Source organism: Malus sylvestris, chromosome 3 (genome assembly GCF_916048215.2).
Source record: "Malus sylvestris chromosome 3, drMalSylv7.2, whole genome shotgun sequence".
Taxonomy (NCBI): domain Eukaryota; kingdom Viridiplantae; phylum Streptophyta; class Magnoliopsida; order Rosales; family Rosaceae; genus Malus; species Malus sylvestris.
In genome coordinates, this window is record NC_062262.1 from 19,109,545 (window position 1) to 19,181,633 (window position 72,089).

Genomic DNA, 72,089 nt, shown 5'->3' on the forward strand with positions numbered 1-72,089 from the left:
AATAGTCTTTGTTGTAGTTGCTTGGGGAGAGATTAGGAAGTAGCAATCAATGTATTCTGGTAGTTTCACATATATATGGGTCTTTCTTCGACATGATGGCACTAAATTTTGAGGGTGCCATCTGCTCGTAAGCTTAGTTTTTCCCTATTTTACTTGTAAACAGGTGAAAAAAAAAACAAAAATCATGAGTTTCGCATGAAAGACCCGTTGTCACACTGCATGTAAAGCATGGAGAGAATGTGCAATTAATACGCGTGCACTATTTTGGTTGTCGTTGATAGCGCATTAGACATGAAACGAGGAAAGAGGGATTTGATTCATGAACATAGAGCCCCAAAGTGGAATAGATCGAGATGAGAAACTATCTCCACTTCGGGAAAGTGAATGAGAATCCAGGGAGTGGTACTTGCTCCCCAAGCACCTAAGCTCTATAAAAATTGAGTTTGGACATGAGGCTTGACCATGAGGCTTGACCATTTTGCTTGAACATGAGGCTTGACCATTTAAATTATACAAGTTTGAGCAAGAAATGGTGCATGGTTTACCTGATTTGCAAGAGATTGAAGAAACTTCTGAAAGGTGTGTTACTGCCAAGCATCAACAGAGATGCATTTTCAAGAAACCAAGCATGGAGGGCCTATGCAAATCCCAACCATGCAGAAAATAGATACTTCCCAACATCTATTGATGACTGTACTAGAATGCGTTGGGTCTATCTTCTAAGACTCAAGCCAGTTGTGTTATGTGTTTTGTGTTTTTAAGAAGACAATTGTAAAGTTGTGAAGTGGAAACAAACTCAAGAAGTGGAGGACAAATAGAGGTGGTGAATACACCTCACCGGACTTCAAAACATTTTGTGAAGATGTTGGTCTAAAACAGAAACTGACAATTGCCTATTCACCTCAGCGAAATGGTGTTGTAGAGAATAGGACAACTGTGGAGATGGTGAAGTGTATGCTACATGAGAAGAAATTGAATATGCCTCACAATCTATGGGGAGAAGTAGTTAATACTGCAGTACATTCGCTGAACAAGTGCCTTACTAAGTCACTAGACAAGATCACTCCATTTGAGGCTTAAATTGGAAGAAAGCCATGAATTAAGCACATGACAATCCTTGATTCAGTGTGTTATGCTCTAGGACTTGCTCATCTCAGACACAAGCTTGATGAAACAAGCAACACATGCATATTTATTGGATATGAATTATTATGAAAAGAGATGCAGGCTGTATAACTTGAGAACCAAGAAAGTAATTCTCTCAAGAGATGTAATCTTCAATGAGTACAAACTGGGATTGGGAAGCAAACAAAGAGAAGAATGTGAGTGTCCACTGGACAATAATGCCATTAAAAGGTAGATTTTGATAATTGAAGAATCTGATTCAAAAAATCAAGTAATTCAAAGTGAAGCTTCAAGTTCACAGTCCAATGCCAATGGCAGTTTGACACACCCCGTCCCGAAGGAGGGCATGCTGGCCGTCACGTGAGAGTGACGTAACCATTTGCACAGTACGGAAGCTTTAATTATACAATTTATAAGTTGATACACCCGAAGGTGAGTCCTAATTTTGTCCAATCTGTCAGAACCCCGCTGTATTCCTAGTAGTCACCACACCTTTGTGATTCCTGAACCTGGAGGGGCGCAAAACCAAAATTGAGTGGGTCAGTAAAACAATTCTTTTCCAAATCCAAACATTTCTCAAAACGTTGTAACCCCTCTCCGTAAAACCTGTATACTTTCCCAGAAATGTAAAATATAAATATACATATATATTCTCAAAACTTCATTTTTACTATCTCAACATTATCTCTTTATCAATCATGCCATGCCATGTCATCTCAACATTTCTCATATTAATTATGCCATGCCACATCATCTCAACAGTAATAAGGTATGAATGCATCAACATAATCATATCAGGTGCAAGAAAGTAATCAACCGTAGGCCCTCTAATAGCCCTATACGGTTGAACCTAGAGCTCAAAATCTATCACTCTCACTCTGCCGGAGTCACCTCTGTGACCTGTACGGCCTTCTGCACACAAGTTACGCTCTAGTGCTTCTCTCATCAATCATCTGTGCACATAATCTAAGGTCACCTACCAGTCGGAACCCCTCTAACGGTCTGTACGACTGGCATGTCGGAACCACCCCCGGTGGTCTGTACGACTAGCATCTACTTGGATCCAAGGCGAGCGTGCGATGCGGTGAATACTATAAGCACTAAACTATGGTGCAGGATTTGAGCTCAATATACATCAACATCATCATAACAGTAATTAAATACTCACCTGATATTCACCTGTGCGTCCGCCGCACCATTCATTCATATGCATCATATCTCAATTCATGCTTTTCATATCATTTCATTCATGGCAATTCGATTCACATTTCTATATACTTTTCATATACTTTTATGCATAGCATCTCAATTCATATTTTTCGTATAATTCTATATACTTTTCGCATACTTCTATGCCTGGCATTTCAACTAATATATCTCATACTTTTATACATTTTCATTTAAAGCATAATTTCATGCATTTTCAATTTCTGGGAAAACGGCAAGTATATATGTATACGGAAAACAAAACTGCCCACTCACCTGGAGTTCATCCAACAACTCCCTAGCACCACACATCAAGGCGTCACGACGATCGCCGCCTAGAATAGTAATCAAATCCAACCTCAGAATTCATATCGATAGAATATTTAACTTATATAAAATACGTCACTACGTAGTTCGATCCGGAAAATCTGCCACTCAGATTTTAAATCCATAACTTCCAGAGGTCCACAATATATCTCTAGGATAACATCCTAAAATTTCATTACCATCTAACGGTTGGATTTCCGTCAATTTCCAAAACTAAGTGACGGTTAACATTTTATATTATGGACTTACAATTCCAATTCCGGAAGATCCGTAACTCGGATTCCCAATCCGTAAGTTCCAATAATCCTCAAATATTACGTATTACAACGTATCAAAGTTTGGTGATGATCCAACGGTCGGATCATCAATTCACATTTTCACCTAAATGTGAAAACTATAAAACGTTATTTGAACACCTAACCAACAATCCTTAATAACTTTCTCATACGGTGTTCAATTTAGGTATATGAATATACCACAGTGATCTACTCGACGTCACGGACGTCGACATATTTTTAAAATAATTTTATTTTTATTTTTTATTTTTACTGTAGCACCTTCTTCTTCCTTGGGTCGCCGGACTGGTTTTTCCGGCGGCCGTTTTCCGGGCAGTTTTTCAAATTGCCATAACTTTGTCATTTCTCAACGAAATCAAGTGATTCAAAAACGAAAGTTGTAGCCCTTGAAGAGACAAAGATAATGGTACCTTGCACAACACCTAGTTCGCCGTGGTTTGTCCGGAAACTGCCTCGAAAGCCTCGGAGGTCGCCGGAAACTGGGTATTTTTCAAATGAGTATAACTTCTTCAATACTCAACGAAATTGAGTGAAACAAAAAGGAAAGTTGTAGTACTTGACGAGACGAAGAGATTGATACCTACCTCGACTCCTAACTCGCCGGGGATTCGCCGGAAAAAGCCTCGAAAGCTCCGGCCAAACTTTGAACTTGTCGATCTCCGTGTTCTGACGTCCAAAAACTTCCAACGAAGCACTCCGAGCTTCATTGGGACCTCACTAAGCTCACTATGAGCTTGGATTGTCCTAAAAATCAACCAATTCAAAGCTCATGAACAGTACACTTTCATGGGGAGTTTAGAATCTAGGTTTTCCGAAGTAAAACTTACCTGAAATGGATACCAACGTGATCGTGAAGTCCTCAGGATTCCAATGGTGGTCTCAAACTTGACGTTGGTATAGATTTAGGGTGGTTTTGGTGGTGGTCCGTGTGAGTTCGAAGGAGAGAGACAGAGAGAGTAAGAAATCGTGAAGGAGGAGAGAGAAAGACAGTGAACGGGAAATGAGGAGGGTTTTGAGGGATGTGGGGATCCCACGTGGTCCTTATTCCAATCTCCAAACACCAAACTTTAACATTTTAACCTAAAAATCTAAGTTCCATCCTTATTAAATTCTATTTTATTTTCAAACTTAGGAACCTAGATAATTAGCAACCTGAGCTTCACAAATTTAGTATTTCTTAAGGGCAATTTCGTCCATTCACAGCCACGAATATAATAATTTGGAACGGGCTGTGACACAGTTCACCAAGTTCAACTACTGCAAAAATAAAAAGAAAAACATATATCTTCTTCTTCTATTTTATTTTTTATTTCTAAGTTTTATTTATACACAAAATAAAAATTGTTTTTTATTATTTAAATATTTTAATCGACATGACAATATTTAATTACACTCCTGAGACCCAATTAAGTGCCACATCAGCACATAATAAAATTTTTGACAGAATTTTGACGAAGGGACTACATTGATTTGCGATACCCATTTTCAAGGGCCATTTTGATGGGATGAGCTAATTTCAGAGACCATTTATGACAAAAAACGATTTAGAAAATAAAATCTCAAAATCAAAGGTTTGATGCGCAGATCATTGAAGTTTGAATATTAAACTGTAATTCCTCGAGACAAACCAAATATTGAGCCTTATATTCTTGGAAATACCTGGATCTCTAGTTTATGGAGAATTTTATGGTTTGTGATTCCGATTTCTTTAGAAGATGATATTGCTATTTTAGTACAGACATATCAAAATCAAAAATTTGATGCGCAGATCAATGAAGTTCAAATATTAAACTATAATTCCTCGAGACGAACCAAATATTGAACCTTATATGCATCAAAAGATCTGGATGTCTAGTTTATAGAGAATTTTACAGTTTGTAATTCTGTTTTTTCTAGGAGACGTTATTGCTATTTTAGTGCAGACATCCCAAAATCAAAGATTTGTTGTGCATATTAGTGAATTTCGAATATTAAACTGTAATTCTTTGAGATGAACCAAATATTGAGCCTTATATGCTTGGAAAATCTGGATGTCTAGTTTATGGAGAATTGTATGGTTCATGTTTCGATTTTTTTAGTAGACGTTATTGCTATTTTAATATAGACAACGCAGAATGATGATTTTTTTTTTTTTTGCAGATTTGCGAATATTGTCAAGATTTTGGAGATTTAGTAGCGTCCAAGGCACAAGTGGGGACACCACCTTAAAAGGAGGAGTATTTAGGTCTTCTGATCTGACCATTGAAGGTGGAAGAGGCACAAGATTAAATCAACGGACATGTTGATTACCTAAGCGGAAAGTAAGTTCTTATGGAAATTATTTCTTCATAGTGTTGGCGCTCAAAAGCACCATCCATGGGTCAAATGAGCTTGTATTCTGAGAACTCTTAGAATTTTAACCAGAATTAACGTAGAATAAAGATTATTAATAGTAGGGTTTAATAAGGTTTGATCATTGTGTGTGAATTTATTGATAAATTTTAATTTTATTGTTAATTTTATTTTGTACTTAATAGTAACTATGCAATACGATAAAAAAAGCAATCCGCATTAAAATTTAAGTTGGATGTAGAAAGAGGTTACATAGCTTGTGTCATATCCACAACCACAATGGTGAGTGGGAATTAGGGTAGTGTTGCATATTGTAAGGACTATTTTTATAATATCAATGAACTAGAGATTTCTTCTTAAACCATTTTCCATTTCCACGAAATATAAAAACAAAAAATAATTCAATCATAGCTTCAACATTTACAACAATTTTGAACCAATTCAATCTTCCGTAATATGGCCAAAAACGATACCTTGAACCATTTCTCAATCCACGAGCCACTCCACGTGGGTGAGGTTGATGGTTTGAGGGGCCTACCCTACCTCTATTGGGTCAAATCCATGCTTTACTGATTAGCTTCATAAGGGCTTAAAGAGGCTGAGTAACTGTGTTAGCAATTCTGTTGCCCTCCTAAAATTGTACCGCATGGCCTAAAAATATATTAGAGAAAGTATGCGGCCTAGTGCCAACCAGTGTCAAGTGTCATATCATAAAGCTGGGTTGCAACTTGCAACTACAGAAATTTATACGGCCTTGCGGAATCTGCTACCTCAAGGCCTCCGCAATTCTACGAATTCTGAAATATTTTACACATCAGTTGGAGATATCATCTACTATGAATCTTTGAGAGCTTACACTCCTCAATCATTGTAATCAATGGGGTTGCTTCACGCATGATCGGAAAGTTCCAAATTCATGTTGCGAAGCTTTAGACTAAGAAGGCCATTTCATTACCGACGTCTGAGTAATATTCATTGTAGTTAAAGGTATTCCAAAAATTGAGAGAGTCCAAACTCCCCATGTTTAGGTGACTTGAGGTAGCAGAGGTGCAGTTCTTTCATATTCTTGTCAAATGTTTGTTTTGTTGCAATCACCTGCAAAACAGATACACATGCATGTTATTGACAGGCTCATCCGTATTTTGAATATGATATTTCGGACCACTAGTTTTCATTTTAATGTTCTACAAAAACTATACTTTAGAATTTAACTGCACAAATCCTCTATAATGTCCTCATTACAAATTTGCACGACCATCTACTTAAGCACCCGAAGTAACCGAGGGTGCCATGACACATGAATGCATATATAAAAGCAAACCCAATTTCCTTGGATGACTTGGGTGTTCCAGGAAACATAGTATGCATTGCGTTTTAAGCACATCAAGATCCAAAACTTAAGCACAGGTTGAAGTTTACATAGTATCCCAATAACAAACCTAGCAACAGAGAGGAGTATATTTATGTGACATAGTTAGCTTGTTTCCTTGCATTTACGTAGTTAATTTCTACTTTTTAGAGTGTTTTAAGCCATTTTCGTGTGTTTGTAGGTTCAAATGGCAAAAGTGGCAAGAAAAGGCAATTTGGAGCATTTTAGAGCAGTTTTGGGCTTGGAATGGATAGCATATGAATGGAGCAAGGTGGATGAACATTTTTGAAGATAAAAAAAGGCTAGGAATGTGCTAAAGAGTTGAAGAAATTAACTCAAGACATAGAAGGTACGGAATCAGCTAAAGAGAATGAACATTATTCAAAACCTTATTTTATCCTAACCTTATCCTAATCCTATTCTACCTAAATTCCAGCTGCAAGGGGGAGTTATTTTAGGACATCTAAAAACCTGATTTCTAGAAGGCCTTACCTTATCCTAAAAGGGTGTCGTATACCTTATCCCTTGTCCTTCTAGGAACCTGCCACAACACCTTATTTCTAGAAGCCTAGAAATCTGTCGCACCCTAGATCCCTGCCCCTGTTGGTTTGTGCTGTGCAATCCCTTTCCAACACAACCTTTGGAGTGCCAAATCCTTCTTCAAAACTTCCTTGTGCCGTGTGCCCTCAGCCTATAAATACACCACAATGTCGCACCCACCAAACATAAGAGCCTAAGATAAAAAAAACACACTTGTGCTGCAGCTTTGCAAGGAAGGAGAAGAAGAAGCTTGGAGTCGTGCCTGCCATTCAAGACCTTTGGGATTGTTGGATTGTTTCTAGGTGTATTCTATCTTTTATTTTCAATGTTTAATTTTAATTGTCTTTGTTTAATTAATTGCAAACATGAGGAACTAACTTCGTTTTAGCTAGAGGTGAATTCAAAGTCATGAACATATATGTGATATGAATTGATTACATCCAATTATTATTTCATAAATCATGAGTGCAATTTACTTAACTGTTTGATTGATAACTTATTCTTGTGTGTTGATTAAGGGGGCCCACTTGGTTTGCATACATGAATTTGATGCTAAAATATAAGAAAATTTCACCTAATAGTTATGAACTTATATTTACAAGTAGTGGAGGTTGCTAGTCACGATCGCGTTAAGTAAATTTCTGGTAGGAGTATCATGCAGTTCATAGTTACGAATGCCATGTCAATACTTATGATTTTCATAGTACTCAATGATCTTTGATAAGTATCTCTATTATGCAGTTCATGTAGGGAACTTGATAAGAACAATTTGGTTACGTCGCTGAGTCCAATTCAATGAATTTAGGAAAATCTGATGGTTAATTTGTGCAATTCACGGTTAACTTGGGGCATTGTCATTCATGGTTTATAGGAAGAATAACTGGAAATCGATTTGTATGCATATGTGTCATGTGTGGAGAATGACACTCTAGCTAGCCTTCCACCCCCTTAATTCACCCAATTTCGTACCCTTTGGTTTGTTTGTTTAAATCTTAAATTCGTCAAAACAACCCCCCATTTAGTATTCTGAGTCTTTTTAATTTAATTTTCGTCCAAACTTCCCTTTAGTTCCTGTTTCAAGTCAATTTAACTTAGTTTGTGTGTTTTGAGTCAGTTTAGCTTATTTTGAATAGTTCAAGTTTAGTTTTTTGTTTTTGAGTCTAGTTTAGTGATTTAGAGTTTAATTTGTGTAGATTAGCAGCCCTCCTAATCTCCGGCCTATAACGATCCCTACTTACACATACTACAACTATCAAAAAGAGGGTTTAAGTTTGTGTGCTATTTATATCACATCAAATTTTTGGCGCCGTTTCCGGGGATTAACAAAATTGCTAATCTCCTTTTGTTTCTCTTCGTGTCTTTTATTTTGATTTCTGATTTTGTTTTGTTTTGTTTTCTTTTTTTTAGGTACTAGTTTATGACTCGAAGTTCTTAACCTGTTCGTGCACATATCTTGGAGTTTGACGACGGTTTTGAATGAACATTGAAAAGAAAGAGGAAGCAACCAGAATCTAATCCATCTAGCTTTAGCCTTGAATCCGAATTTGAAGAAGAAGAGGAAGAGGAAGAACAATCCATGGTTGTGGATAATCGAACAATCAAGGAACTTTCAGCCTCGGGATTAGACAATGATGTGCCCTTATGCATTCAATATCCTAGGGCGGCTCAAGGCAAGACCGATGAGTTCAAATTAAAGTCTAGCTTGCTGTATCACATTCCCAAGTACCATGGGCTGTCTATGGAAGATCCAAACAAGCATTTGAAGGAATTCGAATTAGTATGTTTGAGCATGACCCCAATCAATGTGGATGGGAACATTCTGAAGATGAAAGTCTTTCCATTCTCTCTTTTTGAAAAGGCTAAGGATTGGTTATTCGAATTGGTACCTGGAACCGTCACTTCTTGGGAAAGCATTCTTAGAGAAATTCTTCTCAACTTCAAGAGTCATTCTTTTGAGGAAGAGGATTAGTGGAATTCAACAAAGCCAAGGAGAATATTTTCCAGCGTATTATGAGCGTTTCAAGACACTAGTTGCATCGTGCCCTCAACATCAAATGAAGGAAGAACTTTTGATTCAATATTTCTACGAAGGACTTCTTCCAATTGAGAGACAAATGTTAGATGCCTCGGCAGGAGGTGCCTTGGTTGATAAAACACCAGTTGATGCAAAGATATTAATCGTGAATCGAGCCTTGAATGCACAACAATACGAAGGAGTTGGACAGAGAGACCCCCCACGGCAATATCAAGTTAATGAGGTAAGATCCAATGACTGAAATTCAATCTCAATTGGCTAATCTCACTATTCTTGTGTCACAAGTTGTTGAAGTATCCAAAATGCAATGAACAAGTACTTGTGGCGTGTGCTCTATGCAATGACACCCTTCTAATCAATGCTCTCAATTGATAGAGAATGGGGGATAGGAAAGTGTCAATGCCATTGGTTATCAAGGCCAAAATCAGCCAAAATATGATCCATACTCCAACACTTTCAATCCAGGCTGGAGAGATCACCCAAACATGAAGTGGAGGGAGCCACAACAACCTCAACAACAAGGCGGATTTAGACAGCCACCTCCTGGGATATTTCAAAGGCCATTCGCACCAACACAACCCCATCCATAATCTGCCCAACCAAATTCAGGTTCGTCAATGGATAGCGATAAAATTCTTCAAATACTAACTTCATTGACGCAGGGATTACAAAATCAAGCCAAAGAGGTGGGCGAATTGAAGAATCAAATGGGGCAAGTGGCAAAATTCATGGGACAGTTTGGAGAACAAGGCAAACTGCCTAGTTCAACAATTGTTAATCCAAAGGGAGGATTTGAAACCGCCAAGGCTATCACATTGCGAAGTGGCAAGGAGGTTGGAACCGACCCATAAACATCCAAATCCAACCAAAAGAAGGACAAAAAGCTACTGCTTGAGGAGGAAAAAGAAGACAATGCCACGACAAGGGTAGAACAACCTTTGCCGCAGCCTCCTAAAGCCTCTAAACCATCCAACACAGGTAAGTTACATCCAAGTTCAAGTACTTCTAACCTTATTCCACCGATTGTTCCTTTCCCTCGCAGATTTATGCAATCTAAGAAAGAAGAGAATGAAAAAAAAAACATTCTGAAGACGTTTAGGAAGGTGCAAGTCAATATCCCACTCCTTAATGCAATCAAACAAGTTCCAAAATATGCCAAATTTTTTAAAGAACTTTGCACGACAAGGAAGAGGATTTCGAACAAAGAAGTGGTACGGGTAAGTGAGAACGTTTCAGCAGTTTTACAAAGAAAACTGCCCCCTAAATGCAAGGATCCAGGTAGTTTCACAATCCCTTGTGTTATTGGCAATACTAAATTTGAGCAAGCTATGTTAGACTTAGGTGCATCCATTAATGTCATGCCCTACTCTATTTATGCATCTATAAACTTAGGCGAGCTAAAAAATGATGGAGTTATTCAATTAGCCGATCGTTCTAATGCATATTCGAAAGGAGTTTTGAAAGATGTTTTGGTGCAGGTTAATCATTTAATCTTTCTAGCCGATTTCTATGTGCTTAAGATGGAAGATTAGGCCCATTCTACTCCATTGCCGATCCTACTTGGAAGACCCTTCATGAAAACAGTCTGCACCAAGATAGATGTGTTCAAGAGGACGTTGACAATGGAATTTGATGGCGACATTATTGATTTCAATATTTCTGAAGTCATAAGGTATCCTTTTGATGATCATTGTGCATTGGGCAAAGCGGGAGCCTTGTGCACTGGGTACGACCTTTTTTTTTATACTCGATTCATTGGCGCAGGAATACCTTAAAGACCTAAATGGGGATGCCCTTGAAATAACCATTACAAAAGGAATGGGACTCAAAGACCAAGGGGCAAAACTTATGCATAGGAATGAGGATCCCCTTGCCGTGCCCAATTGTGAAGAAGTGGCCGAGATGGTGGCTGCCCTTGAATCGTTGCCACAACATGTTGGTAAGCCTTCAAACCCAAATTTAATTCCCATTTCTACTCATAAGTTGTTACCCTCAGTAATTCAGGCACCCCCTCGAGCTTAAACCATTACCAAATCATTTAAAGTACGTTTTCTTAGGAGACCAAGAGACTTTGCCGGTCATAGTCTCTTCTACACTCACGGCAGGAGAGGAGAAATTGGTTAGGGTATTGAAGGAGTACAAAAAGACCATTAGATGGACCTTGGCCGATATCAAGGGAATAAGACCTACAACATGCATGCATGCATAGCATACTTTTAGAAAAGGGGGCTAAACCATCTCGAGAGGCTAGATGCCGACTCAACCCTCAAATGATGAAAGTTGTGAAAAAGAAGATTATCAAGCTTCTTGATTGTGGAGTGATCTACCCAATTTCGGATAGTCGTTGGGTTTCACCGATTCAAGTTATTCCAAAGAAATCGAGAGTCACTGTGGTGAAGAATGCAGAAAACGAACTTGTGCCCACCCGTATCCAAACAGGTTGGAGAGTTTGCATCGATTATACGAAGCTCAACGCCACCACAAGAAAGGATAACTTCCCCCTGCCATTCATTGATCAAATGCTTGAAAGGTTAGCTGGTCATTCGTTTTATTACTTTCTTGATGGTTATTCAAGATATAATTAGATTGTTATAGCTCCGGACGATCAAGAAAATGCCATTTTTACTTGTCCATTTGGTACCTTTGCTTATCGTTGAATGCTATTCGGTTTATGCAATCCACCAGCCACGTTTCAAAGATGCATGGTAAGTATCTTTTTAGATTTTGTTGAGAAGATTATAGAAGTCTTCATGGACGATTTTAGTATTTTTGGTGATTCGTTTGATGATTGTTTAAGCTAATCTCACATTAATCTTGAAACGATGCATCGAAACTAACCTTGTTTTAAATTGGGAAAAATGTCACTTTAAATTGGGAAAAATGTCACTTTATGGGAAAAATGTCACTTTATGGTAAAACAAAGATTTCTCGAAGATCTCCACACCCCTATGTCGACTCCTACAGAAGGATGTGCCATTTAAGTTGGACGATGAATGTGTGAAGGCCTTCAATCACCTCAAAAAGATGCTAACTTCGGCCCCTATTATAGTTCCACCAGATTGGAGTCTTCCTTTTGAGCTTATGTGCGATGCCTCAAATTATGCAATATGGGCTGTTTTGGGACAAATGAAGGACAAGCAACCGCATGTCATCTATTATGCATCTCGGACCTTGAATGACACTCAATTGAACTACTCCACCACTAAAAAAGAACTCTTTACTATTGTGTTTGCTTTAGATAAGTTTCGTTCTTATTTATTTGGAACTGAAGTCATCATCTATTCTGATCATGCAGCTTTGAAATATTTACTCATAAAGAAAGAGGTCAAACCAAGGCTTATTCGCGGGATGCTTCTTCTCCAAGAGTTCGATATCGAAATCCGAGACAAGAAAGGAAGTGAGACCGTGGTGCCTAACCACTTGAGCCGGTTGGTACACGATGAGGAGCCATTACCCATCCCAGAAGCATTCTCAGACGAGCAGTTGTTGTCCATTGAGGTAAGTGAGCCATGGTATGCCGATTTAGTGAATTATTTGGTGTTTAAACAAGTTCCAAGAACCCTAAACAAGCACCAACGTGACAAACTTAAAAAGGATGCATGGTTTTATGTGTGGGATGACACGTACTTGTGGCAATTACTGCCCTAATCAGATTCTTCGTAGGTGTGTGCATGATTCTGAGTTTAATTCAATTTAACTTTCTGTCACACTTATGCATGTGGGGATCATTTTGGCACTCAAAGAACAGCACTTAAAGTTCTAGAATGTGGATTTTGTTGGCCTACTATATTTAAGGATGCTAGAACTTTTAACATAACCTGTGATCGTTGTCAAAGAATAGGGAATATAGGTCCAAGAGACCAAATGTCACAAGCCCCAATCTATTATGTCGAAATTTTTTATGTTTGGGGTATCGATTTCATGGGTCCTTTTCCTTCATCTCATGGTTTCAATTATATTTTACTTGCGGTTGATTATGTATCAAAATGGGTGGAAGCAAAAGCCACCCGTACTAATGATTCCAAAGTGGTTGCAGATTTTGTTAAAACTAACATATTTGCCAGATTTGGGATGCCAAGAGTACTTATAAGTGATGGGGGTTCCCATTTTTGCAATCGAACCATTGAGGCGCTGCTCAAAAAGTATAATGTCACGCATAAGGTTTCAACACCTTATCATCCTCAAACAAGTGGGCAAGCCGAGGTTTCTAATTGAGAAATCAAGCAGATTTTGGAGAAGACAGTTAGGCCAACTCGAAAAGATTGGAGCTTGCATTTAAATGATGCACTGTGGGCGTATCGTACAGCCTACAAAACACCAATTGGGATGTCTCCATTTCGGCTCATCTATGGAAATCGTGTCATCTTCTAGTTGAGTTGAAGCACAAAGCGTATTGGGCAGTCAAAACATTCAATATGGACATAGATGCGACCGGCATTCATAAGAAGCTTCAATTGAATGAGCTTGAGGAGATTAGGAACGAGGCTTATGAGAATGCTCATATTTACAAGGAGAAAACGAAGGCATGCCATGACAAGATGATTTGTAGCAAGACGTTCTCAAACGGGCAGAAAGTGTTACTTTTCAACTCTCGCCTTCGATTGTTTCCAAGTAAGTTGCGTTCTAAATAGGTTGGTCCTTTTGTTGTTACTAATGTCTTTCCTTATGGTGCAGTCCAAATTCAAAGTTTAAGGACAGGACATGAATTCAAAGTGAATACACACCGTTTGAAGCCCTACTATGAGAATTTCGAGGGGCATGTCGTGGAGGAAATAACCTTCCATGTTGTGAACCCTAATGGAGCTTAAAATGAGGTATCATCCGGCTGGAAGACGTTAATGCAAACGCTTCTTGGGAGGCAACCCATGCGTTTTATAGGAGCATATTTATGCGACTTAGTTAGCTTGTTTTCTTGCATTTTCATAGTTAGTTTCTATTTATTATAGTGATTTAAGCTATTTTCGTGTGCTTGTAGGTCCAAATAACAAAGTTGGCAAGAAAATGCATTTTGAAGCATTTTAGAGCAGTTTTGGGCTGGAATGGATATCTTACATATGGAGCATAAGGAATGGACGAATTTGAAGTTCAAGAAAGGCTAGGAATGTGCTAAAGAGTTGAAGAAATTAATTCAAGACATTGAAAATAAAGAATCAGCTCAAAAGAATGAGATATTATCCAAACTGGCTTATCTTATCCAAAACTTTATCTAACCTTATCTCATCCAAACTAATCTTATCTTATCTTATCATATCCTAATCATATCCTACCTTAATTCCCGCTACAAAGGGGACTCCTTATCACATTAGAATACCTAATATCTGATTCTAGAAGCCCTGAAACAATTCAAATAACCTGTTCCTTTTCCCCCTAGAAATCTGGCGAATTTAATCCCTTTCTAGAAGCTTTGTGCTGAATTTCCTAGTCCTATTCCTCTAGGATTGTGTAATCCTTCTCCTCCACTACTTTGTGCAAAACCCTAGCTTATAAATACATATTTTCCGCCACAATTCAAACCACCACCCTCTACCATTAGATCACCACACCATCCACCACAAATTCATCCCATTGTGTTGCAGTTGTGCAAGGAAGGAGAAGAAGGAGCCACCTGAAGCCATGCTTACCATTCAACATTGGATTGTTGGAGCGTTCTTAGGTGTTTTCTATCTTTTATTTTTAATGTCTAATTTAAGTTATCTTTGTTTAATTGCGAACATGAAGAACTAATTTCTTTTTAGTTAGAGGTGAATTCAAAGCCATTATTATATGATTTTCAAAGAACTTAATGACCTTTGATATGTTTTCTATCATGCTTTTCATAGTTAGGGGACTTGAGAAGGATAATTTGGTTATGATGCATATCCCGTCCAATTCAATGAAATAAGGAAAATCTGATGGTTAATTTGTGCTGTCACGGTTAACTTGGGATGTTGTCATTCATGGTTTAAAAGAACAATACTGGAAATTGATTTGTTTGCATATGTTATGTGTGGAGAATGACCCTCTAACTAGCCTTTCACCCTTTTCAATTCACCAAATTCGTTTTATTAAAGTGTTTTATGCAAAGTTTATGTTTTAAGTTTTAAATTCGTCAAAAAACAATCCCCCATTCACTAAGTCTTGTTAGTTGAGTCATAATCTATTTCCTTTTAATCTTTTGTGTCAAGTTAAGTCTTATTTTCGTCAAAATCACTTGTTAGGTCTAGAATTGAGTCTTTTTTATTGTTTGTTGTTGTTTTGAGTGTTTTGAGTCAATTTTGAGTCTATAGAGTCTAATTTAGTGTTTTTAAGTCTTATTTGTGTTGATTAGCATCCTTAGTTAATCCCCAGTCTAGAACGATCCCTACTTACATCTTTACTACAATTGTTAATAATAGGGTATCAAAGAGAAAAAATCATAAAAGAAAAAAAATCAATTTTTGTAACATGAAGGAACTCAAACTAACGCTACAACCCTGAAATACTTGAGCCTATACTCTATTTGGAGAGTTATGAATCTGTGATGTTTTTGTTTTCTAAAGTCGTTGCATGATCTCATTATTTCTTTGTTTGGTTGCTCCTTAGAATATTTTCATTATTATAGATCCAAATACTAAAACTCATACCCGTTTCATTCAAGGCATGAATTGAGTGCATAACATATAACAAGATTAAGTTGTTTAGTTAAACCAGAGCCAAAAAGCCTTACCCTTTGCATATGTATTGTAGGTTTAACCTCGTTGAGCCTTAGCTAGCCTATTTTCTTTGTTAGCCACATTATCCTTACCTAGCCTAGAATAAGACTATCCATACCCTTGTTCTTAAAGAATAGTGAAGCATGACTTAGACGAAATTCCTTTTTATCAACATTATGCAGAAAAACAAGTGTGGGGGAAGATTTTTCGTTGGAAATCTATAAGGTTGTACATTTAGTGTGCCAAAGAAAGAAAAAAAGAAGAAAAAACGTGAAAAAGAGGAGAAAAAAATTGAAAAAGTTGAGAAAAGAAAGGAAAAGAGTTGAGAAATAAGTAAGAATGAACTCACAAGTATTGGTTGTTGAAGAAAGGGTCCAAAAATTTGAATCAAGCCCTAAGTGTTGTAAGAATCTTTCCCTTGTGTTTAAAGTTAGTTGCTGCATTCAAAAATTGAATTCTAAGTGTTAATTTCATTACTTTGCTTACTATCACTTTAAGAACTTTTGTTTATCTTTACCTTTCTTTGTTAGCCAATACCCTAGCCATGTTACAACCCTTCTTCAATCTTGATTGTTGTGTGTTCAATAATGTGGAGGTTGAGATTGGTACGAGTGTATGGTATCCTTGGTTCTCACGTTTAAGTAATGGCATTCCGTTCATGAGATCATATATACACGCATTAATAATTCCAAAAAGTGCCTTCTTTAATTATAACATATGTTAGTGCTAGTCTACATGTTTACATCAATCTTCTCACATAAACCTAGTATAAGGAGTAATCAGAAAATCTGTGTGAAAATAGAGAATATATCTGGTGAGGAATTGAGTGAATTCTCTAAGGCATATTACTACATTGAAAACATTGTTTTCATTGATTAAATGCGAGCTAGTGAGTGGTAACTACGATTAAGTATGAGCTTGAGGGTAATGGTAGCTAAAATATGTGGGAGTAATGATTTTTAACATATCATGTTTAATTGGAAATCCCTGAAACAAACGTTGGAAGGTTTAGGTTATGTTTTGTTTGTTTTCTTTTGCTCGAGGACTAGCAAAAGCTAATTGTGGGTGAATTTGATAGGAGCATAATTATACGACTTAGTTAGCTTGTTTCCTTGTATTTACGTAGTTAGTTTCTACTTTTTAGAGTGTTTTAAGTCATTTTCGTGTGTTTGTAGATTCAAATGGCAAAAGTGGCAAGAAAAGGCAATTTAGAGCATTTTAGAACAGTTTTGGGCTTGGAATGGATAACATATGAATGGAGCAAGGTGAATGGACATTTTTAAAGATAAAAAAAAGGCTAGGAATGTGCTAAAGAGTTGAAGAAATTAATTCAAAACATAAAAGATAAGGAATCAGCTAAAAAGACGGAACATTATTTAAAGCCTTATCTTATCAAAACCTTATCTTATCATAACCTTATCCTAATCCTATTCTACCTAAATTCCAGTTGCAAGAGGGAGTTATTTTAAGACATCTAAAAACCTGATTTCTAAAAGGCCTTAGCTTCTCCTAAAAGGGTGCCACATACCTTATCCCTTGTCCTTCTAGGAACCTACCACAACACCTCCTTTCTAGAAGCCTAGAAATCAGCCGCACCCTAGATCCCTGTCCCTGTTGGTTTGTGCTATGCAATCCCTTTCCAACACAACCTTTGGAGTGCCAAATCCTTCTCCAAAACTACCTTGTGTCGTGTGCCCTCAACCTATAAATACACCACAATGCCGCACCATTCAGCACCACCACACATAGGAGCCTAAGATCAAAAAACACACTTGTGTTGTAGCTTTGCAAGGAAGGAGAAGAAGCTTGGAGCCGTGCCTGCCATTCAAGACCTTTGGGATTGTTGGAGCGTTTCTAGGTGTATTCTATCTTTTATTTTCAATGTTTAATTTTAATTGTCTTTGTTTAATTGCAAACATGAGGAACTGACTTCGTTTTAGCTAGAGGTGAATTTAAGGCCATGAACATATATGTGATATGAATTGATTACATCCAGTTATTATTTCATAAATCGTAAGTGCAATTTACTTAACTGTTTGATTGATAATTTATTCTTGTGTGTTGATTAAGGGGGCCCACTTAGTTTGCATGCCTGAATTTGATATATAAGGGAGTTTTACTTAATAGTTATGAACTTATATTTACAAGTAGTGGAGGTTGCTAGTCACGATCATGTTAAGTAAATTCCTGGTAGGAGTATCATGCAGTTCATAGTTACGAATGTCATGTCAATACTTATAATTTTCACATATCTCAATGATCTTTGATAAGTATCTCTATTATGTAGTTCATGTAGGGAACTTGATAAGAATAATTTGGTTGGATCGCTAAGTCCAATTCAATGAATTTAGGAAAATCTGATGGTTAATTTGTGCAGTTCACGGTTAACTTGGGGCATTGTCATTCATGGTTTATATGAAGAATAACTGGAAATCGATTTGTATGCATATGTGCTGTGTGGGAAAGGACCCTCTAACTAGCCTTCCACCCCCTTAATTCACCCAATTTCGTACCCTTTAGTTTGTTTCTGCAAGTTTGTTTAAATCTTAAATTCGTCAAAACAACCCCCCATTTAGTATTCTGAGTCTTTTTAATTTAATTTTCGTCCAAACTTCCCTTTAGTTCCTGTTTTGAGTCAATTTTACTTAGTTTGTGTGTTTTGAGTCAGTTTAGCTTATTTTGAATAGTTCTAAGTTTAGTTTTCTGTTTTTGAGTCTAGTTTAGTGATTTAGAGTTTAATTTGTATAGATTAGCAGCCCTGTTAATCCCCAGCCTAGAACGATCCGTACTTACACATACTACAACTATCAAAAAGAGGGTTTAAGTTTGTGTGCTATTTATATCACATCAGCAACACTCCTCTTGTGCTTTCTCTTGATGGTCATAGTTGCTGTTATATTTCTTTAAATGGCGTTGCTAGTTCGACTAAAGTGAAATTGTTTATAATTTTATATCACCTTAAAGTTCATTTCCGCGGTTATCTTCAACTTTAAAGATGTGATCATCACCTGGTATATATTTATTCCAGAAAGCCTTCCCGTTATTTTCCCTTCAGCTGTTCCAACATCCCACAATCCCCCAGTCAGACAAGACCTGAAGTCAAGAGCACACTGCAGAATGCTTTCAATGATGCGAGCTATAGGTCGTGTTTCATCAGACAGGAAACATCTGCAAAGGTCAGATTCATGGTTAATTGACAATCAAAGAAAACAATATCGAGAAACTTTGAAATGTCAAACGATTCCCCAAGAAGGGCCACATTCCTTTTGTTCAAATTGCTTATCCCTAAAACCCCCCTTTTGTTTGGCAACTAGAAACAGATTTCCACCTCACCAGCTGATCTCTTTTACCATCTCATTAAACTCTTCAAATCTTTTGCACAGCAAAGAACTTTAAAAAGTGATAGGTAGTGTGTTGGAGTACTGCTTGCAACCGACACAATTCAAGTGGGCTACCCTTGATAGAAACAATTTCTTTCCACCCTTCTCTAATCTCCTAACCATTTTCCCACAAATTTCATAGGCTAACTTCCCAATCGACAACCCAATTTAGTAGCTAAACCCTTCAGTGTAGTTTCTTGTGCATTGCTTCCAGAAATCTTGCAGCCGACAGCAAGTACACACTTGGTGCAAACTTTTTTCTCGGTTGTTTACTACAAGTGAATAAAAATACTTCTATTGATATAACAATTAATTACAAAGCATGGCAATTTAGAAATACAGGGCACATATATAACAATGGTAAGAATATTGTACACATTGACCAATGAACTTACATGTCAAGCGAATCTGTTAAATATTTCATATGTACAGACTGAAGATCCATCGTATCTTTGACCTACAGTAACCAAGTGTCGATTTAAGATCAATGTCATAAAAATTTCTAGAAGAAAAGGCATACCAGAAGCAATTAAATTATATGGCGTAAAGAGACATGACATGCATCATAGATGTCTATATGTGGCATTTCATCTTTCTAGAGATACCACTACAATTATATAACTTTACAATTTACTCAACAGTTATAGTTCAATCTAACATAGAGCAATCTACTAAATCTTATACCAAAATTCAAATTGTGCTTTTTTTTTCCTTAGTTTGAATCTTTGTTTTATCAGAATATTTTTCCATTACAAAAAGATAACTAAATCATGTTTAAGGATCTCCAGAGTTTCTCATCCACAATTGATCTGTACTAAAAAAATAAAAAGATTTAACGAATTTTCTATCTTCCCTAGAGTTTGACCTAGAAGCAAAAAGAAGGAACATATTCCAAAGGCAATAGAAATGACAAAACAACAACAACAACAAAGCCTTTTCCCACTAAGTGGGGTCGGCTATATGAATCCTAGAACGCCATTGCGCTCGGTTTTGTGTCATGTCCTCCGTTAGATCTAAGTACTCTAAGTCTTTTCTTAGGGTCTCTTCCAAAGTTTTCCTAGGTCTTCCTCTACCCCTTCGGCCCTGAACCTCTGTCCCGTGGTCACATCTTCGAACCTGAGCGTCAGTAGGCCTTCTTTGCACATGTCCAAACCACCGTAACCGATTTTCTCTCCTCTTTCCTTCAATTTCGGCTACTCCTACTTTACCTCGGATATCCTCATTCCTAATCTTATCCTTTCTCATGTGCCCACACATCCAACGAAGCATCCTCATCTCCACTACACCTACGTGTTAATGCTTCACCGCCCAACATTCTATGCCATACAGCATTGCTGGCCTTATTGCCGTCCTATAAAATTTTTCCTTGAGCTTCAGTGGCCTACGACGGTCACACAACACGCCGGATGCACTCTTCCACTTCATCCATCCAGCTTGTATTCTATGGGTGAGATCTCCATCAAATTCTTCGTTCTTTTGCAAGATAGATCCTAGGTAGCGAAAACGGTCGCTCTTTGGTATTTCCTGATCTCCGATCCTCACCCCTAACTCATTTTGGCCTCCGTTTGCACTGAACTTGCACTCCATATATTCTGTCTTTGATCGGCTTAGGCGAGGACCTTTATATTCCAACACTTCTCTCCAAAGGTTAAGCTTCGCGTTTACCCCTTCCTGCGTTTCATCTATCAACACTATATCGTTTGCGAAAAGCATACACCAAAGAATATCATCTTAAATATTAAGTTTGTGATCTTCACTAGATTGCTCCGGTCATTAGTGTGGATAAGTATGTAAATGGATAGAGACAGGAAGCAAACACAAGATGTACGTGGTTCACCCAGATTGGCTACGTCCACGGAGTAAAGGAGTTCTCATTAAGTGTGAAGGGTTTACATAGTATATAGGTTCAAGCTCTCCTTTAGTGAGTACAAGTGAATGATTTAGTATAAATGACATTAGGAAATATTGTGGAAGAATGATCTCGTAATCACGAAACTTTTAAGTACCGAAGTGTGGTATCGTCTTCACTTGCCTTATCTGTCTCATAGGTAAATGTGGCATCTTCTTTGGGAGTACTCTTCCTCCCTCCAGGGGTGGTATCTTTAACTGGTGGAGATGCACAAGGTAATGTATCAATTTCACTTAACGCTTACTTGTAGTTTCAGGCTTGGTCAAGCGCGATACAAACCATGTAGTAGGAGTCCCCCAAGTCGCCGAGTTAGGGAATCTGCTGAAAGAGGTGACAGACAAGGTAAGCAATCAAAGCTCCAAGCAATCAATCCCAGATCAGAAGTTTGATTTCGAGTTCCGGCTGATTGTTATCTTTCTCCTTATCTTGCAGGTAGCATAAAGGATAAAGAGAAGAAAAGGAGAAAATGTGATATGAGATACTTTTACTTTTGAAGAAATAACTTTCCACAGGCTTATTCTTGAACTGGGCTGGAGGGTTTTCTTGTTTCCGCCAGAGTATAAGGCCGACTGAAGAATTTGAGGGTCAAAACAAGTCCATCAAATCTAGAGTACGTTCGACCCTGCTGATTTGGGATACTTTTGCTGTTGACAAAGTAGTGGATGTATCGGCACGTGTTCTGTTGCGCTTGTCTCCACATGCTTCCTTGTATCCTTCTCACTTGCCCTATTTGTTCCTCAGGCAGATGTGGTATCTTCTCGGGAAGCATAAGATGTTGAAAATGAGTACTCGAGAGCAATGGGGTTCCAGGCAGTCAGTTTCGGACTGGAAGCTTGATTCCAAGTGCTGACTGATTGCTCTCTTTCTCCTTGTCTTGCAGGTAAGAACAAGGCCAAAGGAAAAGACAGGGAAAAAGCATGATATGGGATACTCTTGCTTTTAACCCTGATGATATGAGATATTCTTGCTCTAGTGTAGCTTGTTTGTAGAGGTATTCTCGGGGGGAAAGAAAGCTGAGTATTTCGAGAGGCTTCGTTGGGAGTGCCCTCTCAGATATGAGGAAGGGTTGAGCATTTTTGCAGGTGTGCCTGTCCGTTGAGGATGGAGGTCGACATATATAGGAGTCCCTAACAAGGAGTAATACTATTCTTTTACCCTGCTTGGTCATAGCACGGTAGTGGGAGCTGCCAGCTTCACGTGTTTTAACTCTGTCAGAGCACTTTGAAAAAGTGGTCTGTGGTATCTGGAAAGCTGATGTTACGTGTGAAGATTACAAACAAGCTTTATCCAAGGAGATCTGGCTCTCGAAGTTGGGAAAACGGTGTGAGGATTACAGACAAGCTTTATCTAAGGGGCTCTCGAAGTTGAGAAAGCGGTGCCTCTCCGGTTTTCGAACAAGCAATCCTGTCGGGGATCTGTCTCTCGAGATTCGGAGAACGGTGCCTCTTCGATTTTTGAGAAAGCAATCCTGCTAGGAGTCTGGCTCTCGAGATTCGGATAGCGGTGTCTCGTCGCTTTTTGAGAAAGTAATCATGTTGAGAGTCTGGCTCTCGAGATTCGGAGAACAGTGCCTCTTCGATCTTGAAGCAAGCAATCTTGTTGGGAGTGTTTTCTCGAATGTGAGTAAAGGTTAGGCCTGTTTGCTAGTCTACCTTGCCACGGAGCACAGAGGTTAACCCACAGGGACTTTCCAATTATCCAGCAATGGTCCTGTTCCTTTACCCTTGTGGGTAATAATATGGTAGCTAGACCTTCAAAATTTATGTGTTTAAACTTTGTTAGTGCTGTTTCTTTGCTATTCTTTTACCCTTCTTGGTCATAGCGATGTAATGGGAGCTGCAAGCTTCACGTGTCTAAACTTTGTCAGAGATTTTTGGCAAAGTTATATGTGGTACCCGTGAGCTGATGTTGCGTGTGGAAAGTGAATGATTGAACAGTAACATTCACGTGCTTTCTACTTCACTAGAAATCTTCGACAGAATGCCCGTAATTTCAGCAAAGTTGAGTGTGCATGTGACAGGTGCTGACAAGGCTGAAAAAGCAGGTGCCTCTTCGATTTCTGAGATCGGCCCTCGTGGTCTCTGAGCAGCCCAGCTTTTGAGAAAGCAAGCGCCTCTTCGATTTCTGCGATCGACCTTCGTGGTCTTTGAGCAGTCCAGCTTTTGAGAAAGCAAACGCCTCTTCGATTCCTGAGATCGGCCCTCGTGGTCTCTGAGCAGCCCAGCTTTTGAGAAAGCAAACGCCTTTTCGATTTCTGAGCAGGCGCCTTTTCGATTTCTGAAGCTCCATCGAGTGCGGATTTTTATAGAGGCTGGTATTAAGTTCCAAAGCACACTTGAATCTCCACCAGTAGAAGCTCCGTTCTTGCATTTCTAAGATCTTGATTTGTCCGACCTCTTTTCTCTTCAACACCTTCGAAAATGTCTGGCCCCTCCGACCGTCGTTTTGACTTGAACCTTGTTGAAAAGGCAACCACGCCTTCTCCAGACAACATATGGCGCCCATCCTTCTTATCCCCTACTGGTCCTCTTACCGTTGGGGATTCCGTGATGAAGAATGATATGACCGCTGCTGTGGTGGCCAGGAACCTTCTCACTCCCAAAGATAACAGACTACTTTCCAAACGGTCTGATGAGTTGGCTGTTAAGGATTCTCTGGCTCTCAGTGTTCAGTGTGCAGGTTCTGTGTCTAATATGGCCCAACGCCTATTTGCTCGAACCCGCCAAGTTGAATCATTGGCGGCTGAAGTGATGAGTCTCAAACAGGAGATTAGAGGGCTCAAGCATGAGAATAAACAGTTGCACCGGCTCGCTCATGACTATGCTACAAACATGAAGAGGAAGCTTAACCAGATGAAGGAATCTGATGGTCAGATTTTACATGATCATCAGAGGTCTGTGGGTTTGTTCCAAAGGCATTTATTGCCTTCGTCTTCTGGGGCTGTACCGCGTAATGAAGCTCCAAATGATCAACCTCCAATGCCTCCTCCTTCTAGGGTGTTGTCCAGTACTGAGGCTCCGAATGATTCCCCCTCCGGTGCCTTCTCTTTCTGGGGCTCTACCAACTGCTGAGACTTCTCCTAAGCAACCTTTGTGAAGGCTCCCTCTTGTTTGTTTATTTTGACTCGTGTAGATGTACATATTTGTAACTTCTTAGAGATATCAATAAATAAGCTTTGTTTCATTTCAACGTATCATACGCTTTGTTTCAATAAATAAGCTACTCGTACTCCTTTCTTCTCTAAAATCCTCCAAAGAATGTCTCTTGGGACCCTATCATACGCTTTTTCCAAATCTATAAAGACCATGTGTAAATCCTTTTTCCCATCTCTATATCTTTCCATCAATCTTCGTAAGAGATAGATTGCCTCCATGGTTGAGCGCCCTGGCATGAACCCGAATTGGTTGTCCGAAACCCGTGTCTCTTGCCTCAATCTATGCTCAATGACTCTCTCCCAGAGCTTCATTGTATGACTCATTAGCTTAATACCCCTATAGTTCATGCAATTTTGTACGTCGCCCTTATTCTTGTAAATAGGCACCAAGGTGCTCTTTCGCCACTCGTTTGGCATCTTCTTCGTTTTCAAAATCCTATTGAAAAGGTCAGTGAGCCATGCTATACCTGTCTCTCCCAAGGCTTTCCACACTTCAATCGGTATATCGTCTGGGCCCACTGCTTTTCTAGGCTTCATCTTCTTCAAAGCTACAACCACTTCTTCCTTCCTGATTCGACGATAAAAAGAGTAGTTTCTACACTCTTCTGAGTTACTCAACTCCCCTAAAGGAGTACTCCTTTCATGTCCTTCATTGAAAAGATTATGAAAATAACCTCTCCATCTGTCTTTGACCGCGTTCTCTGTAGCAAGAACCTTTCCATCCTCATCCTTGATGCACCTCACTTGGTTTAGGTCCCTTGTCTTCTTTTCCCTTGCTCTAGCTAGTTCATAGATATCCAACTCTCCTTCTTTGGTATCTAGTCGCTTATACATATCGTCATAAGCCGCTAACTTAGCTTCTCTCATAGCTTTCTTCGCCTCTTGCTTCGCTCTTCTATACCTTTCACCATTTTCATCGGTCCTATCCTTGTATAAGGTTTTACAACATTCCTTCTTAGCCTTCACCTTTTTTTGTACCTCCTCATTCCACCACCAAGATTCCTTTTGATGTGGAGCAAAGCCCTTGGACTCTCCTAATACCTCTTTTGCTACTTTTCGGATACAGCTAGCCATGGAATCCCACATTTGGCTAGCTTCCCCCTCTCTATCCCACACACACTGGGTGATTACTTGCTCTTTGAAAATGACTTGTTTTTCTCTTTTTAGATTCCACCATCTAGTCTTTGGGCACTTCCAAGTCTTGTTCTTTTTTCTCACTCTTTTGATATGTACATCCATCACCAACAAGCAATGTTGATTAGCCAAGCTCTCCCCCAGTATAACTTTGCAATCCTTACAAGTTATACGATCCCCTTTCCTCATTAGAAGAAAATCAATTTGTGTTTTTGACGACCCACTCTTGTAGGTGATCACATGTTCTTCTCTCTTCTTAAAGAAGGTGTTGGCTAAGAAGAGATCATATGTCATTGCAAAATCCAAGATAGCTTCCCCATCCTCATTTCTCTCCCCAAAACCATGGCCACCATGAAAACCTCCATAGTTGCCTGTCTCCCTGCCCACGTGTCCATTTAAATCTCCTCCTATAAATAACTTCTCCGTCTGAGCAATTCCTTGCACCAAGTCTCCAAGGTCTTCCCAAAATTTCTCCTTCGAACTCGTATCCAACCCTACTTGAGGTGCGTACGCACTAATCACATTGATGAGTTCTTGTCCTATTACAATCTTGATTGCCATGATTCTATCTCCTACCCTCTTGACATCTACAACATCTTGTGTCAAGGTCTTGTCCACAATTATGCCAACACCGTTTCTCGTTCTATTTGTGCCCGAATACCAAAGCTTAAACAAACGTAGGAAACATTGTTACTTGTCACATAGGGCAGGCTTTAGATGATTTTCACCAAACTACTTACAAAACAGGAATCAAGAATTTGACTTTAATTCAAAAGTAGCTTTTGCAAAATTTAATGTTCCTTTCATGTGTCATGAATTCAAATCAATTGTGGGTGTAGCGGAGATGAGATGCTTCGCTAGATGTGTGGGCACACGAGAAAGGATAAGATTAGGAATGAGGATATCCGAGGTAAAGTAGGAGTTAAAGGAAAGATGAGAGAAAATCGGTTACGGTGGTTTGGACATGTAAAATAAAGGCCTGCTGACACTTCGGTTAGAAGATGCGATTACGGGACAGAGATTCAGGGTCGAAAGGGTAGAGGAAGACCTAGGAAGACTTTGCAAGAGACTCTAAAAAAAGACTTAGAGTACTTGGATCTAATGGAAGATGTGACACAGAACCGAGTGCAATGGTGTTCTAGGATTCATATAGCTGACCCCACTTAGTGGGAAAAGGCTTTGTTGTTGTTGTTGTTTTATCTCTCATTGCCATCAAATGTAAGGTCCTTCAGCCATTACATGGACACTTTATCGAACATAAACAAGAGAATAACATAAAATTTCAACCGCAAGGTTGATGTACAAAGATTTATGTCCCAATATTAACCTTCCTCAATTATCATTTGAACTCAACTTTCAGGGTAAAATTGCATGAAGACTTTTTGGAATAAAATAGCAAGCTTCAAACCTGATGTTTAAGTGAGTACAGAAACCTGCACCATAAAACATGTGATAACTGTGATTCCACATATTGCTGTAATGTAGATACAAAATGATTGACCTGGTGCCTGGGCATAGTTCAGAGAGAAAATTAGTAAACATAATTTTCAATTAGAAATCTTATAGCTAGTATTTGATAAACTAAAACTCCTGTGAGGAAGTTAAATTGTTTGAGAAGATGGTCACAATTTCTCTTAGTTTTTATCTAGGTTAAAGCTGAACCTGGTAGAAGTAACTACCTAATGTATAGACAGAAGGAATATTCTTCAAAAGTTTACAGTCGTTATTATTACTAGAGCCCTACAAACATATCACAGAAAGAAAATCCTTCAATCTTGCCAGAGGCAAAAATCGTTGAAACATATCCCGAGACAATTGTGGAATAGGGCAGTTCAAATGGATTGTTGTTCTAATTTTTCATAATAAATAGAAGAATCGTTCCCTGCACATCTTACAAAACTTATCTATCAATTAGGCAGAAGGCCCTATCCTCACGTTATTTCCCCTCGTTTTGCTCCATTGGAGGCCAGTGGTCCTATGAATACAGAGTGAGAGTTAGACCTTTCCTACCTGTATGGCCCCCAAGCTTGGTGAACACGGGATTCAACGCAGGCCTCTCCTACGAAGCAAAAGACCATACTAACTAAACCAGTGCTCAAGGATGAAAATGCCGACCAACAGCTCGACATTTCAGCCAAAGCGTCCTCTTTTTGAAGAGTCTGCATCAATACTGAGGGGCATAGCCATTTCTTCCTCGATGTTGCCAACATTTCATGACAATCACAACATTTCACAACATCCCCAATAAACCCAGAAAACAAACTTTTTTTCCTTATGAAGATATTCCTCCCAAATAGAAGGAAGAAGATGAAATAAACTCTAATAATGGTCTACACTCTCTATGTAAGTCAATTAGAAACCAACGTAAGCCTTAATTGAGTAACCATTTCTAACCCAGCCAATTAATCTAAATCAATTCCTTCTCTGAGATGAATTACGCATTTGAACAGAAAAGAAAACCCAAAATACAAAATCACAACTGCTCCATGTACCTCATCTTCACTAATGCATTAAAATGGCTTGCTCCCATATCATATTGTTCAGAGTCAATATCCTGACTAATTGAGCATACCAAATCCTGCAGATAAAAATAAATTTTAGTATCCTTTGTGTGACAGCAAAAAAAGTATCACTTGAATTACCATGCACTTCCATGATCTAAAAGACTAAATCCAAGTAACTTTATGCACTAAAATCCTTGTTCTCCCTGTTTTTCAGATTCAAAGTTAAATGAAAATAAAAATAAAATCTGGAACAGTATGCTAATAGTTTAACGAATGTTCTAGTTGACCTTTCAAAGTCAGCAGGAATTTCAAGAAGAAGAAAAAACAGAAAATTAATTACTTTAAGAACATCAAAATAAGCATTATGCAGTCAGAAACTGAAAATTTAAAAAAAAAAAAAGGTGTAGTTAAAACAAAACTCATGTATCAAAGCTTACTTATATACAACTACGTTAGAGAACCCATCTCAGAAATTAATAGTTCCAAAATGAGAAGTTAAATAAGCTCCAAAAAATGCCACTATTACAAAACAAACAGTGTTTAGTTCGGTTTCCAGTTATTTATGTTTTACTTTTCAATGCTTAAACTCAGAAGAGTGATCAGCTGATAAAAGTACATCGAATCTCAATAGGAGGCTTCAAATCACACAACAAAAGAAGTGGGGAAAAATGCTATATTACCCAATTTCTATCGACAAATGTTATCCCACCCCCTTCTGAGAGTTGGAGCTTCATAGCTCTGGCTAAGAAAGGAGGTTTTACGGTGAGGGAAAGATAAAAGCCTACCACAAGCTTTTCATCAGCCAAAGAATCCCTACCTTTAATGGGCGCCATACATTAATCAATGAGAATATAGCAAGCTTCACTTGCATCAGAAAACTGAATATCTCAGCTTATATTTTCAATGCACCAGGACTCAAAACAATACTTATGGGCCAGTCCACTCGGTAACCCAAACCAAGAAAGTTGAAGGAATGGACATCTGCATCATTGACATGATCAAATATTAGAGGGTTATGGGAGAAATAGAGACAGAAAACAAGAGAAATGACGAGGAAAAGTGAAATATATTGTTTCAAGTTCCAAACGTAATCTAATTTGAAAGCAGCAAAAAGTGGGAGGCACTATATGTTGGGGGACACTACATTTATTTGAACAATAATCAAGTAATGTGTGAATATTGTACCAATAACAGATGCAGAAAGAGTCATTGCATCATGTCCTTTCATGTATACAAATAACCTGTCCTTATGAGGGTCGCGTTCACATGATGACCTCTGAACTGATGACTCAAGGAAACCTTGAATTTCTGAAAGTCTATGATCTGCCTCTGTAACGCACCATTTCTGTAGTTTTCAGGTAAAGAAAAGATACAAAAAAAATAAGTCAGATGGTATTATGATGACTCAGATACTAGTATGGTGTAATGACATACATGCTGCCAAAGAGACATAATAAACAAATCTGCCCAGTCCGCTAGTTCCATAAAGTGGTATCGCCGTAGAGCCAGTAAATGTTCTTGCAATTCAAATCCTTCTTCAAGCAACTTAATAGTTAGCTTGCTGACATACTTATATCTAGCATGTTTAAGGTTACCATCTCTCTTTCAACAGAAGCACTTTGAGCAGGACATAAAAACAATGGGATAAATAAGACTCACAAGTCACAACCACAGAATAGCTAAACAGCAATAAAGCAGACAAACTTATGGTTGTAAAACTTTCTATGCAGTTCAGAATGTGCATAACCAAAGCATTTATGCGAAAGAAGAAATTAAGAGCAATACTCAGGACCAGATAAACTTTCCTTTTATGTAATGCACAGAAGAAAAGGATACTGCAGAAGGCATTTGTCAATAATAAAATCAAGTGGTATCTCAAAACTGTCTCCCGTGCCTTGTCTGTGATCTTCAACTCTACTAACGACAGTGTCACTAAATCTACCAAGCAAACTCTCCCAACAACTACCACCAGTAACATTTGTTAAATTTGCATCTGCCTGGTTGTGGTCCTTTGAGTCTGAATATGGAAGAACATCAGATACATTGGTCTTATCAATCAAGACATTATCTCCACCAGAACATTGTTTTCCAAGGTGATCCCTCCAGACACTGGAAGCTGAGGCACTGGAGTCCAAAAGCCCTGCAGGTGGCTTTTGGAGACACACCTTAAAAGGGTCTTTTATGAAAGAAAAGTCAAAGTAAGGTAAAGCACCCCCAAAGTCTGTTCTGTCTCTCTCTCCTGGCTTGGTTATCATGTGAATTATGTTAGTTTTTGTCAGAATTGGGATCATGCTCAGAAAATTGTTATGGGAGTTAACCTTCAAATGTTGTAATGTCAATAAATCTGAAGAAGTATATGTTGCATTTAGAGGTTGGTTCTTTGCAGAGGCTTCTTCAATTAAAGAATTATTAGTCTCAATTCTTTTTCTAAATGTAGCTTCCTTTAAGGCCCCTATGATTCTCTCATTCACCTTTGAGGCAGAATCCATTGTATGTGACCTTTGACCATCTCTGTCCTCTTTATCAACGACAGAATAACTCTCAAATGGATTACTTTTGGGCCAATCCTTAGTAGATACACAATTCACAAACTGAGCACCAGAAATACATGACCAGTTTGACTCCTTTGGTTTGACGGGCACAGATATCTGGCTTGTAAACTTTCCTTCATGATGAGAATGTACAGGGGAATCTCTTTCTTCACCAAATTTATTCGGGTCACTTACAAATCTTCACATACATGAGGATTTTGCAAATTTTCAACTGGACTACTCATTGAAAAGCTTAAAGTAGATAAATATTTTTGCTCCAACTCAATGATATGATTAGGAAGCCCAATCATTTGCTCTGGCACATTTTGCTCTTCAGAATAACAGGAGGTTGAACATTCAGATGAATCGTATGTATCCACCAGGTCAGATAGACCATCCCTTTCACTTAATTCATCAGAATCCAAATCATGAACTGCCCTGAGAATTAGAGAAATCCAACCATTTATGAAGCTACAATAACATTTGGAAGGAAAGTGGCAAAAAAAAAAAAAAAAAAAGAATTATTACGAAAAAGGGAGCATATGTATTCACCAGCCTCTCCCAATCCTAACATGGTAAGAAAACCATATATGCAGAAGCGTAACAGTCATCCCGAAAGAATAGACATGCATGCATTCCCATGCACACAAAACAATTACATAGACATTTCACAAAAAGAAAAGTAGGAGGGAGAGAGAGATTACACATGTGACTCCCTTTCATCATCTGTTGGAGAAGCAATAAAACTATCAACATTGTCATCCAATGTGAATAGAAATGGGATGGTGGAACTCCTTCCATTATTATCCAAGCGAACGGGCAGTCTGCCTTGCGGAACTACCTGTGTAAATAAAATGAATCAAGTTATAAGAAAACCAGATAATAACACTGCAGAGAAATTGTATGAAAGCAGGTAGACATGAGACCCATGTTCCTATCATTCACAACCCTTACTCCTTCTAGAGAGTAGAGAAGAAGATAAATAAGAGAGAGGCACCTATAAGCCAGGACATAATATACTTTCCAAAGGTAATCATGGCACGTCAAAAGACCTATCGATATAAGAACAGTTCTATGGCAAAGGACCCAGCGATATCAACTTAAATTTGCATGATTTGCATAAAACCCAATTTGCTCATCATAAGCAGAGTTCCAATGTCACACCATCAGAGATTGCTTCCAACCAGCAATATAACATTTTGGAGCATATCAGAGCAACAAAGTCTTGTAATTATATCTGGAAAGTGTTAACACAACCTAGAACTATAAGCAAATGTGACATGACCTATTTTAGTGAAAAAAAAAAAAAGGTTTAAGAAACCATCAAGGGTACTCACAAGTCATAGAGGCAATATATAATTTTATATAAGCCTAGGAACACAAACACATCCTAATAAACAAACATTGACCAGAAACTGAATAAATTGCTAATGCATTGCATGCTGCAAACTAAACACAGAAAACTAATTAGAGTTATAAACTAATTAGAGTTATAATGCTATTCAATTTTTAAAATCATAGGAGAAACATGGTTCTAGAGAAACTAAATGATCACAGCCCATGACCTGTTGATATCTGAATTCTAATTTCGCCGAAAGATTCTCAAGTTTTTCCTGCATCTTTTTGTAATAACTGTCCCTCGAAAGTATCCTGGCCTCTATACTTCCTTTGCTGAATGTCAACAGAGATGCATACCATGGACAATTGCCCGAAAACCCACTCCAGCAGGGAAGAAACCCCTCATAAGTATGGTCTTTGGTGGCAACAAAAGTACACAATTCAAGCAATTTCACCAGAACTTGCAGTTGCTGACCAGCTCGGACAAGTGGAATCAAGAAGTCCTTCAAAAAACAAGGAACAGCAACTCCATCTCGTTCCTGAGGTAGAAACACCAACCATGAGAACTCATTCGAAGAAGAGAATGATGCATTCATGGAAAACAGTATCCAACTCCAGCTTTTGAACATTAAAAGTAATAGCATTACCTTAATAGTTGCCAATGGGAAGTCAATAGGGTTTCCGGCTTTACCACATTGATTTTGAGACATACTGTCAACATATTCTACCACAAACTCCATGTAAGGATCACTAATCTCAGCTTTGAATACCCATGATCTAATAAACCCACAATATGGCTCAAATGTACGGAGAAAAATGAATTTGAGTAGAGGACGGTGAGCAGGATCAGAAACCTAAAACAAAGAAGATAAAATAGATACATATGTCAATGAGGTGTCCAGTAGCAAAACCAGAGGTTAAACTTCTAAAATGAATAAATATGTCAATGAAGAGCATAGCATACTACACAAGGTTGTGCGTCGGGAAAAGAAATGTAAGCTAACCTGTAATTGAGTATACAGATATGTGAGCAAATCCCCTCCTCTATAGAACTTAGAAAATTCAAAATTTGCATTTGAAACCAATTCTTCCAAAGAAGATACTGATAAGCAACTAGAGAACTGACATAAGTTGCATAAGTTCGTAAGGGCCTCAATCTGAGTCCTTAATTCTTTCGTATGCAAATACAACTCCAACAAAGTAAGTTCAGAATACACTACACTGTTCATACATCCCACCGCAGAAGAAGAACGTGAAGAGCGCCTCAAACCCACTGATGCATACAATGTATCCAGTGCACACATGTACCCTTCCACAACCTTTTCCACGGAAACGGCGAAAGCATGGTTAACAAGACTATAGGGAGGGCACTGCTCCACTTGAGCTTCACCAGCAAGATGACCTTGACTTTCCGCATTCAAATTCGTAAAGAAATCCACAAATTTTCGGAGGAGAAAGACTCGCAAACCTGAGCTGCCAATGGGTTGGAGAATGCTTCCCAGAGCATGGGTGCTAGAGGACCTATTCCACAGACGTGGAATCTGATGGAAGGTCCGATCCGCCGGGTCGGAGAAAAATGCAGCAGAAAGCTTCCGGATACTAACAAGGGCCGATTCGACTCCTTGCAGTGCATTCATAGCCAACCGCACCAAACTTGCCTCCTGCACCCAAAACGGTTCAAATTCTTAAACTTCTTACTTTTAAACGATTCGACTCCTTGCAGTGCATTCATAGAAGGCAGAAATGCATGTCAAGCCGCAAGAGAATCAATCGAGTTCGAAGAAACCCTAAGGGAGAGAAGATGGGCCTTACGGAGACGACGGAGGCATTGTAGAGAGACTGAGAGGAAGAGGAGTTGGGGTTTAGAAGGTGGGAATTTCCGGTTTCGGATGGGATCGATTCCCAATTAGTTGGAGGAAGCCATGGATCGTCCAGCTTTAGGTTATCGAACAATGAGGATGCGAAATTGGTGTCCACTGCCATACCCTGGACTCGCCTTCTTCCTGAATTGATGAGCGTGAGCGACTCGGTGAATCTATAAGAAATATCCCACAGGCTGTGGCACCCCCCGCCTAAAGCTTTCATAGGCAGCACCAGAGTTTTAAATTTAAATTTCTTTTTTACACTGTTTGGACTATTGGTGGGCACGGGCTGGGCCGGGCCTATATTTGAAAGAACCGAATTGAATCGGTTTAAAAATGCAACGGGACAGGCTGAGTCGAGTAATGCCATTTTATTTTGTTAGCGCATCATTCATCTTCTCCTGTCGACAACCAAGACAGCTCAAATCAAAAGCAGTAGCATTAGGATAATCTGCAACAAGAATTGGACTCATGGTTCTCGAAGCAGTAGCATTATGATTGTTTTGCTATGAAAAATGTTTTGGGATTTCCAGTATCTCCTACTGAACCCACTTGCCTAAAAAAGGTTGACATGCATACAAATTAATCGAATCATATAAATTGTTTTCAAATCTCAAAACCTAAAGTATCTCCTACTAAATCCCAAAACCTTTTTCAAAAAAAAACAATCATATAAATCGTTGAACCCCCCCCCCCCCCCGTCTTCTCCGGTCTGGAGCCTTGTGCCCACCATCTTCTATGATTTGCAACAAGGCATCTTCATCTTCTATGATCAACAACAAGGCACCTCCATCTTCTTCGATCTGCAACAAGGCATCTTCGTCTTCACCGATCTCAAACAAGAGATCTTCATATGAGAGTCAAGAGGCGATGGTGAGGGTGATGGCATATGGTCATTGGCTACTATGTGATGTCAAATTCGAGTCGACTCCATTAGTCTCATAAAGGTTCCAGTTCTAAAAATGATGGTGAGGTGATGTCGTGACTCGTGTGGTGGCTGTTGTGATGTCGACGTGGTCAAATCAAGGGGTGGGAGGGAGAAGAGTATCAGAAAGTTGAGAAACGAAGAAAGAAAGTGGGGCAGTCTGGGAGTGAGGGGATAAGGCTAAACAAGCAATTACCGTGTCCATTAATTGTATGGTAGAAACATGTCGGTCAGGGGCCCCATGATTCTAAGATTATGGAATCGCCCCGCCCTATAAATACCCTATCCCCGCCTAGCCCCGTTTTAGTCTTTACCAAATTAGGCCCCGCCCCGAACCTGGCCCAAATCAATAATACATGCCCCCGTCCTGTGGGTCTTGCACTTGTTTGCCCACCCCTAGTTTGGACTATGGAATTTAAGATTTTCAAGAAATTTCAAAAAGATAAAAAAAAAAAAATTAACGAAATTATTTACACTAAAGGGGAGGGGATGGGCTTAGCCTCACAATATCTAGCAATAATGTGATACAAATTCGCTTTTAGAAAATTGTGATGGTGGTGGTGGTGATGGTTGTGATGGTGATGATGGTAGGTGGTGACTATGGTGGCAACAGTGGTGATGATGGTGGGTGGTGGTGGTGGTGGTGGTGGTGGCAATGGTAATGGTAGGTGGCGGTGAGGGTGATGATAGTAGGTGGTGACAGCAATGATGGTAAGTGGTGGTGGCAGCGGTGATGGTGGATGGTGCGTTGTGGTGGTGGCAATGGTGATGATGTTAAGTGGAGGTGGCGGCATCGATGGTGATGGTGGATGGTGGATGGTGGATGGAGGTGGCGGTGGAAGTCGTGGTGGTGGCAGTGGTGGTGGTGAAGGTAGATGATGGTGGTGGTGATGGTGATGATGGTAGGCAGTAATTGTGGTGGCAGCGATGGTGATGATAGTGGGTGATGGCGACAGCGGTAATGGTGATGGTAGGTGGCGGTGACGGGGATGATAATGGTAAGTGGTGGTGGCGACGATTGTGATGATGGTGGGTGGCGGTGACAATGGTAGGTGGTGGTACCGGCGGCTGTGATGATGGTGGGTGGTGATAACGGCGGTTATGGGGGGGTGGTGGCGGGAGTGACAATAATAGCCACTCACGGTTGAGTTTTTTTTTTTTTTTTTTAACTCTCACTCATAGAAATTTAGAAATAATAACTATTTCAATATTTACTACCCTTCCTTATTTTTCCTCTCCTTTAATTAGCCCGTTTAACTTATCTAAACAACTCATCTTTCTCGTCCTTTGGCATCTCTCCCTCCCAAATTAATAATTTTATGTTTACGGAGCTATACACAAAAACAAAATAGAGTAAGATAAATAGATTGTACTCAAATTTTCACTCCAGAGAATAATGCAATCATGTAAGGGTGTGTTTGTTACACCGGACTGTCTCGGACTGGACTAGCTGCAGGGACTAAGCTAGACTAACTTAGACTAGACTAAGCTATACTAGCTTAGTGAAGCGTTTGGTGCAATGTCGGACTAAGAAGAAGATAACCAAAAGATTCAAATATTATATTATTTAATCTATATTTATTAATAATTATTATTAATTTATCATTTTTTTTTGTTTCCAGAATCATCTCTCTGTCTGCCAATATTTTTTAATGTTTTTTCATCTTAACCCATTCCTCCTCTTTTCCTCCTCCAGTCTCTCCCTCTCCTCTCTGTGTCCTGTTTCACCATTTTTTTAGAATTCTCTTCCTCTCCATATACCTCTTTCTATTTTCCTCTACCCACTCTCTCCCTCCCCTCTCCCACTTTTCCTCATCCACTCTCCCCCTCTTTTCCTTATGCAGAGATTTGCGCAGATGATTTATCGGAGCTCTCCACCCAATGCCTTCATTGACTTTCTAGGAAAATCTCAAATTTTTCTAGTGATTTTGCCTTTTTATTTTGAATTTGTGTGGGGGATTTGTCTGCAGGTGCTTACATTTGGGGGTTTTGCATTTTTTTGTTTTGAATTTTAGGTATTGATTTTGAGATTTAGGCAGTGGGTTTGAGATCTGGGCATGGGTAAGGGAGTCGGAGTTGCAGACGACTAAGGCGTGCAAACGATGTTGGAGACGGGATTAGGAATCCCATGCTTTTTGGGGGGTCTCACTAGGACGACCTAGCGAAGCACTTAGTCAGAACGAGTCTGACTTAGTCTCATTTAAGTTTAGTCCAACTCGCATCAAACACGGGATTACTAGTCTTAGCAAAGTAATCCAGTCCAGTGAACTCTAACGAGGGCAAACAAACACGCCCTAAATGCATAAGCAATGTAAACACCAACAGATTGGTGTAGCCGACAGATTGGTGTTTTTATTTTTTTAAATACGTGTCTCGCTTGGTAAAAGTCTGCTATACAACTCACAGTCGCATCACTGGGTGTGTTGCTCTTTGGCTCAAGTTCCTTCTTCTTCTTCATTGTACATTCCCCTTATTTACCATTTCTACAATTAGGGCTGCTAATTGGTTTTAAGTTAGGGCTTTCAGATTCTTCCCAAATTTTGTTATTGAATTGGCACAAATGTAATTTTCTTTTTCAAGATTAGTGGCCTCCTTGCTGTTGTCTCGGTCGATTTGAGTTCTGGGAATTTTTTTTTTCAAGTTTAGTGTACTCTTGTGTTCTAGGATTTATTCCCATAACCTGTTTTCTAATGAAAATTATATATTGTAATTCCATATTGTAATTTATTTTCCCTTGTGAAACTGTTGCAGAAATTCAGGAAAGAGGAGATCAGAGGCATTTACGCGGCCAAGTGTTGTGAAAGAATCTGCATCGTATACGTGTTTTTGGATTTCCCATAAACTGAGACAGACTGTTAGATTTTTTTTATTAATGGTTTGTGGTGTCGGTTATGGGCGACATGAGGTTGCTTATTTTATTTCTGGAATAGTTATGTAATGTCGGTTAGGACCACCATCTTATCAGTAATTAATGTTGTCTGTATCCGACGTGATATTCGATGTTGCTTTTAACCGACGTTACTATCATTTTTTATTTTATATTGCTTTCCTTCTTGGTGGCTGATTAAGGGGACTAACTGACATCAAAAGCTTTTTCGTGACGCTAGCAATGGTGTCGGTTCTCCTATCCAACATTGCATGATTTGATATCGGATTTTTGGCAAAAATCCGATAAAAATTATGTTTTCTTGTCGGTTTTTGGACCGCCAGTTATAGCCACTTTTATAGTAGTGTGTCAGCTTTGATGATTATATAACTTGACCTTTTTTTTTTTTTTGTAATTTAAGCATTAAACCTTAACTATGTTGTAACGTCATAAAACATGAAGGTAAAGAGTCATAGGTTCGATTCTTGACGCTAGTGAATCACACAATTATGATAAAGGGACCCTACAAAATGTGTATTCCCTGATCCAAACCCAATATATATATATAGTCTCCTTCTGTTGAAGGATCCCTCAAACATTTTTAATTAAGGGACACTTTGTAGTACTCATTCATAAGCATCAATGTTGGGTGAGCAGAAGGCATGAGTAAGAAGGAATGATGATTATATATAGGTTATTAAAACCTACAAAGACAAATAAAAATATTGATGGTTGTAAATTAAAATTTTAGCTACGTTCATTCATCAAGGGAAATTGTTAGAGTACTTTGATTCAAGTCCAAAAATTTGAGCTGTTATTGGATTTAGTCTAGTTTTCTAATTTTTACAATTTTATTTAAATTTCTTTATTTATACATCTTTACTTAGATTTTTACTTTGAATATTTAAATATAAAAATCTAGGGCAAAAGATTGTTTACTACCCTTATGTTTCGTGGTTTTCAATATTTAGTACATCAATTTTTTTTCGTCCCAGAGTCATACCTAAAGTGTAAATTTTGGGACAGTCTCATACATTCGTTAGTCAAACTGTTAAGTCTCCCGTTAACTGTGACGTGGCGCCCATGTGAACAATGACTCGGCGCCAAGTGGGTCGCCACGTGGGTCCACGTGGATTTTGTTTTTTTTTTAGATAAGGGATTTTGGTAGTATTAAATTTTTTTTTTCCCGCCAAAAACTTTTGAAAAAAAATCTTTTTTTTTTCTTTTCCTTCTTCTTCCTCGGGGGGCTGAACTGGTTCCTCATTTTTTTTTCTTCTTCTTCCTCCTCCTCCTCCTTCTTCTTCTTCTGGGTTTTGGGGATTGGGTTTTACTTCTTCTTCTTCCTCCGAATCTGGGTTGCAGATTCGGTTTTTTTTTTTTTTTTTTTTCCTCGGGGGAACGAACTGGGTTCCTCATTTTTTTTTTCTTCTTCTTCCTCCTCCTCGTCCTCCTTCTTCTTCTTCTTCTTCTGGGTTGCAAATTCAGTTTTTTTTTTTTTTCTTCTTCTTCCTCCTCCTTTTTCTTCTTCTTCTTCTGGGTTGCGCTGGGAGGTCGAGGGAGCGAACAACGGGGGAAGAGGAGGGAGGGAGAGGTTGGTGCCATCGGACTCAAACACCGGAGGGTTCAGGTGCGCGTGGTGAGATTGGTGTCGGAAATGGCGGAGCTTGATAAAATTGGGTGGTGGGTGTCTTGATAAAATTGGGGGATGAAATGGGTTCTGCTGTGTGGGTATCAGGGAAAGGAAGGGTGTCGGTGGGTAGGGGGTAGAGGGTGGGGAAGACGAAGGGGTGGATGAAGGGAGGGTGGGCACGGGTGGGATTTGGGGAAGAAGGGGTTTTTTATTATTATTATTTTTTTAATTTATAAATTATTTAAATTAATTAAATTTATTTTATAAATAATTTATTTTTAATTTCCATGTGGATGACATGTGGCGCCCAGTCATTATCCACATGGGCGCCACGTCATCATGTAACTGGAAACTTAACAGTTTGACTAACGGATGTATGAGACTGTCTCAAAATTTACACTTTAGGTATGACTTTGGGATGAAAAAAAATTGATGTACTAAATGTTGAAAACCACGAAACATGAGGGTAGTAAACAGTCTTTTTCCCAAAAATCTAATCACTTTCAATGAAAAATAGATTGATACATATATTTTTCACTTTCAATGAAAAAGGAAATTAACATGTCACCATATATGATACATATATTATATATTGATAAAATACACACCCACACTCTCCCTTTTCTTTCTCCTTCTCGAGACTTCGGGTTGGTTTGGTATTGCTGTGCTTTGAAAAAAAACTGATTTTGCTGTACTGTGAGAATAAACGGCTGTGAAATAAAGCAACAGAGTGTTTGGTAAACTTTTTTATAAAAGTGCTTTTGGAAAAAAAAAACAGTATGATAGTGTTTGGTAAACTTTTATGTAAAACAGTTGTGACATTGTAAAATGACCAAAAATGGTATAATACTATATGTGCTATTAATTTAATTTTCTTAACAAATAAAGGTGAATTACTAAATATACTTTATTTTTAAAATAAAAATATTTATAAACTTTATCTTAAATATTAATTAGTATGACAAACTACTTCAATTGAAATACCTTTGTATTTCTCACAACTCAGAGTGCAAGTGAACGGAATTTGTAGTGTATTCTGGTTAAAAAAAATTTAAACCATAACATACAAAACAACTCTAGATATTGGTTTTGCTTGGTGGGTGACCAATTGAACAAACTTTCATGCCTTTAATCTAATAAAAACTTTGAACAAAATCCATCACCAACATACAATCTAAAGAATGACATTATTCAATACTTCTTCCTAATCTCTCTCTCTATCCACCTCTTTCATTGTTTGTACAAGCTAGAGTGGAAATTAAGCAGAGATATGTTATTTACAGTAGTAGATCTGAAATCCAAAGAATCATTCCACTGCCTTAACGGATCATCGGACCATCTCATATTAACATTGTCAATCACCAAGCCATTGATGTGTTCCATGATGATCCCGGCCGTGCTGTGTTTAACAAGTCCCTGGCATCCCGGTCTGTAGTCTACCAACCCACCATCATTGTTGGTTCATCTTCTGTAAGTCAGATCCAAGTTAATGAATCGTAAATCACTAAGAAGCCCGCCTTTAGAACCTGATAAGAATACTCCATTCTCGGAAGTTGAGGTGATATTAACGAAGAGTAGGTTAGAGATTGAACCCTCCTTTGACTTTGAGTGTCGAGGACATGTGGTCACGTAGATTGGCTCGGCTCTTCCCCACCAGGATTGATCATAGCATCTTGTGCTCATATGTATGTTTGAAAAGGTAAAGTCACTCACATTTCTTGCACAGGTGAATAATTAGTAATCTTGTTGTCATACTGAGAGAGCTATGACATCAAGCCCTGATCAGCCTTTATTTCATCAAAACATATGCATGTAAAGGCAGAATAACAATACAACAACAACAACAACAACAACAACAAAGCCTTTTCCCACTAAGTGGGGTCGGCTATATGAATCCTAGAACGCCATTGCGCTCGGTTTTGTGTCATGTCCTCCGTTAGATCCAAGTACTCTAAGTCTTTTCTTAGGGTCTCTTCCAAAGTTTTCCTAGGTCTTCCTCTACCCCTTCGGCCCTGAACCTCTGTCCCGTAGTCACATTTTCGAACTGGAGCGTCAGTAGGCCTTCTTTGCACATGTCCAAACCACCGGAACCGATTTTCTCTCATATTTCCTTCAATTTTGGCTACTCCTACTTTACCTCGGATATCCTCTTATCCTTTCTCGTGTGCCCATACATCCCACGAAGCATCCTCATCTCCGCTACACCCATTTTGTGTACGTGTTGATGCTTCACCGCCCAACATTATGTGCCATACAACATCGCTGGCCTTATTGCCGTCCTATAAAATTTTCCCTTGAGCTTCAGTGGCCTACGACGGTCACACAACACGCCGGATGCACTCTTACACTTCATCCATCCAGCTTGTATTATATGGTTGAGATCTCCATCTAATTCTCCGTTCTCTTGCAAGATAGATCCTAGGTAGCGAAAACGGTCACTTTTTGTGATCTTTGCTAGATTGCTCCGGTCATTAGTGTGGATAAGTATATAGCTGGATAGAGATAGGAAAGCAAACACAAGATGTACGTGGTTCACCCAGATTGGCTACGTCCACGGAATAGAGGAGTTCTCATTAATTGTGAAGGGTTTACACAAGTACATAGGTTCAAGCTCTCCTTTAGTGAGTACAAGTGAATAATTTAGTACAAATGACATTAGGAAATATTGTGGGAGAATGATCTCGTAACCACGAAACTTCTAAGTACCGGAGTGTGGTGTCGTCTTGACTTGCCTTATCTGTCTCATAGGTAGATGTGGCATCTTCTCTGGAAGTACTCTTCCTCCATCCAGGGGTGGTATCTGTAACTGGTGGAGATGCACAAGGTAATGTATCAATTTCACTTGAAGCTTACTTATACTTTCAGGCTTGGTCAAGCGCGATACAAACCATGTAGTAGGAGTCCCCCAAGTCGCCGAGCTAGGGGATCTGCTGAAAGAGGTGACAGACAAGGTAAGCAATCAGAGCTCCGGCTGATTGTTCACATTCTCCCTATCTTGCAGGCAGCATGAAGGATAAAGAGAAGAAAAATGAGAAGATATGATATGGGATACTTTTGCTTTTGAAGAAGTAACTTTCCACAGGCTTATTCTTGAACTGGGCTGGAGGGTTTTCTGGTTTCCTCCAGAGTATAAGGCCGACTGAAGAATTTGAGGGTCAAAACAAGTCCATCAAATCTAGAGTACGTTCGACCCTGCTGATATGGGATACGTTTGCTTTTGACAGAGTAGTGGATGTATCGGCACGTGTGCTGTTACGCTTGTCTCTACATGCTTCCTTGTATCCTTCTCACTTGCCCTATCTGTTCCTCAGGCAGATGCGGTATCTTCCCTGGAACCATAAGATGTTGAAGATGAGTACTCGAGAGCAATGCCAGGTAAGTAATCAGGTAAGGGGTTCCAGGCAGTCAGTTCCTGGCTGGAAGCTTGATTCCAAGTGCTGACTGATTGCTCTCTTTCTCCTTGTCTTGCAGGTAAGAACAAGGTCAAAGGAAAAGACAGGGAAAAAGCATGATATGGGATACTCTTGCTTTTAACCCTGATGATATGAGATATTCTTGCTCTAGTATAGCTTGTTTACAGAGGTATTATCGGGGGGAAAGAAAGCTGAATATTTCGAAAGGCTTCGTTGGGAGTGCCCTCTCAGATAAGAGGAAGGGTTGATCATTTTTGCAGGTCTGCCTGTCCGTTGGGGATAGAGGTCGACATATATAGGAGTCTCCCTAACATCAAGTAATAATGCTATTCCTTTACCCTGCTTGGTCATAGCACGGTAGTGGGAGCTGCCAACTTCACATGTTTTTACTCTGTCAGAGCACTTTGAAAAAGTGGTCTATGGTATCTGGAAAGCTGATGTTGCGTGTGAAGATTACAGACAAGCTTTATCCAAGGAAATCCAGCTCTTGAAGTTGGGAAAGTGGTGCCTCTTCGGTTTTCGAACAAGCAATCCTATCGAGGATCTGGCTCTCGAGATTCAGAGAACGATGCCTCTTCGATTTTTGAGAAAGCAATCCTGCTGGGGGTCTGGCTCTCGAGATTCGGGGAGCGGTGTCTCTTCGATTTTTGAGAAAGTAATCATGTTGGGAGTCTGGCTCTCGAGATTCGAAGGGCGGTGCCTCTTCGATTTTGGAGCAAGCAATCTTGTTGGGAGTGTTTTCTCGAATGTGAGTAAAGGTTGGGCATGTTTACTAGTCTACCTTGCCATGAAGCACAGAGGTTGACACAAAGGGACTTTCCAATTATCCAGCAGTGGTACTGTTCCTTTACCCTCTCTTCGATTTTTGAGAAAGTAATCATGTTGGGAGTCTGGCTCTCGAGATTCGGAGGGCGGTGCCTCTTCGATTTTGGAGCAAGCAACCTTGTTGGGAGTGTTTTCTCGAATGTGAGTAAAGGTTGGGCATGTTTGCTAGTCTACCTTGCCACGAAGCACAGAGGTTGACACACAGGACTTTCCAATTATCCAGCAGTGGTACTGTTCCTTTACCCTCTCTTTGATTTTTGAGAAAGTAATCATGTTGGGAGTCTGGCTCTCGAGATTCGGAGGGCGATGCCTCTTCGATTTTGGAGCAAGCAATCTTGTTGGGAGTGTTTTCTCGAATGTGAGTAAAGGTTGGGCATGTTTGCTAGTCTACCTTGCCACGAAGCACAGAGGTTGACACACCGGAACTTTCCAATTATCCAGCAGTGGTACTGTTCCTTTACCCTTGTGAGTAATAATATGGTAGCTAGACCTTCAAAATTTATGTGTCTAAACTTTGTTAGTGTTGTTTCTTTACTATTCTTTTACCCTTCTTGGTCAGAGCGATGTAGTGGGAGCTGCAAGCTTCACGTGTCTCAACTTTGTCAGAGAACTTTGGCAAAGTTATCTGTGGTACCCATGAGCTACTGTTGCGTGTGGGAAGTGGGTGATTGAACAGTACGATTCATGTGCTTTCTACTTCGCCAGAAATCTTCGACAGAATGCCCATAATTTCCGCAAAGCTGAGTGTGCGTGTGACAGGTGCTGACAAGGCTGGAAAAGTAGGTGCCTCTTCGATTTCTAAGATCGGCCCTCGTGGTCTCTGAGCAGCCCAGCTTTTGAGAAAGCAAGCCTCTTCGATTTCTGAGATCGGCCTTCATGGTCTTTGAGCAGCCCAGCTTTTGAGAAAGCAAACACCTCTTCGATTTCTGAGATCGACTCTCGTGGTCTCTGAGCAGCCCAGCTTTTGAGAAAGCAAACGCCTCTTCGATTTCTGAGCAGGCGCCTCTTCAATTTCTGAAGCTTCGTCGAGTGCAGATTTTTATAGGGGCTGACATTAAGTTCCAAAGCACACTTGAATATCCACCAGTAGAAGCTCCATTCTTGCACTTCTAAGATCTTGATTTGTCCGACCTCTTCTCTCTTCAACACCTTTGAAAATGTCTGGCCCCTCCGACCGTCGTTTTGACTTGAACCTTGTTGAAGAGGTAGCCCCGCCTTCTCCTGACAACATATGGCGCCCATCCTTTGTCTCCCCTACTGGTCCTCTTACCGTTGGGGATTCCGTGATGAAGAATGATATGACCGCTGCGGTAGTGGCCAGGAACCTTCTCACTCCCAAAGATAACAGACTACTTTCCAAACGGTCTGATGAGTTGGCTGTTAAGGATTCTCTGGCTCTCAGTGTTCAGTGTGCAGGTTCTGTGTCTAATATGGCCCAAAGCCTATTTGCTCGAACCCGCCAAGTTGAATCATTGGCGGCTGAAGTGATGAGTCTCAAACAGGAGATTAGAGGGCTCAAGCATGAGAATAAACAGTTGCACCGGCTCGCACATGACTATGCTACAAACATGAAGAGGAAGCTTGACCAGATGAAGGAATCTGATGGTCAGGTTTTACTTGATCATCAGAGATTTGTGGGTTTGTTCCAAAGGCATTTATTGCCTTCGTCTTCTGGGGCTGTACCGTGTAATGAAGCTCCAAATGATCAACCTCTGATGCCTCCTCCTTCTAGGGTTCTGTCCAGTACTGAGGCTCCGAATGATCCCCCTCCGGTGCCTTCTCTTTCTGGGGCTCTACCGACTGCTGAAACTTCTCCTAAGCAACCTTTGTGAAGGCTCCCTCTTGTTTGTTTATTTTGACTCAAGTATATGTACATATTTGTAACTATTCGGGGATATCAATAAATAAGCTTTCCTTCATTTCAATGTATTGTGTTAAATACACCAAAGCCTTCTTCGCTAAGTTCTTTGAATTTTCTTTTGTTGAAGCTTGTATGTTGAAGCTTTGTGAGTGGAGCATGTAGGTTGAGGTAGTGTTCCCTTAATTTCCCGAGTGAGGAAAACTTCTCGGTTGGAGACTTGGAAAATCCAAGTCACTGAGTGGGACGGCTATATGAATCTTAGAACGCCATTGTGTTCTGTCCTGTGTCATGTCCTCCGTTAGATCCAAGTACTCTAAGTCTTTTCTTAGGGTCTCTTCCAAAGTTTTCCTAGGTCTTCCTCTACCCCTTCGGCCCTGAACCTCTGTCCCATAGTCGCATCTTCTAATCGGAGCGTCAGTAGGCCTTCTTTGCACATGTCCAAACCACCGTAACCGATTTTCTCTCATCTTTCCTTCAATTTCAGCTACTCCTACTTTACCCCGGATATCCTCATTCCTAATCTTATCCTTTCTCGTGTGCCCACACATCCAACGAAGCTCCTCATCTCTGCTACACCCATTTTGTGTACGTGTTGATGCTTCACCGCCCAACATTCTGTGCCATATAGCATCGCCGGCCTTATTGCCGTCCTATAAAATTTTCCTTTGAGCTTCAGTGGCATACGGCGGTCACACAACACGCCAGATGCACTCTTCCACTTCATCCATCCAGCTTGTATTCTATGGTTGAGATCTCCATCTAATTCTCCGTTCTTTTGCAAGATAGATCCTAGGTAACGAAAACGGTCGCTCTTTGGTATTTCTTGCTCTCCGATCCTCACCCCTAACTCGTTTCGGCCTCCATTTGCACTGAACTTGCACTCCATATATTCTGTCTTTGATCGGCTTAGGCAAAGACCTTTAGATTCCAACATTTCTCTCCAAAGGTTAAGCTTTGCATTTACCCCTTCCTGAGTTTCATCTATCAACACTATATCGTCTGCGAAAAGCATACACCAAGGAATATCATCTTGAATATGTCCTGTTAACTCATCCATTACCAATGCAAAAAGGTAAGGACTTAAGGATGAGCCTTGATGTAATCCTACAGTTATGGGAAAGCTTTCGGTTTGTCCTTCATGAGTTCTTACGGCAGTCTTTGCTCCTTCATACATATCCTGTATAGCTTGGATATATGCTACTCGTACTCCTTTCTTCTCTAAAATCCTCCAAAGAATGTCTCTTGGGACCCAATCATACGTTTTTTCCAAATCTATAAAGACCATGTGTAAATCTTTTTTCCCATCTCTATATTTTTCCATCAATCTTCGTAAGAGATAGATTGCCTCCATGGTTGAGCGCCCTGGCATGAACCCGAATTGGTTGTCCGAAACCCGTGTCTCTTGCCTCAATCTATGCTCAATGACTTTCTCCCAGAGCTTCATTGTATGACTCATTAGCTTAATACCCCTATAGTTCATGCAATTTTGTACATCGCCCTTATTCTTGTAGATAGGCACCAAAGTGCTCGTTCGCCACTCATTTGGCATCTTCTTCGTTTTCAAAATCCTATTGAAAAGGTCAGTGAGCCATGTTTTACCTGTCTCTCCCAAAACTTTCCACACTTCGATTGGTATATCGTCTGGGCCTACTGCTTTTCTATGCTTCATCTTCTTCAAAGCTACAACCACTTCTTCCTTCCGGATTCTACGATAAAAATAGTAGTTTCTACACTTTTCTGAGTTACTCAACTCCCCTAAAGAAGCACTCCTTTCATGTCCTTCATTGAAAAGATTATGAAAATAACCTTTCCATCTGTCTTTAACCGCGTTCTCTGTAGCAAGAACCTTTCCATCCTCATCCTTGATGCACCTCACTTGGTTTAGGTCCCTTGTCTTTTTTTCCCTTGCTCTAGCTAGTTTATAGATATCCAACTCTCCTTCTTTGGTATCTAGTCGCTTATACATATCGTCATAAGCCGCTAACTTAGCTTCTCTCATAGCTTTCTTCGCCTCTTGCTTCGCTTTTCTATACCTTTCACCATTTTCATCGGTCCTATCCTTGTATAAGGCTTTACAACATTCCTTCTTAGCCTTCACCTTTGTTTGTACCTCCTCATTCCACCACCAAGATTCCTTTTGGTGTGGGGCAAAGCCCTTGGACTCTCCTAATACCTCTTTTGCTACTTTTCGGATACAACTAGCCATGGAATCCCACATTTGGTTAGCTTCCCCCTCTCTATCCCACACACACTGGGTGATTACTTTCTCTTTGAAAATGGCTTGTTTTTCTTCTTTTAGATTCCACCATCTAGTCCTTGGGCACTTCCAAGTCTTGTTCTTTTTTCTCACTCTTTTGATATGTACATCCATCACCAACAAGCGATGTTGATTAGCCACGCTCTCTCCTGGTATAACTTTGCAATCCTTACAAGTTATACGATCCCCTTTCCTCATTAGAAGAAAATCTATTTGTGTTTTTGACGACCCACTCTTGTAGGTGATCACATGTTCTTCTCTCTTCTTAAAGAAGGTGTTGGCTAAGAAGAGATCATATGCCATTGCAAAATCCAAGATAGCTTCCCTATCCTCGTTTCTCTCCCCAAAACCATGGCCACCATGAAAACCTCCATAGTTGCCTGTCTCCCTGCCCACGTGTCCATTTAAATCTCCTCCTATAAATAACTTCTCCGTCTGAGCAATTCCTTGCACCAAGTCTCCAAGGTCTTCCCAAAATTTCTCCTTCGAACTCGTATCCAACCCTACTTGAGGTGCGTACGCACTAATCACATTGATAAGTTCTTGTCCTATTACAATCTTGATTGCCATGATTCTATCTCCTACCCTCTTGACATCTACAACATCTTGTGTCAAGGTCTTGTCCACGATGATGCCAACACCGTTTCTCGTTCTATTTGTGCCCGAATACCATAGTTTAAACCTTGAGTTTTCTAGATCCTTTGCCTTACGACCAACCCACTTAGTTTCTTGTAGGTACATAATATTTATCCTTCTCCTCACCATAACTTCTACTACTTCCATAGATTTTCCCGTCAAGGTTCCTATATTCCACGTTCCTAAACGCATTTTACTCTCTTGAACTCTACCCTTCTGTCCTAGCTTCTTCACCCTTCCCCATCTAATAGGATCAAAGTACTTCTTTTGTGTGTCCCGTGTAAAGTTGATAGGAGCATATGCTCCTAAACAACTTTGAGTGGAGTCGTTCGAAAAGAAGTTTCTATAGCCCCCTTGCTCATTTAACATTGCATCCGGGTGCCGATGGAGATACAGCGACCCTTGCTCACTTATCACTGTGCTCGGGCCACACAGCGCGCCACTTACGGGTGACGCCCTAGCTTTAGCGCGATTTCGTTCTGAATTCATTTTCATAAGGATTCGACGTAATCATGGAGTGCCGGCTGTCGACTACCTGACGCCCTCCCCCTCCTCCTTTATCCGGGCTTGGGACCGGCAATGTAAGATAAACTTACACGGCGGAGTTAAAGGCAGAATAACAATAATGAAGAATAAAAACCCTCCCATTAAACCAGAATTATTCCGCAATGACAAGGTGGCTACTACAAAATGCCATGGCTGATGGTAATAGAAAACCATTCATACGATGATAAGGTGATTCCAATGCTAAACAAATGCACCGTGCTCCCAGCCATCCACATCATGAAACCCATCATCATCAAATTCTTGAATGTGGCCTGTGCAACTTCCCATACTTTATGCTCAAACACAAAGACACCATGACATCCATAAAAGCCCAAATATTTGAATATCACCACATTCTCATCGGTATTAACAGGGCTAAAAAAATTTAGCAGAAACAAAAAATCTAAAATTGTAATCCATCAGCAATTTAAATCATGCCCAATTTGCGATCAAGTGATTGTTATCGAGTTAAGAGGCAAACGTACAATCTTTCACCAATTAAAATGTCTGAAATCCTAAGGCTGAAAAACTCTAAATCCAATTACTTAAATAAATTCAAATTTAGGGAGAGGGGAATCAGTACCTGAGCTTTCCAAGTAAATTCAGCAACCTTCTTCGGCGACTCACAGTCGAATCATCCTATAGAAAAACAAAAACCCCAAGTCCAATTAATTGGGAACAAACCCAACCCCAAATTCCCAATCCAAATCGAACGAAGAAGCAAGAGAGAGAAGGGGGTAAAAAAACCTGTTCGAGAGAGGCGCGAGAGATGCCAAGAGGGTTGGGGAAGTCGCGGGAATAAGGGGAAGTTGAGATGTCAGTCAAGTCAACGGCCCATCTCCGACCTTCTCCCATCACTCCATTTCCCTTCTTCATCGTCGTCGTCGTCGTCGTCTTCTCGGACGCAGTTGCAGCAGTAGAGTCATAGCGCCACTCTTCGATTTGATCCGACTAAATTAATTACAGCAAATATATTCAAGCAAATCGAGTACCTGGTACTTGGAAGGCAATAACAGTGTGGTGCTGAGACCGACAGAGAGAGACGAAAAGGAGGAGGAGGAAGAGGTGCAGTGGTAGGAGGGAAGAGGGGCATGCATAATGTTTTACGAGAGAGAAAGAGAAAGTGCAGAGTGTAGGAGAAAGGAGAAAGGAGAAAGGAGGAGGCAGTATTGGCAAATCGAAAAAATTCATTAACTTGGCACTGTAGCTCTGTGTTTTGGATAATAAGCGGCTTCTTGAAGCTGCAAAATACAGCTTCCACTTTTTGGCTTTTTTTCATGTGAAACTTTGAAATAAAGCTGTTTTGAGATGTTTACCAAACACCAAAACCCCTACCAGCTTTTTTTCATCCCAGCTTTTTTTTTAATCACCTTAATCCCCTTCCTCTTTCTTCTTCTTCTTGCACCCAAGACACCCCCAGTTCACTTACACCTCGAAGCAACACGGATAGAACTGAAAATCACCACCATCACTATCCTTTCGACTTCACGAACCTAGTGGTACCCTTAGTTTCCGAGTTGGTGAGTCGTAACCCGTTAACTCGCGAGATCTGACGAGGAGCAAAGTTTCTCCGACGTGATCCTAGTAAGATTAAGAGGTTTTAGGACTTGGAAAGGTTCCCAAGCAACTTCCCTAGCACTCTAGAATAGGTTTGAGGTTGCATTGACATTAGATCACACGGTTTCGAGGAACTCTAGTTTTGGCCGGAGCTGTCGAGGGATTTTCTGTTGGATTTTGGACTTCTAATAGGTATGAACGTGTTCTACTCTTTAAGACCTTCACATCCATATAAATTTCATGGATTTTGGTTAAGAAATGAAGTAGATATAAGCATTTGAAAATTTTCCAGAAACCGACGAGTGCAGACGACGGCGGATGGTAAAGACCAGCGAGTGACCGGAGAAGAAGAAGGTATATTCCGTTAACTTTAATGGAATATTTTAATTGCGTTAGGTAACACTGTTACCATTTAACGAAATATTCCTCCTATTTTGACGGAATATTCCTAACGCCGTTAAGGTTTCCATCCCATGTGCCAGGCACGTGCCTGTGCATGTAGCCGTGCCTTGGCCAGCGCGTGAGGGTGCGTCCGACATCCAAAATTTTTTCTAAAAATGTGTGTGTGTTCATGTTGTCGAGTAGATCACGTTGGTATATTCAAACACCCCATTAAGCAACATATAAGGAATTAATCCTGGGTTTTGTTTATGTACTATTAAATTAACATTAAAATAGTTGTACATGTTGGAAATGTGCCCTAAAACCAATCATATGATGATACTTTACGGACATTTCACATGTTAAACTAATCTAGTTTAATATCAAGGGCAAAGATTATTGTTTTAAGCCGTCTCATATAAATGTTATATGCTTAAACGATAAGTCCAAGGAATATGTAATTAGAAGAATGTAATTTAAACAAGTTAAATTAATGAGACTATTCTCTTTCGTATACATATCCTAAACGTTCCTGATCATAGGATTGCCAATTGGGCATTGACAGTCTGTTAAGATCAGTACGTGCTGTGTTTTCTCTCAGGGAGAGTGACTAGTCTCGAGTCATTGGTGTGTGTGACATCAAGACAAGTACGTAGGTGCTCAATAGAGAATGAGTTCACTGAACACGATCAACGAAGAGTTCTCATACTCATGTCACATGAGAACTCATGGTTGGGATAATGCAAAGTAGTCCTTTGACCTGAGGCATCATAGTTGTCTTGTGGTTAGGTCTTTGATCTTTGATTATGTCAAAGTCACCCCATCCGCGGGTGTCCACGGCATCGTCGGGGTTAAGCCACTTAGCCATGGAGGCAAGTGAATATGCAACAAGGGATATCTAACCTTCAAACCGTTTGGGGGAGAATACTCTATGATATGATTAAGAATCTCTGGCCAGAGTATGAATGAGATTTAGGAAGTCGTTCCAAATCACATTCAAGGTAATCATATAAGCACACGAGCATATTGGATAGTAGACATGAATAAACTATCAAACCAAACAATGTGGTCAAGAGTATTGTATTAGAGAAAGACCGTATTGCATTTGTAATCCTAAACTGAATAGGTTCTCTACCTCTTCTGATTAGCTTGGGTAACCATGATATGCTGTTAGGTGTCACTCATGGTTTGTGGAAGCCCTAAAAGTGTATAATCACTAAAGGGAGAATTGAAAGTAAGTTTCAATTCACAATTGATTTGAAATGATTTTAATCGCCCACTGCCTCGCTAAAAGGAACGTAATGGATCGTACACCGTGTAAGGTGGAGATTGAAGAAACAATGGAGATGAGTAAGAATAATTAAATGGTTTAATTATTTATGACAAGGATTAATTAATATGTTAATTAATCAAACAAATAAGTTCGTTAAAGACCTCGGGATAGTTTTGGACCTTAAGGCCCAATGGGCTTCGAACGTCAAGCCCATTGACTTAAGTTGTATTACAACTTAATGAATAATGATTCACAAAGGCCCAAATTAGCCCAATAATACCCTAAGGCCGGCCATTTAGAGATGGAGTGAGTTTTTGGACTTATTTACAAGTTTGCCACTCCAATGAATTAAGGATATGACTTTATAGCCAAAATTCATTTAGGGTTTTCTTTTGGGGAAAGGATGAGAACATAAGCTCTCCTTTCTCTCTAAAGTGGGCGGCCTCCTTGGAGGGTTTAGCTAGCAATCCTACTACTCCAAGGTCACTCATTTCTTCTCCAATCTAACCTTGGTGAAGAGACTTAGAGGTTCTCAATTTTGGGAACTTGGAGAACCATTTCATCCATCCAAATCCATAGATCTAAGATGCAAGGAATGAAGGCCCTCTCTTTGGGTGATTAGCCTTTGCTTATGCAAAGAGGAATCTACAAATGTATAATTTCTCAACTAACAAATGTTGTTTTAAGTTGAGTCAAGGTTCACCAATCTACTAGGCTTTGAATTTCATGGTTAATGTTTTGTTTTTGAGTGCATGCAAGCATGATTCCGCCTTTTAATTGTTAATTGCATGCTATAGATGTTGCTCAAATGAACATGTTTTTCACAATATTTCCTTCAGTACCACATATAGGTGAGATGTACCCTGAGGACGAGCGTGGACAAGTGAGGCTAGAAGGCTACGATCCTGCTACTTATTAGTGAATGGTCATTTGTTATATATATATATATATATATATATATATATATATATATATATATATATATATGCTTTATGATTTCCAAAAACATTTTTAAATGAATTTATGCCTTGTATGCCATATGGTAAGCTCCAGGCGAGTTAGCATGTGATTGGTCTTGTTGCATTGCATATTGCTATGCATTTATGCATTTAGAGCTTATTATGCTGCACCCCGGTGGTAGTGCTCCCGCCCAAGGCCAGGGCACAGCTTTCACATGATTGTTCACCTCCCGCACTACACGCTCACCTTGGATCCAAGTTTTGGTGCTAGCCTATCGTACATACGACAATAGGTGGTTTTGACTCATAGGTGACCCACAATTTATCGCACAGCTTTCACGTGATCATAGCACTTAAGCATACTTATTTACACCCAGCCTATCATACAGGTCACATTAGGTGACTCTGACTCGTGTGCAGACATATGTTGATGAGCTATGGGTCCAGTCAGACAGGTCATGTTAGGTGACTCCGGTGGCATGCTAATTTATATCGATGTTTCACTTGGCTTACATATTTTAGTGCTAAACGTTATGACATGGCATAACTTTGTTTTCACTGCTCTTGAACATTGTTTTTTATATACATGCATATTACTATTTCTTGGAAATTATACGAGTTTTACAGAGAGGGTTATTATGTTCATAAAGATAAATGTGTTTTCCTAAAGCTTTGTTTTTGCCCACTCACCCTTTTGTTTTGCGCCCTTCCAGGTTCTAGGTAGTTGCTCATCTTTGGTGGCTCACGAGGACTACATGGCGGTTCTGACGTTTCCATAAATAAAAGTAGGGATCTTCTCCTTATTTGTATAATAAGTACCTAGTTAGTTCGACTGCACTTTCGTTTTATCTATGTTCTAATATGCGTGTATCTTATATTTGATCACTTTCACACACTTACATAGTATCTCTAGTTAAATAAGTTTAGTTTTGGTTTTTAATTATTCACATCTGTTTTATTAATATCACTTCTGTTGCGCACTTGGCTACGTCACATTCATGTGATGGCCAGCACATCTCAACTCCGGTCGGGGTGTGTCATAAAATACATTTAACCTGTGATAGAGGTATATACAAAAATAAATAAAACTTAATCAACCTATTATCAATGAAAACAGTCCAAAAAATTTTCATCTTCCATACCATTTATAAATCCATATATGTGTTGATATATATAATACCTACAACATAGATTAGTTAACATAATTAACGTTGAATGAGTAATGAGTTATAAGAAAGAATTGAGATACAGATTAGGAGCAGGAATAAGGAGAAACACTATTTAGTTCTTACTCTTAATTTTAAAATTACGTAAAGGATAGTCCTATAATTAAAAAGATATTTATACCAATTTAGTAAAATAAGCTGATGTGGATAATCAGTGACTAATTCTTATCCAACAAAGTGGACTAAACACAATAGCAACTCACAAAATTGGCCTTTTATCAAATTTACTCTTGTTAAATTTGCAGGACAAATTTGACTTTCTTGGGATGAAAAAAAAAATAGAATCGTTTTCAGGCTGTCTCTTTACAGCTTGATAGATTAAGGGAGCAAGAAGAAAGTTATTAACAGCAGCAGTCAAGAATCAAATGGTTGCAATGCAGCGATGCTACCACTTTTTTCTTTCACCATTCCACTGTGCAGAGAAGAAGACAAAATAAGATTATGAAGATTAAGGATGCTAATGGGCAATGGGTCGAGAGTGCAAATGAAATAAGGAAAACATTTGAGGAGCACTATAAGTCTTTGTTTGCCTTGGATGGGTTGAGAGATTGGGGTTCACTTCTTGATTGTGTGGATCAGAAGGTGACAACAAAGATGAATCTCATTCTCACTTGTCTGATTACTGACAGTGAGATTGAGGATGCAGTAATTCAAATAGGGGTATGAAAGCACCTGGCCTAATGATGCGAAAATTATCTTAACACACAAATTAAACCCTCTTGTTGTCAATTGTAGTAAAGAATGTAAGTAGGGATCGTTCTAGGCCGGGGATTAGGAGGGATTGCTAAAACACTTGAAACTGACTTAAATATGTGAAAACAAACTTAAAAGTATGAAATTAAACTTACAAGACTCAAAACAGATTATAGAGACTCAAAACTGCCTAAAAACAACTCTAAGGCAGTTTCTGCCACTAACACAAAGTTTGGACGAAAATTGATTTTATCTTAACTCAAAACACTTAAAAACACAACTAGGACATATTCTAACTAATTAGACACTCTAAAGTAAAGGGGGATTTGGTTTTGGATGAATTTAAGTAAAAACAAGTAACTAAAGACTTAAAACAAATTTTGGACGAATTTGGTGATTTGAATGGATGATGGGCAAGCTAGAAGGTCTTTCTCCACACATGACACACTTGCATATAAAACGATTTCCAGTTGCTTTTCAATAAACCGTGAACCTCAACACCCCATATTAATTAGGTATGCTTAAATTAATCCTCAGATTTTCCTACTTTCATTGAATTGGATAATTGCATATAACAACCCGAAGCATTCCCCACAAGTTCCCTACATGAATTGCATAATAGAGATACAACCAAGAATCATAAAGTTCTATGAAAATCATAAGCATTGACGAAACACTTTTAACTATGAATTGCATGAAACTTATGCCAAGAATTTACTTAACATGGTTGTGACGAACAACCTTTACTACTTGTGAATATAAGTTCATAACGATTAGGTGAAACTCCCTTATATTCTAGCATCATATTTATGCATGGAAATTAAGCGTGCACTCTCAACCAACATACACAAATCAGTTTTAATTCAAATGGATAAGTAAATTGAATTCACAACTTATGAATCACAACTGAAAGTAATCAAATCATATTGCAAGCATGAACATAGTTTCGAATTCTCCCCCTAGCTAATGGGGGTTTAGTTTCTCATACTTACAAAGCAAAGATAAACAAATTTAGACATTGAAAACAAAAGAAAGAAAACACCTAAATGCTCCAACGATCCAAGTTGGACAGCAAGCACATCCAATCACTTTCCTTTCCTTCCTTTGCTATGGCACAAGGTGTTGGTGAGTATTTGAAGGTTTGTTTGTATGGAGGAATGGATGTGAGGATGAATGGAAGTGTTTGGATGAAGGTTGTATCGAAATGGGGATGAATTCTCTAGCAAAAACTGAATGTAATGGCTGCCACACACACTTCCTTTTATAGAGGAAGTGCATGGCATGGAGGGATGGATGGTGGTGTTAGCAATGATTCAAAGGTGAAAGTGAAGTAATGATGCAAAGCATGGGGGGTGAAATGGAGTGGTGTTGCAGCTATAAATGCAAGTGGGGAACATGAATGATTGTGCACATGGTAGATAAAGGAAAGGGAGGTGGAATGGTGCAGAAATGAGTCATAGGTACAGGTGGATTCATGATGCACGGCATGGGTAAGGAAAGTGGAGGAGTGGTGCATCAATAGTGGAGGTGAAAGTGAATGAAATCTGATGGGTGAAGGGGACAAGGGATGTGCAACACTTGAGTGCAATGATTAAATGTAATGGTGCATGAAAACAGAAATAATGAAGGGGACAAGGGTGAGTGTTGTGGTAATGAGTGAATGTAGTGGTGTATTTTCTGCCCATGCCATGCCTTTCCTTTGCCCATGTGTGTGTGTTTCCTTTGCCCATTTGCACACACATGTTCCTCATCATTTCAACCACAAAACAAACACATTTTCTGCCCTCCAACCTGTCCATGTGTGCTTTTCTCTTTGCCCATGTGTGTGTGTTTCCTTTGCCCATTTGCACACACATATGCTGAATTCTAATCTTCCCAAAACGTCCATCCTCATGTCTCTAAGTGCATGTAATCCATTTCAGCCCAAAATTGCTCCAAAATGCACCAAAATGCACTTTTCTTGCCAACCTTGTTATTAGGACCTACAAACATACGAAAATGATTTAAAACACTCTTATAAGCAATAACTAACTAAGTAAGTGCAAGAAAACATGTTAACTAAGTTGCATAAATATGCTCTTATCACCTAATGGATTTCAAGGCATATTCTACCATTGCTAATGGGATGCTATTTCGCATGATATTAAAGGAATAGTCAACGATTTTATGAATGGGGAGGTTAGCCCTAAAAAATTAAACTTTACACAACTTGTCTTGATCCCAAAGGTTCCAAATTCGGAGTTCGTTGCTCAATTCAGACCCATTAGCCTGTGCAATTTTTCTTATAAGGTACTCTCTAAAATTCTTGCCAATCGACTTAAACCACTCTTACCGACATTAATTTCTCCAATGCAAAATGCTTTTGTTGCTGACCGGCAGATTCATGATAATATTTTGATTTCCCATGAGATTATCCATTTCATGAAACTACGAAGAACTAAAAGAAAGTTTGAATTGGGTATAAAGTTGGATATGAATCAAGCTTATGATCGTGTGGAGTGGGATTTCTTGGAGGAGGTTATGGTCAAGATGGGGTTCAATCGAAGATGGATTGATTTAATTATGAAGTGTGTGGTCGTTATTGACTTTTTTATTGTAATCAATGGTAGACCTGGCAGGAAATTTCTTCCTTCACGTAGGCTTCGGTAAAGGGATCCTTTTTCACCCTACCTTTTCTTGTTTGTAAGCGATGTTCTCTCTTTGCTCATTCAAAAAGTTGTGGATTTGAATTATATTGAAGGAATTAAAATTAGCTCAAATAGTCCAAGTATATCGCATATGTTCTTTGCGGATGATACCTTGATTTTTCTCAAGGCCAATCAACAAAATTGTATGAACATTGTTCATATTTAAAATGCTTACTGTGCTACTTCGGGCTAGCAAGTTAGTCTCAATAAATCAAGTGTGTACTTCAGTGCTAGTACCCCCAAGAAATGTAAGGGAAGAGTTGGGTGCTATTTTGGGGATGCCAATTGTTGATAACCCTAGTACTTATGTTTGTTTGCCAACAATTTGGTGTAGGTCTAAAAGCCAAGCTTTGGGGTATATCAATGATCGTTTATTAAGGAAAATCCAGGGTTGGAAACAGAAGTTGCTATCACATGCGGAAAATAAGGTACTTATTAAAGTAGTTGCCCAAGCTGTACCAATTTACCCAATGAATATTTTTAAATTTCATGCAAGTATTTGCAAGGAATTTGACTCTCTTGTGGCTGGGTTTTGGTGGGGACAAAATGTTGATGATAAAAAGATCCATTGGGTGAGTTGGGATGTCTTAGGCTTGCCAAAACAAGAGGAAGGTTTGGGTTTCAAGAATTTACAGGAGTTTAATATGGCTTTGTTGGCTAGACAATGTTGGAGAATGGTGATGAAACCGGAATTCTCATGTGTTAGAGTTATGAAGGCAAGATACTTTCCAAATTCATCTTTTCTGGAAGCTAAAAAAGGAAGCAGGGCTTCGTGGGCTTGGGCAAGCTTATTGGAAGGGAGAGAGATTTTATTGGGTGGTGTTCAATGGCAGGTGATGAATGGTGAAACTATAAGGTTATGGGTGGATCGGTGGATTCCTTCATTACCAAATGGGCATCCCAACCCTTATGTGGATTCTAATAAAACTTGAACCAAAATGTTGCCTTTATAATCTAGACTTCCTCTCAAGAATGAGATCTTCAACCCATTAGTTCTTGCATCTCTCAGTGTAATGATAGATTTATTTGGCCTTTGGAGAAATGAGGTGCTTATAAGGTGAAATCGGGTTATCATTGGTAATATGGTAAGGAGTCTTCTAATCAAAACTGGAATTCCTCCTCAATGGCATCAATCAATAGCCAAGTTTGGAAAAATATTTGGAAGTTGGAAACCCCTCCTAAAATTCGAACTTTTATGTGGAGAGTCCTTCATAAAGCTCTTGCCACAAGGTTGGATCTCTTTAAAAGACATGTTGCTGCCTCACCAATATGCCCCATTTGTAATGAGCAAGATGAGTCTGTGGAGCATATGTTTTTTCTATGCCAAGGGTTGAACCTGTCTAGTTCGGAGGCCAACTTAACTACAAGGTGAATAAAAATGAAATTGACACTTTTAGTAATTGGTTACATTCTCTAATTGTGAATAATATAGGTAGTAGATAAGATAAAACTTGGCTTTTGTCACAAGTGGCGTTCACTTGTTGGAATATTTGGAAAGAGATATGCAATGCTATTTTCAATCAAAAGAGTGTGTCTCATTTGCAAGTTATTCACAAGACTAGATCTGCCTATGCTGCTTTTATGGAGGCTACTAGGAGAACTCAAAGGGCTATAAGTGGGAGGCGGACAAGCTTAGATAACCATGGAAATCTACATGGTAATTCTCAACCCATCTCTGCTTGGTCTCTACCTGATCGGTCATTGTTTAAAGTTAATGTGGATGCTAGCTGGAATGCTACAACGAAGAAAGGAAATATTGCAATGGTAATTAGAGATTCAAATGGTAAGTTTGTTGCTGTAAGGAAATCATGTATCTTAGCATCAAGCGTTCAAGTGGCAGAGGCAAAGGCGATCTTGGAGGGGTGTATGCTAGCCAAGAACTTGGACTTAGATAAAATCATTATGGAATCAGATTCAAAGGAATAATTTTAAGCTTAAGTAATTCCATAGTCAATGGTAGATGGGACACGGTTCTAGTCTTAAAGAAAATTTTGTGTGTGAAGGACTTTTTCCAGATGTGTCGTTAGTCCTGGGTGCCTAGATCGGCCAACATGGTTGCTGATCGATTAGTTTCTTCCAAGAATTCAGAGATGAGCAATTATACTTGAGTCGAGAGACCTCCATCTTCGATAGTTCATATCTTGAACAATGATGGTTTACCGTGTCCACCTTAAGTCTTGATTTGGTTCGAATGATTTAGGGTGACACAATGTTGTGGTTTGTGTTGGGTTTTTGCTCCCTCTATCACTATGAAGTAGTTTCTTTGTGTTATGTTTGTTGGTTGATCCTTGATGTGGACTTCCTTGTACCTTTTTTGGCTTTGCCCTGGTTATAAATCCAATTTACCAAAAAAAAAAATTAAATAAATAAACAACTCTAAAGGAATTCTTTAGATTCAAGGCAAGAAAAGTTTTCGTCTGTATGGCATAGAAGTTGCAAACTTCGTCGACAAAAAAAGGATTATCAAAACTTACCAATACGACTAAACTAAGTTGAAAGAAAATATTAACCAACCGTAACAAGTTGGAAAAAAGAAAGAAAGAGAAGACCTGTGTATTATATATTTGAAAAACTTACCCACTAAATATAGTTGAATTCTGAAATTGAGGAAAAGATCTATAAATATAGCAATAAATTAATTAAAAATTTTGAGAGAATTTTTGACATAAAAATGAATTAAATATGAGTTTGAAAAACACTAGAATCAGAATATAGGTGGAATATAGGGTTTAATCTAAAGTGTAAGCACTTTAATCTAAAGTTGGAAACTAAACAAATGTTTAATATATAAAAGTTTAAGATGAGGAAATCTGCCACTTAGTACTACAGTCTAGTGATATTTCTCTTCATTTGTAAGTGAGAGGTCTTGGTTTGATTCTCGTCAAAGACGAATTTGAACCATATTATTGCTAGTTAATTGTGAGACTTGGCCTACTCACCTGCTCTCTTAGTGTAGATAATATCGTTTGTTAAAAAAAACATATGAGCAAATCTAATTAAATGAAAGATCGAAGAAAGGAATCCTCACTTTGGCCATGCATCAAGTTAGTCACAAATATAATGTTGTGCAACCAATTAAAGCATACTTGAACTTGTTAAACAAAGAAAGCTAAGGTAGCCAAAAGAAAAAAGGAATAACTTAAACCAAAAGAAAGAAATTTCTCAGTTTCCAACCTCTTGATTCATATATGCCAATACCACCATGTGTATAATCCAACCAACCATTGGTTGCATTTTGCACATCACAAGATTCATATACAAATCTATCTGCTAGCTGATACAAATTATTAATTAACAAGAGAGACTAGTACTAGTTTGATTTAGATCAATCAATGGAGGGAAAGCCAAATTCTGCAACTATTAATCGTGTTTACGAAGACATTAAACCATCAGAAGAATGGGCAAGGGAGGAAGCTTGTGACACTCTCCTCGTCTATCTGCAAGGTTTGTTCCTTACTAATCCCCCCTTTCACCATATTAATGTGGCTATACGTTAACTTTGGAGGTGATCAAGGACATTGGATATTTAATGTTGCATTATAATCTCTATGTGTTTATTCAATCAATTCGTTTTTTCTTCAAAGACTTATGTGCTTGCTGTAGTCAGTCAGTCAGTCTTGATGTGGGAACTAGGACGACACGTTATGGACCAAGTTGGAAATGTTTACAACATTCGAGATTAACCTATGTGATGTATGGAAAAGTGTTGTTTTTGAGGTTGCTTTGATTGATTTATTGTGCAGGATTTAGAAAGGAGAATCTGAGGATTCAAGTGATGTTAGCTGATCAAAACTTAAGGGTGCTTGGTGAACGGCCACTTGGTCATGACAACAAATGGCAGCGTTTCCGCATAGAATTCCCAATTCCCTCCAACTGCAACACCAATACAATCTCTGCCAAATTTGAGAACGACATTCTCTATGTCAAGCTTCCAAAGCTGATTGATCTCGCAGCAGTTGAATCGAATGACAAACCACAAAAGCCACCCCCCACCACCACAGAATCACCTAAGCCTCAAAAGCCTGCACCCACCACAGAAGCACCTAAGCCTCAAAAGCCCATAAGCACTGGTGATCTGCCACATCCTCAAAAGAGGACTCATGCTAATCAAGAACAGAACAAGAAACGCAATGGTGGATCACACGCGAACAAAAGTACTGAAAAACTTGAGGAGATTCATGCGAAAAAGGCTGAGGAGGATTCAACAAATGAGGTATACAAAAGAGCAATATTCGGGGATGAGAGCAATGCTAGCGGTGTTGATAGGTGTTATAGAGCACACGGTTATAACTATAAGCAGGTGATTCAAGGCTTGGTCATGGCATTTGTATTTATTCTAGTACTTGGGTTATATGTCAAACATGCAATCACTTCCGTTAAAGAATTCAAACGCGAAGAACTATAAACCTGTAATCGCGTCTTATGTCTAGAATCCAACCTAACATACAATCGAATAACCTAAATTGCATGAAATGAATAAAATGGCAATTTGTTTACTTACATTTCATTGTAATTTAAATTTGGGCAAATTACAAAAGACTATCTCAATTATGGGTCGAACCACACTATCATACCTCCACTTTTAAAAATAACAATGTCATACCTCATCTTTAGAATTTGTTGTAATGTTATACCTTCGTTAGTTTGCCCGTGAATTTCTCATTTAAATGCCTATGTGGCTTGATGCAAGGCTCAGTTCCTCGCCCAAATGGATTCCACATGGCACCACACCTAATGTTTTCCCGCCAAATGGCATCCACGTCAAAAAATATATTGGTGTTTTTTGTTTTTTGGGAATTTGAAATTTGAAATTCAATTATCCCACCAAAAAGTGAGAAAAAGGTGATCTACACCAAAAAATAATGATATAACCACAACAAAACTGGTGTATTCAAACACAAATTACTCATCATTTCTGAAGAAAAATATGAAATGGGCCAAATTATGCATAAAACTTGCTTAATTACCCATAAATTCATAAACTTGTTAAAAAAAACTAACTGAATTCATCTAGCATCTCCAACCAACATTACAAAACTTACTAAATTCATAAAAACCTGCTACATCATCAATTTAATTCACAAAAGACCTACTAGATGCTTAAAACCTGTTCTAACATTACAGTTCCTTTACAAAAAACAACCAACTGTGCAAAAAACTGGTGGCTGAATTGCTTGGTATTTCTGTGCTTGGTGACTTTGGATGATTCAGTTATTGGTTTGCTTGGTCTTTCTCTGCTTGATGCCTCTAGATGATTCAGCTACTGGTTGTGATACCTAAATCCAAAGTTCATTAAAACTATAAAAGAAAAAGCAATGTTTTTAACTAAATCCAAATGTTTTACAACTAAGGAAATGGTTAGGTTTTTACCTTTGTTTTCCTTGTCCTCTTTCTAGATGCAACTTCGACTAGATTTGTTGATGGTGATTGTCCTTAAGCAGATGTGAATGCCTACAAAGCAATTTAAATGATTAAGAGTATGATATGATATTAAATGATTTAAAAAACCACATAAAGTAGAAAATGTTACCTTTTTGTCTTTTGGAGGAAGATGTTTATGATGGGTTCTTGCATTATGACCTTCCTTTTTGCATATGGTACATTTCAAACTGCCTTGCCCTTTCATTCTTAGCTTAGGTGGCTAAGGAGGACCTTAAGGATTACTGGTTGGGTTTGTGGGAGGTTGTTCACCCTCATTGTCCTTCTCAGCAACTTCCTTGTTTCTCCTCTTCCTCAGCCTTCCAGGGTGCCTTGTATATGTTGGAGGCAATATTAGTGGGTTTTCAGTTTCTTCCAATAAAAACATCTCATTCATCGACATTACTAAATGAGAATACACCTCCAAATATCGTGCCCTCGAATAATAAGCATCGACATAGTCCTCCGGTTTTTCTCTCTTAAAATTTATGGTAGCTATTGCATGGTTGCATGGGATTCCTGTCAAGCCAAACTTTCTGCAAGTACATGCCTTCTTAACCAAATCAACTACATATTACTCCCCCTTCCAGCATCAACTTGAAATTTAGTGCCCCTAACCACTGTGCAATGCACTTGCCACTTCGAAGTTTGGCTTCCTTCAACTTCTTCTGAATTTTAGGATAGAGATCTCCAAATTTGGTCACCATTATATCCCTTCTCATCTAAATTATTTTCATCAACAGTGTGTGAATAAGGAATAGCATAATGACAATAGGTGTTTGTCTTGGCACAAGTATGATTAAATTGAAACATTCACAAAGATTGTTCAGCAACATGTCACACTTGTGATAGGTTTAAAAATGAGACTTTCTCCATTGATATGCATGCTTCTTCACCAACCAATTGTAGGCCATTTCATCCAGTTGCTTCATATCCTCCATTACTTTTTTGAAGTGGGGAACTATTGTTGTTCTGGCTATTGACCATAGAACATCCTTCAAAGTTTTTCCCTTGAACAGATTTCTAAAGTTGGTATACAAATGTCTCACACAAAATCTGTGGTGGGAATTAGGGAGGACTTTTTGAAAGGTTGGGATTAACCTTTGCTTATCAGTGATAAATGTCTAACCTTGTTGATTGACAATCCCAACATCAACAGCCAGTAACTTTAAGAACCAAATCCAACTGGACTTATTTTCCATTTCTACCATTGCATATGCTATAACTCATGTTTCATCATTTGGGTCAATGCCAACAACACAAAGTAGCTAACCTCCATGTACACCCTTGAAATGGAACCCATCTAATCTTATCATTTGTTTTCACCTTTGACTTAAACCCCTATTTGCATGCTTCCAAGCACACATATATCCTTTGGAACCTCTGCCTATCCAACTTTACCTTTACTGTGCTTCTACGGTTAGTCTTCCTCACTTCCTCAGCAAAATCCCACAACTTTGTGTGTTGCTTTGCATGTTTTCCCTCAATGATCTTCAAAGCTTTATCGAACGCCCTATAAGCTTTCATTATTGTACAACTGTGATTCCACTCTGATTCCACAGTTGCTAAAAAGGAATCCACATGCCATGTGGGATTAAGTTTTATCCTGTCCATGTACAAATTTGTCAACAAAGAGGACTTCAAGTTCTTGTTTTCCTAAGTTCTCCCACAAGTGTGGTGATTAAGTATGGTCTTGATCTGTATGTTGTTTAAACCATGCATTTTTCCAGCACAACACATCCAAGGGCAGCATTTTGCACATTTTGCTATGACTTTCAACTTCTTATTCCTAGGAAAATGGATTTCCCCATATCCATTCATTAGGGAGTACATGATGACAGTTCGCTTGAATTGCATATGATCCCTGAAAACAAGCCCTAATGTAAAAGTGAGATTCTTCATGTCTGTTTTCTCATTGAACTCTAGAAAATGCTCATGTTTTTTGCCTCTTTCATCATATTTAAAGTGTACACTCTCCAGGGCATTAGAGTTATAGTTTGGATCATCAACCACATTTTGTTCCACGATTGCAGTATCAGCTTCTTCTTCCTTATGCTCTTCTTCTCTTTCCCAACTTTGCTCAGATCACCTTGCACTTTTTTGCTCATAATCCCTTTCATCTATTTGCTCATAGTTCCTTTTTTCCTGTGTTGAGATTCCTTTTCATTTTCTTCCACAATACCATCAAACTTAGAAAACACTGGGTTATCAGCATCATTCTCATATTCACTATCTTCAAACTCACTATCATCTTCTTTAACAACTTATTCATTATCTTTTTCAACATTCCCCTTAAAACTAATTGGTATATAAAAAAAGACTTCAGGATCCCCCTCTTCTACATCCCCCTTTCCTACCTTAGTATCCCTTTCTTCTCCTACCTAAGCCACATATTTCCCCTTGTTCTCCTCTGGCCCTTCACCATTTTTTCTCTCCTACCTCAATCACACATGTTTGCACTAGTTAAGATATGCAAAAATCATCCACTTATGGCCCTTCAATAGCTAGCAAGCCCCTATATCTTCTTGGTTTAAGTGGTGTTGGCCCAACATCCTCCTCCGAACTACTTACCTCCTTAATTACCAATTTACTTGGACCATTGCCTTCCATGGACTTCAGAAATTGTTGCTCTTGGGTTATGGTTTCTTCTGTTGTCAATTCTTCAATGTAAATCTCAATCACTCTATCTTTTGGAACAAAATTGCACATCGTTTGAACATCGGAATCACTTTGAATCGACTTCAAACCATTACAAAGGTCCATGTTAGGAATCTGGTAATAGTAGTTCATGAACCGCTCACTATATCCAACTACCTTCATCATATCATTTATCATCGACAGTGACATGAGGTTTTTATCATAGTTATCTATATATGTCACTTTTCCCCCAGCATAGAGGTCATAACTTATCTCTCCACCATGATGCAATTCAATAGAGAATAGTTCTGGATATACAGAAATTCACAAAAATAAACCCTAATTAAAAGCCAACAACAAACAAAAGCAATTGCATTTTAACCTAATTAGAAGCTAATAAAAACCATAGCATAAGATTCTTCACAAAACAAAGCACATGACTAAGAAAAGCCAAAGCCGACACATTGTATGCAAACAGCCAAAACACAATAACCATTTATTGACAAGAATAAACAAAGTAATAAAGCAACAAACCACCTTATCTTGACAAGAATAAAAAAAGCAACAAACCACCTTATATCGACAACAATAAACAAAGCAACAAACCCATAATCCAACAACTCAGTAACCATTTTGAATTAATAAAAACACATTTTCAAACAAGAATAAACAAATCTACAAACCCATTATCCAACACCTCAGGAACCATTTCGAATGAACAAAGCATAAATCCTCCCTTTCGAACAAGAATAAACAAAGCTACAAACCCTTTATCCAACACCTCAGGAACCGTTTTGACTTCACAAAACATAAATCCACATTTTCAAACAAGAATAAAAAAACCCACATTCAACCCATTCCAATAAATAAGTTAAGTATGCATTTGGAATCATTAAAAGCACAAAAAAAAACTTACAATAGGTAGGCGTCGTTTCGTCGAGATCCTCGCGCACGTACCATCCCATGTCAAATCCTTCGATTTTTCTTCGAAGCCAATGGAACCCAAATGAAACCCCCTTGCAACACCAACGAAGTGAGGGAAGCGAATTGACAAGATGATTTGGGGTTTTCATTGAATTTCTAATTTGATTGTTCGAGATTTGGAGCCGCTGGTATGAGAACTAGGGTTAGGGTTCTTGTTTTTCTGGATTTGGGAATCGATTTTGGTCGATAGGGTTTGGGTGCACCGGAGGGAAAAATTAATTCGAATGGCACACTTTACAATGTACTTTTACTTTTTTAAAATTTAAAATTTTAATTTAATTATTATTTTAATTTTAATGGAATATCCACATGTCATCTGATAAGAAAGCCACGTGTATTGGAAATTTCAGCTGGATGCCATTTGGGGGGAAAACATTGGGTGTGGTGCCACGTGGAATCCATTTGGGCGAGGAACTGGGCCTCACATTAAGCCACATAGGCATTTAACTGAGAAATTCATGGACAAACTAATGGAGGTTTAACATTGCAACAAATTCTAAAGATGAGGTATGACATTGTCATTTTTAAAAGATGAGGTATGATAGTGTGGTTCAACCTATAGTTGAGGTAGTTTTTTGTAACTTGCCGTTTAAATTTAAATTAAGAGTTAACATATGTTATATTCTCTATTGCATTGCATGATTGAACAAATATGATTCATGAATTATTTGCTCCTATCAGTGGCAAAGCTACATAGTGAGGTCACCGAGTTGGATGAAGTATTGGTTAATCTTTTTTAACGTTACACTCTTTTAAGTTCACCCCTCTCCTGCCACTTCGTACTACGGTTTAGTGGTATTCTTCTGCACTAGTAAGTGAGAGGACTTAAGTTCGATTCTCACCAAAGGCAAATTTGAACTACATTAAGTGTAAATAATATTGTTTGTTCAAAAAAAAAAAGTTCGCCTCTCCCCCTACAATTCCTAGCTTTGCCACTGACTCCTATCACAAAAGCATTCATTCCTTGCAGAAATTAATACTAACATTCTATTAAATCAAACAAACGAGTAGCAGAAATTAACAGGAATAAATATGAACTGAAGTCCAAAATTAATTATGTGGAACTGAATTGTCTTAATCATTGCTCCAAAAATCTCCGTCTAGCGTCGCCTAGGCCCCGCATAGGTGCTAGACTGTTGGCCACTGCCCTGACTAGTGCCTAGGCATTTGAAAATTATGAAAAGGCGCCTAGACCTGCTGAGGCGCCTGTTTAGGCCACCCAGGCACTCGCCTAGCCTGCCTAGACTCGCCTAGGCACCTATCTAGATTGCGACTCACTTACACAGAAAATAGATAACTTCCATTTTGCATATTATTTTGTTCAATAAATTGTAAGAGACTTGTTGAATACTTAAATGAACACACATTATATGCTTGTTCCTAATGTTTTCATTATGTTTCAGTACTTCATGATATATATATATATATGTCATTCTATTTTGTAGTTTATGATGAAATTATATCTATTTTAAGTATAAACATACACTTATTTACATGAAATATAATAGATTTACTTAAATCCGTCTAATCCGTCTAGGCGCCCGCCTAGGTCCCACCTGGCCGCTTAGACGCTAGGCTCCAACCTGCCGCCTGATTAACACCTAATGTCTTTTAGAACCTTGGTCTTAATTATAACTCATAACTTTATCAGACAAGTGCAAAGGGGGATCAGTATGAGAAGCGGTAGCTTGCCGTAAGTTTTAAAATTTAAACATGAAATTTATTCTGGCATCGATGTAGAAATTAAAACTAACTCATCAGCTTATGCTTTCTTCATTTGGGAACTCCAAGATGAAATGCGTCCACTCCGATATATGGATGTGAATTATATTCCGAAAATTTTGAGATTATTCTGAATTCAAAAATTTGAAATTTGAAATTTGACTTCAACCACATCTTAACCCATGGTTGAAGAATCAGGCGATCAAGAAAGTCTGCCCTTGAACTTGATAAAATGTCTGATCCGATCCATAAAAAAATCACTCATAATTCCTTTTAGTGTAAATAATATTGTTTAAAAAAATAATAAATAAGTAGTCTTGCCAAACGTAAATTTTTGGTTTGGAACAAAAAAATTGTTTTTGAAGTTAAAACAATAGATCCAAGTTGAATACCAAACAAGAAATTAGGCTTTCAAAGCCATAGAAAAAGAAGCAAGTGACTTGTAGTTTAGTTGGTTAAGAGTATTCACCTTTGCATCCGAGTCCTGTGTTTTATTCCCCACATCGTAGTTTGGATGAATTTAGGTCTTCCATAGCGGTTTAAGTGAGTGTGATACATATATAAAGAAATCAAGCATCATGAGTTTGACTTTTATAATGCTGTTGCTATACTAGTGTGAGTTCAATATATTTGTACAACAATTATGAGTTTGATATATCGAGCTCATGAGTCTAATATATTAAACTCACAAGTTCAATAAATTGGTATTACGTTCAAATTTTCTAACTCACTGTTTTAATATATATTATACTTTTGTTTGGAAAAAAAAAAAGCCATTAAAAAAAATGTTCTTTCTTGTAGGTTTTGTACAGGTGGCGCGGTTTCAGTGGTTGCTAGGAAGGGAATACAATTCACCTTCCAACACCTGAGCCGTCAATCAGGTTTTATGTAGCCTCTCCTCTCCTTCTCCCACCCTCCCTCCATCCCTGGAGTCCCTCCCTCCTCCGACACCACCGCCAGGCCAACATAGAGGTCAGGACCTCCACTCTCAGCCCACAGCCACCCACGCCCTCTCCTTCTGTCCTTCTGTCTCTCTCCTCTGCAAACCATCAAATTCCTCAATTTGACCGCCTGAAGAAAGCGCCTTAAAGAGAGAGGTTTTCCTTCGCACATTAATTTCTAATTTTCCTCTTATTAATTTTCTAATTGAATTCTCGGCAACCTAAATCTCTGCTATACCTCGTATGAATTCTCAAACACCGATTTATGTAGTTAATTTTTGATTATTTAACGTTTCAACTGTCTCTGTAACCGAAAACATATCCAAATTTTACCTGTTTCATATCCATGTTTTTCACATGTTGGTGTGTTTTTTGTTTATAATTTTGTTTACTGTTATGTTTTGTTTAAGGAAAGATGGTGTCCGAGTTAATAAATGCGAATCCGGTCATCTACGAAAAGAAAGAGAGACGGGTTCGTAGTGTTCCAAGTGCTGCTGCAGATGAATATGCTGTTGAACCCATTGACCAACAAGAGATTTTCGATATCCTTTCAGTATATTCTTGTGTTTATGTATTTAACTGTATGAGCACATAAAGTATCTATGTGTATTTTGATACGTTTTACAAGTAAATATCAATCCATTGATTAACTTAATTGCTGTACCTTAATCTGAACCAGAGTAGTTTTATGTTTTTCCTTATATGCTGGGAAGAATTTAGTATTCCTTAACAATTCTTAAACCATATTAGAGATATAAAGGACCCGGAACACCCTTATTCGTTGGAGGAGCTCAAAGTGATAACAGAAGATGCAATTGAAGTTGATGATGGTCGTGGCTACGTCAGGTAGACAAACCTTTTTATGCTCATTTTAAAAAGATTTATCCTAATTTTGCCTTTGTTTTCAACCCTGTTGATGAAATGATGATTGTTTTCTTCAGGGTCACATTTACTCCTACGGTGGAACATTGTAGTATGGCAACGGTTATTGGTCTTTGCTTACGTGTTAAACTCTTAAGGAGCCTACCTTCTCGTTACAAGGTATGACCTTTATCTCTTGTGATTGACTTTGATTCACAATATTCTCTGTTACCATCTTATAAAGGTGAAATTGGGAGTGAATATTGGTACTCCATCAAATATTTTCATTTGTATTTCTGACTGTACTGTAGTTTTCTATAAGCTGTTGAGATGAAAGTAAAATGTAGTCATCGGTTCAATTTATGAGATTTGGGGGGTTGTGGAGAGGTTTTGTTTGGAGAGCTATGTGAATAGTATGGACGGAATAAATTTCCAGATCATTTTAGGGCATTTAGTGCTTAAGAGATCTTTGCTTGATATGATTCTTTTTAATCTCTTGTGGATCTCCAAGTTTCAGCTCAAACATATGTTTCCCTTTATACTTATTCTGAACTACAGCTGTTCTTTCGACTGAATTGACCAACCTATCACAGGGAAGCACTAAAACGCAATGTTGGAAAGAATTGTTGCATGAATTTGTATGACTTGATATGAAATTAACCGTTTGAATATAAGTACAAAAGAGTCATGCACCATTTTTTAAGTTGTGTGAATAGGCTCTCAAATTTTGTTGAAAATCAATAACAATTAGAGTCTACCTTTTGGCGGTGTTTTTGTGTGTATCCATTTACTGTTCTGATAGGATGATGAAATGCATCATTTTGTATGGGCTTTTGTTAAAGAGAATTAGTCCTTGAGGGCATCTTCTGATATGCCCACTCTCCACATACAAGTTGGTATGGTTTTTGTGATGAATGTACCATTAGCTTGCTCTGGTGTATGTGCTCGTCCAAGAATAAAACATGCAGGCACACGAACGTGTACTCAAGGAATATTTTACAATAACCACTTGATATGAGGGTATACAATGAATTTATGATCAAATTATGATAAAAAAACAAGTAGTTAACTATGACTCCAACTTTCGTGTATTGCGAACTATTCTACCATTTTAACACTCTTGCGATGCCATTTAGAGATAATTCTTGACGCCCCATTTTACTCCGAATGTGAATAGCTCAGAACTTTCTGTCTATGATTCATGACCGTTTATTGATGTTTTTTATTTCTTCCCTATTGTGCATCTAATAGATTGTTGAATTCTTTATTTATTTGGTGGCGTTTTCTGCTGTACTGGTTAAAGTCTCAGCCATTGTAAGATGGGGAGTCTACCTGCTAATTTTTTTTTTTAATCTTTTCATGTTTAGGTGGATATTAGGGTGGCACCCGGATCTCATGCAACCGAAGCTGCAGGTATTATCTCTCTCTTTCTCTCTCTCTCTCTCTCCCTCTCTCCCTCCCTCTTTTCTGACACATGATAGGGCTTTGGAAGTTCCCATGATGCCAATTCACAATTTAGCGTAGAGCGACTCGTTCCGTCAAGCTTGCATTGCAAAGATTACTGACATCTTGTTACTAGAAAAGAAACAAAAAGTTACCGACATGTGTTTAGAAAAGCATTGGTCATTTCTCCAACCTCTATTAACTTCTCAATTATTGCTAATAAAGAGAGACGAAGTCAGTCTTACCTTTCAACTTGGTGATGGAATGATATGTTAAGGGACTATGGGACCTCAACATCCTAATAAATGTTTTAATAATTCTTGTCTAACATTCACGATTTTATTTTTCTTACGTATGCAGTTAATAAGCAACTGAATGATAAGGAACGGGTGGCTGCGGCGTTGGAGAACCCAGGCCTCGTTGATATGGTTGATGAATGCCTTTCTCCTTCGTATGAGTGAATGAATCGCTGATCAAATCAACTGGTCCAGTCATCGGTATGGTGCTTTTCTACCAGATCTTCATACATCTTGTGGCCACTCATGTTGATATAATTTGAATGGTCAGTTAAGATGGGGAATATTGGATTAAAAGAAATAGTTTCCCTTGTTTTAATGTTATGATCATTGTTTTTCC

At 38.8% G+C, this 72,089-nt stretch overlaps 2 protein-coding genes, 1 long non-coding RNA gene and 1 pseudogene across 6 annotated transcripts in view; 2 read left to right on the plus strand and 2 right to left on the minus strand.

Annotated features, from left to right (window-relative positions):
* Window positions 1-1,395: 1,395 nt before the first annotated feature.
* LOC126617487 (uncharacterized) lies at window positions 1,396-4,186 on the minus strand. The gene is made up of 5 exons (XR_007621369.1): window positions 3,782-4,186; window positions 3,539-3,698; window positions 3,365-3,433; window positions 2,608-2,666; window positions 1,396-1,634 (listed from the first exon to the last, which is right to left on the minus strand). It is a non-coding gene; the product is annotated as an uncharacterized LOC126617487 (long non-coding RNA).
* Window positions 4,187-5,634: 1,448 nt separating this feature from the next.
* LOC126617482 (uncharacterized) lies at window positions 5,635-34,794 on the minus strand (annotated as a pseudogene).
* A 25,817-nt stretch (window positions 34,795-60,611) lies between these two features.
* Window positions 60,612-61,947, plus strand: LOC126617483 (inactive protein RESTRICTED TEV MOVEMENT 2-like). 2 transcript variants are annotated; one of them, XM_050285576.1, is made up of 3 exons: window positions 60,614-60,891; window positions 61,191-61,454; window positions 61,491-61,947. In XM_050285576.1, exons 1-3 carry the CDS (start codon window positions 60,780-60,782, stop codon window positions 61,850-61,852), a joined length of 738 nt encoding a protein of 245 aa, XP_050141533.1. In that variant the 5' UTR covers window positions 60,614-60,779; the 3' UTR covers window positions 61,853-61,947. The 2 variants fall into 2 exon arrangements, with proteins under 2 accessions (XP_050141532.1, XP_050141533.1); XM_050285575.1 differs by having other exon boundaries at window positions 60,612-60,891; window positions 61,191-61,947.
* Window positions 61,948-69,075: 7,128 nt separating this feature from the next.
* Window positions 69,076-72,089, plus strand: part of LOC126617486 (protein AE7-like) — a 3,165-nt gene continuing 151 nt past the window's right edge. The window contains exons 1-6 of one of the 3 annotated variants that reach the window (XM_050285583.1): window positions 69,076-69,390; window positions 69,560-69,691; window positions 69,890-69,995; window positions 70,091-70,190; window positions 71,378-71,423; window positions 71,814-72,089. The exon at window positions 71,814-72,089 is cut by the window's right edge and continues 151 nt beyond it. In XM_050285583.1, coding sequence (XP_050141540.1) covers window positions 69,565-69,691; window positions 69,890-69,995; window positions 70,091-70,190; window positions 71,378-71,423; window positions 71,814-71,914 — 480 coding nt within the window. In that variant the 5' untranslated portion in view covers window positions 69,076-69,390; window positions 69,560-69,564 and the 3' untranslated portion in view covers window positions 71,915-72,089. The remainder of the gene's footprint in view (window positions 69,391-69,559; window positions 69,692-69,889; window positions 69,996-70,090; window positions 70,191-71,377; window positions 71,424-71,813) is intronic. The other 2 variants (XM_050285580.1, XM_050285581.1) reach the window with 2 other exon arrangements.

What these genes read in the sequence shown, in the direction of transcription:
- LOC126617483 (XM_050285575.1), top strand. Translation starts at nt 60,780, where the DNA reads ATGGAGGGAAAGCCAAATTCTGCAACTATTAATCGTGTTTACGAAGAC. An exon ending in TCTCCTCGTCTATCTGCAAG is followed by an intron (nt 60,892 to 61,190) that starts GTTTGTTCCTTA and finishes TTTATTGTGCAG; the next exon opens with GATTTAGAAAGGAGAATCTG.